At 50.2% G+C, this 54,031-nt stretch overlaps 1 protein-coding gene across 2 annotated transcripts; it reads left to right on the forward strand.

Moving 5' to 3' along the window:
- The first annotated feature begins 3,705 nt into the window (after nt 1–3,705).
- On the forward strand, nt 3,706–53,568 carry ARK2C (arkadia (RNF111) C-terminal like ring finger ubiquitin ligase 2C). Of its 2 annotated transcripts, XM_063320919.1 has the most exons (9): nt 3,706–3,854; nt 39,571–39,880; nt 42,527–42,652; nt 46,134–46,263; nt 47,217–47,321; nt 48,057–48,152; nt 48,395–48,478; nt 49,323–49,429; nt 50,599–53,568. In XM_063320919.1, exons 1-9 carry the CDS (start codon nt 3,794–3,796, stop codon nt 50,714–50,716), a joined length of 1,137 nt encoding a protein of 378 aa, XP_063176989.1. In that variant the 5' UTR covers nt 3,706–3,793; the 3' UTR covers nt 50,717–53,568. The 2 variants fall into 2 exon arrangements, with proteins under 2 accessions (XP_063176989.1, XP_063176990.1); XM_063320920.1 differs by lacking the exon at nt 48,395–48,478 and having other exon boundaries at nt 50,599–53,566.
- The last annotated feature ends 463 nt before the right edge of the window (nt 53,569–54,031 follow it).

The raw sequence follows: 54,031 nt of genomic DNA on the forward strand, positions 1-54,031 counted from the left end.
GTGTGTCCGTGTGTCTGTGTCTGTGTCTGTGTGTTTGTGTCTCTGTGTGTGTGTCTGTCTGTCTGTGTCTATCTGTGTCTGTGTCTCTGTGTGTCCGTGTGCGTGTGTCTGTGTGTTTGTGTCTGTGTGTGTCTCTGTGTGTGTCTCTGTGTATCTCTCTCTGTGTCTCTGTGTGTCTCAGTGTGTCCCTGTCTCTGTGTGTTTGTGTGTCTGTCTGTGTCTGTGTGTGTCTGAGTGTGTCTGTGTCTCTTTGTGTCCATGTGTGTGTGTGTGTGTCTGTGTGTGTTTGTGTCTCTGTGTGTGTGTGTCTGTCTGTCTGTGTGTGTCTTGAGTGTGTGTGTCTCTGTGTGTCCGTGTGTGTGTGTCTGTGTCCGTGTGTTTGTGTCTCTGTGTGTCTCTGTGTGTCCGTGTGTGTGTGTCTGTGTCCGTGTGTTTGTGTCTCTGTGTGTCTCTGTGTCTGTGTGTGTCTGTGTGTGTCTGTGTGTGTCTGTGTGTGTCTGAGTGTGTCTGTGTCTCTTTGTGTCCGTGTGTGTGTGTCTGTGTCTGTGTGTTTGTGTGTCTGTGTGTGTGTGTGTGTGTGTGTCTGTCTGTCTGTGTGTGTCTTGAGTGTGTCTGTGTCTCTGTGTGTCCGTGTGTGTGTGTCTGTGTCCGTGTGTTTGTGTCTCTGTGTGTCTCTGTGTCTGTGTGCCTGTGTCTGTGTGTGTCTGTGTCTCTGTGTCCGTGTGCGTGTGTCTGTGTGTTTGTGTCTGTGTGTGTCTCTGTGTATCTCTGTGTGTGTCTCAGTGTGTCTGTGTCTCTGTGTGTCCCTGTCTCTGTGTGTGTGTCTGTGTTTGTGTGTCTCTGCCCGTGTGTCTGTGTGTCGGTGTCTGTCGGTGTCTCTGTGTGTGTGTGTGTGCATGCATGTGTGCCTCTGGTTGCACATGTGCACAGGACTGTGCGTGTACATGGAGTGTACACACACGCTGACCTGCGCGCCTCTGCCGCGCACGTGTGCGCACGTGTGACCGTGCTGTCACACCCGCCTGTGTGCATGGCTGTCTCTGTGTCTACACGCGCAGTGCGTGGGTGCACACGCACGTGTCTGCTTGTGCACAGTCGTGCATGCACGTCTCTGCACACATATGTACACACACACGTGAGCCTGTGTGTGCATGCTGAGTGTGCACGCGTACGTACATGCATGCACACATGTACCTGTGTGCACACATGTATGTACACGCATGCACATTGCACGCTGTCTGGGCACACGTTTTTACACGCATGCAAACATACAGTGTGCGTGCACGTATGCACACACATGCACACGTTACGTATATGCATACATATGCACGCATGCAGACATGTATGCACACACATGCAGGAGTATGTTGTGTGTGCACATGTATGTACACATACACGAGCGCACGTGCACACACATATGTACACGCATGCAAACGCGCATGCAGTGTGTGCACACATGTCTGTACATGCCTGCAAACGCTCACCCCAGTGCGCAACCGTATGTACACGGACACACGCGTACGTGCACGCATGCACATGTGCACCCGTGTGAGCAGGCGTATGTACACGCGTGCACACATGCAACCTTTGTGCGCACGCGCATATACAGGCACGCACATGCACGTACACACATGAACACGTGTAGCTATGCACACATGCACACACCCATGTGCACATGTATGTACATGCATGCACGCGTGTATGCTGTGTGATCACATGCATGTCCATGCACGCACATGTATGTACATATATGCACGCAATATACACACACATGCACACATATGTTCACGCACCCACACATATGCACACGCACACGTATGTGCGTGCACACACACATATGTACATGTATGCACACGGACGCATATGTATGTACACGTATGCACACAGATGCATATGCATGCACAGGTATGTACACACACATACGCACACATATGTACACGCACGCATACATATGTTCACGCATGCACATATATGTGTACACACACGTAGGCACATGCAGGCACACACATGTGCACACAAGCACACACACATATATGCATGCACACACGCATGTACATATATGCACACATATGTACATGTGTGCACATATATGTACACGTATGCACATGGACACACACACATGCATATTCATGCATGCACACGTACGTACACGCACACACACATGCACATGTATGTGTACGTACCCAGACATGTGTACACACAGATGCATACACACGTACACGTATGTACACACACGCATGTGCATGCACACATATGTACACACACGCATACATACGCTCACACACGGACACATATGTACATGCAGGCACATGTACGTACACACAAGCATATGCACACACACATGCATGCACACACATGCACACATATATACATGCAGACACACGCATGTACACATATGCACACATGCACACACACACGTATGTACACACAGATGCATATGCACGCACATGTATGTACGCACATGTATGCACATGCACAGACACGTATGTATATGTATGCACACGGCTGCATACACACACACATATATTCACGCACGCATGCATATGTACACGCACACACATATGTACACATATGTGCATGCACACAGACGTATGTACACGGACTCACACATGCACACAGACGCACACGCATGCACATGTATGCACGTGCACTCACATGCATGTTCATGCACACACACACATATCTACATCCATGTACACATATACGCACATGCATATTCCCGTACCCACACATATGTGCATGTACTTCTATGTACATGCACGCATATATACACATGCACACGGACGCACACGTATGCACATAGATGCAGATGCACGCACACATATGTACACACGCATAAGTATGTTCACGCATGCACACATACGTACGTACACACACGTATGTACAGGCAGGCACACGTATATGCATGCACATGCATGCGCATGTATGCACACAGACGCATACACATGCACACGTATATTCACGCACGCACGTGTACGTACACGCACACACGTATGTACATGTATGTGCATGCATGCACACACGTATGTACACGCACACACGTATGTACATACACGCATACGTGTACATACGTGTATGTACATGTACGCATACACACGCAGTCGCACGTATGTTCGCACACCCACATGTGGACGCGCACACGTGTACACGTTTATACACGCACGCACACATATGTACACATGTGCACACAGACGCATCCGCACGCACACGTATGTACGCGCAGCCATATGTATGCTCACGCACACACACGTCTATGCACACGTATGTACACGCAGCCACACGCACGCACATGTATGTGCGCACACGCACACGCATGTACACGTATGGACACATACGTACATGTATGTGCACGCAGGCACACGTATGGAGACACGAGCACACGCACGCGCATGTACACGCGCACACACATATGTACACGTATGTGCATGCACACACACGTGTGCGCACGGACGCACACGCACGCGCACGTACGTACACGCACGCCCCCGGCTGCACACGCACGCACGCGCATGTTCACGCACGCACGCGTATGCGCACGCACAGGCACGCGCTCGCCCGGTCCTCTCCGCAGGCTGCGCGCGCCCCCGCCGCCGTCCCGCGCCCGCCCCGCCCCCCGCCCTGCCCCCGCCTCTCCCATTGGCTGGGGGGCGTGTCCCTCCGCGGGCGGCGCCCCGCCATTGGCGGCCGCCGTCTTTGTGTGCCGGCGGAGCGGGCGGCCGCCACTCGCCGCCGCGTCGGAGGGGCCGGCGGGACCGGGCCGGGCCGCGCCGCTCCGCGCCACAAAGGCCGCAGCATGGTCCTGGTGCACGTCGGCTACCTGGTGCTGCCCGTCTTCGGCTCCGTGCGCAACAGAGGTACCGCGCGGGGCCGCGGGTTCGCGTCCCGGGGCGGGGGGGAAGAGTCTGTGTGGCTGGGGGCGGGGGGGAGGAATCTGTGTGGGATGGCGGCCGCCCGGCGGGCTCGGCCCGGGCTCCCTCAGGTCGGCGGTTGGGGCGAGCCCGCCTCGCGCCCCCTCAGCCCCCTCCCCAGCGCTGCCCCTTGAGGGGGGTGTGTGTGTGTGTGTATTTCCCGCCCCACCCCCCCGGGGCCGCCCCGGCGCTTGCCCCGCTCCCGCCTCCAGCAAGTGCTTCGGTAGATCCATTTTCCTTTTTGTTTATTATATATTTTTTTTAAATTTTATTTTACTTTTTGATTTAACCCCCCCCCCCCCCCATCCCGTTCCCCACCCCTGCCACCCCGTCTCGCCGTGTAGCCTAGCCACCAGGCCATCTCAGCCTAGCGGTAGACGATAACAGCCATTTTTGTACCTTCATCCTGTTTAGCTGAGTACATTGCACTGTAAATTCCTGTTAAGTGGATTCATTTTGCTGTGGTCGTGGGGTCCAGAGTCTCCTGGCCCTCACCCCCCCCCCCCCAATCCCCCAAATTGCGGCTGAACACCCCCCCCCCCCCCAAAAAAAAAAAACCCACAAGGAACGGCAATTGGCCTTAATGCGAAAAACAAAATTGTGAAAGGAGTTGGGGAGTAAGAGGATGGGGGTTGAATACACCCCCCCCACCACCCCCTCCCCCCAAAAAACCGCGGCCAGCAGAGGGGTGCAGCCCCCCTGTCCCCGGGGCGGTGGCAGCGCAGCGTGTCCCCGCTCGCCCGGCCGGCACCACGCTCCGTCCCGCTCCGCCACAAGTGTCCCATCCCCTTCCCGCAACGTCCAGCGTGGCCGACGTCCTTCCCCCCCACCCCCCCCAACACACACACGCACACACACGCACCCCTCCACCCCCCAAAAATACCCGATTGCGAAAAGAGACGACTGGCAAAATGGGTTTCCATTAAACAGGGATAACATTTTTTTCTGCTGTGCTAAATTACTTCCTGTTCTTATTTTGTGGGTAATTTTCTGTATCGAATATCCTTTGGTTGTGTATCTCCACCTTTTTTCTTGTACTAAAACTAAAGCATGGTCTGTATTTTTTTACATTACCTAGTTTCTGATGTAAATCTCTCTGTAGAGACATACCCTGCTGAAATGTAATGTGCTGTAGCCTATACATCTGCTCAGTGTACGCTGCTTTTGTTCTGTTGCCCTTCCATAGCATGGTGGGCCTTGCCTTTTTGTATTGTGTGCATGATGACATTGTTACACACGATTCCACTAATACTAATATACGATCTCTCAATAAAGAAACTAGTTTTCCTATATTAACCTAGTGTGCTTTTTCTATTGCTGTTTTCCCATTTATTGTCGTATCCTGCTGTTTAGATTTTTTCCTTGCTTTCCCCCATCGTGAGGTATGAGTGAGTGGATATTTTCCCCTCTGTAGTGCAGATATGGAGGCTTTTTAGTACATTATTTTTTTTTTTTTCCTCGTATCCCATATCTACCCTCAGCATTAGTCTGTGTGTACATACTCCTTTAGACGCACGGTCCGTATTACCGTTGTGCCGATGCAGAGTTCTGTTTTACCGCAGAATAGCAAAAAAAAAAAAGTGTAAAAAAAAAAACAAACCACCCCAAGCCCTCATTATTAATCAACAAAAGATAAGATATTTGATGAAGGGTCTGCCGCTTATTTCATTCTAGTTACAACATTACACATTCCTTACCAGACTAATACCAAAACGAGAGGGATGACCTCCGGATGGATGGGGGGAATTATTATTTTATCTTTTTTTAAAGCTGATTAACAGGAGGTAAATTAACCTGGAGGTAAAAAAAAAAAAAAAAATTCCTTTAATCTATTAGCTGTATATTTAAACGTATACGTATATATGTGAGTGCCCTGCCCACCATCTGCTCGGCGAGAAGTTGCTGTGCCTGGGTCCTGCATGCTATAAATATCTTCACTAGACCCTTGCAAGGCAGGGCTCCTAAAACCATCCCAGCTGCTAATGTTGTAACTACACATATATATATATTTTTTTATTTTTTTGTTCTCCCCTGCTTGAAGCCTCCAGGCCTAATAACCCGCTTTGGTTGAAAGAGCAAACTCCGGGGTTGGGAGAAAGTCACCGGGAACCTTAAAAATTTTGGAAGCAGAGGGGAGGGATGGACAACCCAATTGCGGTCAGCGAGCGATTTTTTTTATTTTTTTTATTTTTTTTTTTTTTGCTGCAGCTGCAGAGCGATAATAATAATAATACTTGGTCACCTCTCCTCGTTCCTGCACCAGACCTCCTTTCCCAGGTCTGCAAAATGGTCCTGTAAAACCTCCCAGTTTGGGCTCGGATGCCAGCAGAAACTGCTGGGGGGTGGCGGTGGGGGGGAGTCAGGGCTCCCAAAAGTAGGAGATGGCGCTGGGGTTGGGGAGCGGAGGGGGTGGAGGAGGAGGAGTGTGGTGGAGAAGGGGGGGCGGGGGCGGTGGGGGGGAGCATCTTGTCTTAATTCCATTTCCACAAAAGGTGGGGAGGCACAGGACTGGTGATTTGTCTTTAATGAGAGGAAGACAAATTCAGCAGGTTTCCCACCCGCCCCGCTTAAAATTTCACCAGGAGCCGCTTGCGAACAGAACCAGAAGCCAGTGGCCCCAGCAGCCCCCCCCCCGCAAGAGACCCATCATTTTGCAAGGCCATGCCTTTCCGCCTTCCCCCTTAGCTTTACCCTCACTTTGGTTGTTGGTTGGTTTTTGTTGTTTTTTTTGGGTTTTTTTGTTTTTTTAAATTTCTTTTTAAACATTTTTTGTTGTTGTTTATATATTTCCTTCTCCATATTTCCTTTTTTCCGTCTATCTCGATGACTGTTTGGCCACCCTGTTTTTCCCCCCCTCCTTCCCCCCCCCCAACCGCCTTGGATGTAGTGTATGCTGTGGCCCTTTGTTCTCGCTCCATCCTCGCCCCCCGGGGCCAGCGAGCCCCCTGCCTGACACATGTCCCCATACGCGTCCCCAGGAGGGAGGCTGTGCTTCTCGCTTGCATGAAGGGAGACATGCATGCCTGTTGGGGCTGATCATTTTCCAATGTGATTTGTTTTTTTTTTTTCTCCTTTCCTTTATTTTATTTTGATCTTTTATTTATTGATTTATTTATTTATTTACTTATTTAAAAAATTCAACCCCCCGCAATGAGATTTTGAGTCGTGGCGTGGAAGAAAAAAAAAACAAAACAAAAAACAAACAAACAAAAAAAAAAACCCAAAACAAAAAACCCCAACCCCCCGAATCCCTACCCCAAACCGAAACCCCGACACGGATAAACCCCTCTGAAACGTGCAGCTGCCCCCTTTGTTAGGAGCGATGGATTCACCGCAGCGAGCGGAATGCTCACCCCCTCCACTCCCCCCACATCTTCTGCAAATTAGCGCTAATACGGAGCACAAACTGTTTGGTCAATATACTCTTGAGGATACCTCGGTAATCTAATAATAATAACACCACAGAAAAGCTGCTGGGTTAATGGCAACTCATGCTAAGCAATTTATCATCTGCATCATATTTTGACCTGTCTTGTTAGAAACAAGTTCTTACGAGAGGAAACATTCCGCCCCCCCCCGGCCCCGCAACCCCTCCACCTCCCAGCCTTAGTAACCACCGGGTTTTCATAGCTCATAATCCATCCACAGTTTAATGATTTAATTCCTTTGACGCTCCTGAGTCTTGAAAAGCCACCTGGTACGAAGAAAATAATTATTTTTTCATATATATAGATAGATATAATTTTTTTTTTAAATTTTAGCATTGCGGGCTGAGGAAATCCAAGAGGAGTCACGTGCGCTGGGTGTGGAGGCACATGCAGTGATTTCTGTAAAGCCTCTACACCTCTCCAGCACCGACCGGTATTCCCGGGCTCCTCTCACTAACAGGGAGACAGATAATCCCAAACATGCACAAAACAGACTCTATAGATTCGTTTATGTAAGGGTCGTGTGAAGGTTTTACACACCCGTGTGCATTTAATGACGCCAAATGGGAGCTGGACCCACCTGTCTCTCTCACACGGGGGTTAGGGCCGGTGTCACCATTTCCACCGTTTTTTAAGAAAAAGATAACACAAATAGCGGTCGCATTTTGCTCAGATTGGGAATTATCAGCAAAGTCTAAGGAAAGCTGATCTGGATTTACCTTGCTGCGCGCAGATCCGGCCCCGCGGAAATGGGTTATTTAAGAACCGGTGAGTTGGTGCCCGAGCGAGAAAAGCAAACGCAGCTGCGAAGCTCGGGGCCGGGGGGGGGGGGGAGGGGGGCGCGTGGTGGGATTTGGGGGGGTGTTCGCCACAAAACCCAGGAGCTGCTCTGGTTGCTGGGGGGGACAAGGCGGTGGGGACACGATCCGGCATCACTCGGGGTGTCCCGGACAGAGCGTGGGGTGCCAAACCAGAGGGGGGCGAGAGCCGTAGGCGCCAGGACGCTGCCGTAACCACCGCGGTCCTCGCCGAGTCCTCCTCTGTGAACCTCCTGGAAGGACTTTCCTAGAGTAAGTCTGACCTTCCTTTTTTTGTTGTTGACGTTTTAAACCCTGCCGGTAATTTGGGGAGCGCCTCGTTAGCTGGAAAAGGGGAGGATGGAGCACGGCTGGGGCAGGCGCAGGAGCCCCGTCCTCCCAAACCTGTAGGAGAAATTCCCCCCGCCAAGTGCTACGGGGACATCCAAGACGGACACTCATCCCTCTCCACCCACCAGACGGAGGATGGTCGCAACCGCTGGAGGTGCAGGGGTGGAAGGAGAGGGCAGGACAGCTCTTTCTGGGGCTCTGCCAGGTCGTGAGGGCACGGGCATCCCCTCCAGCCCCTTTATGTGCTGGTTTAAACCCAAACTGTGCTGCCTCGTGTCAAAACTGGAGACACCTTATCTCTAGAGGTGTCCAAAAAGGAACACGTGCTGCAGCAGGTCAGCAGAGAAAAGCCTTTCTCACCCTTAACCTGGGAATGCTCATTTTAGGAAGCGTTAAATAAATATGCCAGAAATGCAAAGGGGGGACTTTGCAAAAGGTCTTCTCCTACATCTACATCATCTTTGATATCTGTAACCTGCAAGACCAGAGTTGGTTTGGCAGCTGGGAGAGGTGTGACAGCACCGCCAAATGTCACGTGAGACTCGGACATTTGGCGGTATTTGGGGTGTTTCTACAGAAACCCGCAGCTCCCGGAGCCAGGCGATAGCTCAAGGCTTTAGTGTATAAAGTAGAGCTTCAAATTGCTGTTTATGGCAAATTTGATGCTCCAAACTCACAAGTCAGCTACAGCGCTCTGGAGGTCGGTGGTTTGGGAAGGAGAAGGGCGATGTGCGTCTGCGGTGGGGCCAGGGCAGGGACCTGCAGGTGGGCAGCGAGAGCGGGGCCGAGCCCCAACGGGGAAAATGATAATTTTCTGCCTTTTGGGGTTCAATGTGGGGAGACGGAGTAGGTCGATCTGCAGTCGGGGTTGCAGTTTCCCGAATGGCTCCGTGTGGGACCCCATGGGAGACACCCCCCCCCCCCAGTTTAATCCTGCCGTGGTCTTGTCTTACTCCTAAACCTTCTTAGGGAGAAACTCAGGTCTTTGGGGAGCAGCTAAATTCTCCCTCTAAAATAAAATAAACCACCTTTCAGCTGGAGTGACAGATCCTGGTGGTGGCAGGGACCAGGCTCCTGTGCCGGTCAGCTGAAGGTGGGCAGCAGCCAGGAGGAAGGGAAAGCAAAGCCATGTCTGCTCCATGCCTCCCCACCGCCTTGGCTTGACCCTTCCTGCTGCTCCTCTGCTCAGTTTTGCAGTCTCCCAGGACCTTTCCTCACCCATTTTCCTGCCTGCTGGTCCTTTACATTCCCCAGCCCCAGCTGGGTTGGGCTGGTTGGCACGTGCTATGGTGGATCTCTCTTGGTAAGTGTCCTTAACCACCCTTGTTTTCTCTCCCTCCCTTTTAAGGCTGTAAAATGTGCCTGCAGGAAAGTTGCCCGTGTGTGGTCTGTAGCTCTTTAATTAAGATTATCGCTTTGGTTTGAGTGAATAAAACTCAGTGGGGTCAGAAGGAAAGCAGATGCTGGAAGCGGTGGAGATGCAGGTTATGGGGAGAGGCAATAAGGGGCAGCTTGGTACCTGTGGGCTGGGACCCTACGACGTGAGGGTGTACCTGTGGGGAGATGGTTGGATGAGGATTTCAGTAGCTCGGAGAAGGACCTGGCTGTCTCCATCTCTCACACCGCATCCCTGTGCTCCTGGTCGCTCGCAGTGTCTGCCCTGCCTGGAGGTGACACCTGGAGGTGTGAGTGACCATTGGCTTAGATGGAGCCACTGGCCATTGCTCTTTTTCCCTGGAGGGCTCAAGTGATGTTGTGGAGCTGTTACCATGTGTTCCTCCTCCACCTCCTTCCCCAGATAGTACAAGGAATGGCTGTTTCCCTAAACAAGGAGAAAGCCAGGCCATGGGTACCTTCTGGGACTTCTTTGAAGGGACCCTGAGCGGGGCTGTGGTGGAACTGGACATCCCCCCTGGCCACACGTCCAGGCACCCAACGCTGGGGCTGAGTTAGGAGCTGCTCCGAAAACCTGCTCTTGTCTTTTTCTTCAGGCTTGAGAAGGTCTCTAAAAGACATTCAGAAACACAGTCCCTTGGGCATCCATCGTGCTGCGTCTGCTCCCCACATTGGGCTCCTCCAGTGGAGGGTGGGATTGGGAAACCTCCCCATAGCAAATGTGCTTCGTGTTGTGTCTCTGGGTTTTCTCATTCTCCTGGTGGCATCTGACTCTTCCTTCAGCCACACTGGTAGCTCAAGGTACTGGTGTATCCAAAGGGATCTTGGGTTTTTTAGAAGCTGTGGGTGCATGAGGAGGCACCACACATGAGCACTTGCCCAACCAACCTCTTTCCATGGTACGTCTGCTTAAAAATTGCTACAGACAAAAGGAAGCTTTCTCCTCTCTTTCTTTGGTAGCAAAGGAGGTGCCTGTTCCCCTGTGGCGTTGGGTAGGACCTCATTTGTGCTCCTTGGGGCAGGATGTTTGTCTGGTCCATTCAGGGCTGATCATCATCAGCTGGTGGCAGCTGAGACTTAAATAGACTCTCCTGTGAGCCCCAACCCTCCACGAGGAGCAGCTGGAGGCAGAAATGGGCCGTGGGTTCACGGTGGAGGTGCCTATGTGTGGGATCGGACACCAAGCTGGAAAGGTCTGAGCTCGTTTATACCTGCGTAAATCCAAAATAAGTCCTCAAATTTTAAGACTTGCTTGGCTTTTACACCGGGATGAGTAAAATGGGAATCTAGTTTGACATGGGTTGTTTGTTTTGGGGTTGGTTTTTTTTTTGGGAAAAAAAAAACAAAACACCATAATTGGCAGTAAATTGATCACGATCTAAAGGTATTTTGTTTGCACGAGGGTTTGGCGATGCAGTTATCTTTGCAAGACCGTCGGCGTGTTTTCTGCCCTGACGTGGCATTTGCTGGCCCGCTTGAGCAGGAGCTTTTTAAATCTGAAGGTGACAGGGCTGCTCATGCTTCGGGAGAGGTGTCTGTCAAGCCTGGCAGCTTCCACATCCTCCAGGCGGAAAATACCATGTCTCTAATTTGCCCAACAGGAAAGGAGCTGTAAATCTCGTGCAGATTACCGCACTTGTTGTTGTGGTTTTGCTTAAATCCACATTTCTCTTTCTTGTAGCCCGGCCTTTAATATTAATATCTTTAATTTCATTTATAAATTCACTTATCAGCTTTCATTAGTCATCCCGTTAATGATCCCAGGCAAGAAATTTGTCATTTGACGTCAAAAGGCAGATTAAGGGACTTCTAGAGCCTTGGGAAACGGCTTCATGCTGCACCGGAATTATAGCGGTTGGCATATGAGGCTAAATACTATGTATAATTTGCATCTGCTGCTCAGGGGATGAGTGATTATTTTATATATTTAGCAGAAAACAAGAGCGTTTCTTAATCGTGAATGGCGTTACATTTCCTGCAAACTCTGCAGTCTCATGAATCACTGGGCTACGAGCACCTCGTTTGCCGGTGTGCCTGGTCTCGCATTACCGCGGTGGTAAACCCTGGAGGGTCGGATCCTGACAGCTCGCCTCCTCCTTGGGGGGAGTCTTACCGCACGAGCCGCTAATTGAAAGTAAGAAGTTCCCTCAGCATTAGGAGCTGGAAGGGACGGGGAGTGGATTGAGCTTTGCTCGGCCAAGATTGAGCGCCTTTGGTCTCTGCTCTCCCTGAGACCTGAGGGTGTTGGTAGGGTTTGGAGACGGGCGTGCGTGAAAATGGCGGGGGTGGGTGGGGGGAAATCACAATATTTGCTCAAAACGTCAAGAAAAGAGTAGGGTTGGAGTGAAAACAGACGAGATGTAGCATCCCCAGGCACCGGTCCATTCAGGTCCGTCACGATGTGGCTTTATAGATGTTAGGAGCAACCAGTGTGTTGGGAGCAGCCTTATCTTGTCCAGCCGTTATTTGTGATATCCCTCAAATTTCCGGGGGCGGAGATAAGGAAGGAGGAGGCTTTCCGCGCAGCGCTAGCACAACATGAGTGGCCTTGGGGTTACAAGGGTTTTTTTTGTTAATAGTGAATGTCTTAAGTTGCGTGTAACCCTATAAAAAAGGGGTCCTCTCCCACACTGGCCACCTGCAAAGCCCCTCAGCAGCCCTGAATTCCCCCCTCTGGGCAGGGCTTCCTTTGAGATTGATGGGCTGCAGGCAGCTCTCCATGAGGCTGAACAGAGAAAACGTTACCCATCATGTACCAAAAGCACTTACCGAGCTGGTTTTGCTCAGCCCTGGTTGGCCTGAGTGGAAAATGTCGGTATGATCCCGAGGTAGTGGTTGTATCGCACGTCAAGTGCTACGCTGGGAGGGTCTGGAGGTAAACGACCAACCTGGCCAGGGGCTGCAGACTGACCTACGCCATCTGGCATTTTGATTATCGGCGTGTGAATCTGGCCTGGATGGGAAATGGTGGCATGGGTGAATCTAGGTGGGCCCCTCACCACAAGAAAGACCTTGAGGGGCTGGAGCGTGTCCAGAGAAGGGCAACGGAGCTGGTGAGGGGGCTGGAGCACAAGTCTGGTGAGGAGCGGCTGAGGGAGCTGGGGGTGTTCAGCCTGGAGAAAAGGAGGCTGAGGGGAGACCTTCTCGCTCTCTGCAGCTCCCTGAAAGGAGGGGGTAGCTGGGGGTGTCGGTCTTTTCTCCCAAGGAACAAGCAATAGGACAAGAGGAAACGGCCTCAAGGTGTGCCAGGGGAGGTTTAGATGGGATATTAGGAAAAATTTCTACACTGAAAGGGTTATCAGACTTTGGAAGAGGCTGCCCAGGGCAGTGGTGGAACCACCATCCCTGGAGGGATTTAAAAGCCGGGCAGACATAGTGCTGAGGGACATGGGTTAGTGGTGGTTTCTGTCAGTCTTAGGTTGATCACTGGACTCAATGATCTGAAAGGTCCCTTCCAACCTAGATGATTCTATGATTCTGTTCTTTGGGGCTGCCAGAGGTTGTGGGGAGATGGAGCCCCTCAACCTCCTGTCTGCAAGGATGAAAGGTGACCCATGTCCCAGGGAATGAAATACCTTCCTACTCTTACCAAAACAGCAGCAAAACCTATTGTCCATCATTAATCTGTTGGTCGGCTCTCTGCCTGACTCCTTCCTGCGTTAAATTAACGAGCAGTGGCCGGACTCTTGTCTCTGAGGTAGCTCCTTGAAGCTATGAGCTGAAAAAATAGCAATTTGATTGCAACGTGGAGGATTGTTGCACAGGAATCGGGCCCCAGAGCGAGGGATGTCGGGTCCCCATGGCAGCAGGGGACAGCATGGGCGAGCGGTGGGTGGTGGACCAGAAGATCAGTTGGTGGCGCTTCTATTGACATGAGTTGCTGAGCACTAGAGCTACGTGAAAACAGAGATATCTGCTTTGGATGATGATGATTATTTTCTGATTCACTCGCTGAAAATTTTTTTTTCCTGGTTTTATATTGTCTTTGAGGTTTTTCAGCAAAATGGGGGGTGGGGGGTGGGGCAGGCTTTTAAATGGTTCATTTGAAGTGAGATGAAATAGGCCACAGCCCCAGAAGTGAGATGCTGTCTTATGGCAGAAAACGAAACCCCGTCAACTGGATGCAGGGAATAAAACCCATTCGTCGTAATCTTTCAGTTGGGTTTTTCGTACAGAAACGTTTCACCTAAACATAATTATCTTTTTTTTTTTTTTTCTATCTGAGAGGTAGGTTCAGTGTTTTTCACTCACTTGGAAAGCATGCAATGGTTAGGAGGAGACTGCCCCAGTCCTCCATGTTCTTGTATGGTGAAACCACATTGTGCCTCTAGTGTGCGCAGGAATTTTTTTAATCAACAGAAAGTGCTTCAATGCCTGAGATGTGTCTTGGAGAAGCAAAGGCTGTGTTCCTGGTGCAGGAGGTGGCAAAATGTAGTTGGCCCCTTACAAAACAAGGGAGGTCATGTCAGGCCCTGCCTCTCCTTCCTTCTCACCTCTCTTGGCAACAGGGGTGGGTTTCCAGGCTTGCGAAGACCGGAGGTGGTTTCCAAAATGAAAATGAGACCTGAGATCTCAAATGGGATGTGCAACCACTGCTTTGCTCCTCACCAGGCTCACCTACCTGAGTGACTTCAGCCTGCAGAGACAATTAGCGACTTCTCTGTGGCCTTGTTTGATTTGAGGAGGAAAATCTGTCTGGCACGTGTGATTACAAACTTTCCGGTGGAAATCCTGGATGTTTTGCCAAAGGAGACCACCATAGAAGTAGCCTGGAGATAAGGACATACCATCCTGCCCTGGGTCATTTGCAAGGAGAGCCCTGTATTGACAGATTCAAATGGGACGTGATGCCGTCCAGGTGCTGCTTCTATAGGGTGTGGGGGTGTTCTGGGGAAGGAAAATATTACCAGAAGGTAGTTACAAGCTTAGAAAAATCGGACGTGGACCAAAGCAGTTCCTCCTGAAAGGAGTTGGGGTGCTGCTGGGGAGGATGGACTATGTTTGTTGCGTGTCCAGCGTAACTCCGTCCTTCCTGTAGCAAGCAATTTTGAGCCCCATTAACAAAACCAAGGGCCAGACCTCAACAACATCGAGGAAGCTCATAACAGTTTTGGGGATATGTTACACTGGCTTGTGTGTTCGTCCAGACTGTGTGCGACCAGCTGTGCTGAACCCTGTCCTTGCCCTAGGGTTCCTTATCCACAGCCCAGCATCTCGCATTGGACCTTTTTCTATTGGAAACCAAGCAATAAGGGGAGGTTTTTTCAGCCTGGACTGACCTCGATGCTGGCAGACCTAGGCTTAGACCCATCCTCTGGCTCTCTGCAGAGACACAGCATTTGCTGCTCTTCAGCAAATGCATTATGAGGCTGGTTTTATGCCACTTGAGAAGTCCTCCTGGCCAGCACTGCTGTTGGCATTACCTTCGCTTGACTTCTTCGCCTTTACCTCTCTCTTTTCCCACTGTATTTTTAAATGTTTGCCATGTCTTCCCCCGTGGATATGATGGGTTTTTCTGAATTGCTCCACCCTCAAGTTCATTCCCCAGGCACCAAAGTCTTCCTCAGGGCTGGTGTTGCCTCCAGGGCTCAAACCCTTGGAAACTCTTGAGATGCTCAAGCATGCTGATCTGGTGTGTGTTGGTGGAGGGGAGGGTGAGGCACTGCTGTCCAGGGGATAGCATGGCCAGAAGATGGAGGACCTCCTTGGGACCTCTGTATGGGCTGAAGGTGAAGGGATGAGGAGGCTGAAGAACACTGCGTCAGAAGATGGCTGTGTCTGACGCTGTAATAACTGGTGTTGGGAAGGCAGCGATGGGGAGGTCTATCTCATAACTGGAGTACTACCTTTAAAGCATGGTCACGTTGGTCATTTGGCTGGGGGCAAGGAGCATCATGGTGTGGTGGTGCTGATTGGGCTGTAGGTACACATCCCTCATCCAGCTTCACTTCTAGAAAATATTGCTTTTAGAGGGATGGTGGTTTTGTTGGATGCTTTGCAGAAAATACGTGTGCAAAATACCTGCTCAACCATCACGTTGATTGGGGAGCGCTGGTGCCTCTCCTCTCCCCCCACCTCCTGATTTTGGTGCACCGGTACAACTGGTCACAGCTTTCTGGCCCCACAGTGGGAATGGGCCCCTTCCCAATGCCCTGCAATTCAAATGGGGAAACAGGGGGATGGACATGCTTTGCAGAAACCCAACTCACTGGTAGCGTCCCTTGGGGGGAGGTGACATCCAGGCCGGCGCGAGAGCCAAAGGGCATCGAAGAAGTGCTGGGACCCTCCTGCGATCCAGGGCTGGGCAGGTGGATGGTGCAGGGGAGGAGGGATGGACCAGGGCACACAACATCTAACCCCGCTTGGAGCTGCCACCTCTGCAGAGGACTTTAGGGAGTCCTCTTCAAAAGCAGCCCATTGGAGGTAAGTTCAATGGAGTGAGTTGGCACCCTGAGCCAAAACGCTCCTCTCCAGCCCATGAACAGACCCAGCTCCTGGTCACTTTTTTTCAGCATAAAAAATAAGTCTGTTTCTAGTGATGCCATGACGCACGCACTTTTGCATCACGCCAGGGAGCTGGAGCTTTGAGAAAGTCAGCAAATATAATGAGATTTTGTGATTTAAAAAAAAAAAATAATAGAAAAAAGGGATAAAAGCCCACAACAGTAACATGAAAATGCAAAATGTTTGCCAAGGTTCAGACACCGAAAGCCAATGAAAAGGTGCTTTGTTCGTATCGATGCCTGCCATGAGGGGTCTGCTCCTCACGTCTCCTGGGATTTTGGGGTTGGCGGTGGTGCAGTCCTTTAAGCTGTAGGAGTTGCTTTCTCTCTCCAAAGGGCAAGGCTTAAAATTCCTGGCAGATGCGCATCTGTGGGAGCAGTTTTAGCTGAGCTCTGGTGTGGAAATGCTGGGTGATGGTGAAGAAAGGGTGGCAGGACACAGCAGGAAGCCTGGGAGGCTCTCAGGGCAGCGGGTGATGGACTAGGAAGTCAAGGAAAAGCAGCAATGTACAGAAAGAGATCCTACACCGTGGGCTGGGGATGCTCGTCGGTGCAGCTTGGTTACGGCTAGGAGAACTGTGGGTCTCTCCATCGCGTCCAAGCTGGGCAGGGGCTGGGGGTGGCCGTTGCCTGGTGTCCATGATATTAAGAGAAAAGGAGACCTTTGTCAAGCAAAGACCTTTGTCGGCTGCTCTGAAGGGTTGGCCACTTTGGTTGAATGAGCCACCACTTGTCATGGGGGAAATGGGACGTTCCGGAGCGTGACGACCCTGCCAAAGCTGCACCTGTAATACCACGGCATCTCTGCTTTTAAAACGACAGGCAGGATAACGCTCATGGGGCTCTGCACTGCTGTGCTGCTACCCCAAAACCCTGAGAGAAGAAATCCATATACTCCATTAGATCAGGAGAGCAAATGACCTGAACCCAGGGGCCCTAGGGTTTGCCATCTGTATGGCTTTTGTTGTTTCTCTAAAAAAATAAGAATAACCCCACTGTATCAGAATCAGAAATCAAGATTCCCTCACCCAGCTTTCTGTGGGGGGGTGTTCAGGGCTTGGGGACTGCCCGCAGGCATCTCTTTGGGGCTAGATGTTTGCAGATCTGCCAAGTCTTGGACATCTGAGCCAGCCAGCACCTCCTAATGGGTCTTGGTTTGATTTGCTTGCCTCAAAATGCTCCATCTGAAGGCAGGAACAGGATTAGATGCTTTGTAGTCTGTGTTTCTCAAAAACACGAGAGAAATTTTAGAAGAGGAGCGTGCAACTCGGCCGGTGTTCTAGAGGGACCAGGCTTTAATTAACGTCGCTGAGAAGTTCAGATCCCAACTTTAATTCCTTTTTGTTTGTAAGTGGGAGCTCTGAGGAGTCAACAGATTTTGTGGCTGGAACAGATGATATTATTTTTCTTTTTTCCCCCCAGAGCTGGGTTGAATCTGAAATACGCCTTTGTAATTGCAGTTCTTCTCTCTTCTACTTGATGTCTGCCAGAACCACCATCCAACGGACATTACATGGGTTAGTGGTATTCATGCAGCATTATTTCAGCTCAGGCAGAAGTCTTCTCCTGGATTCAGCGGTTAGTGCTGTGAAAAATCTTGTAATCTTTTTCTGCTCTCTCTAGAGGTTCAGCTATGCTGTGAACTGACAATATAAATGGAAAATGCGCAGCTAGGATTATTTTCATGCCAGTCTTTGTGCGAAGTCTGTGCTCCTCGTGATGCAGAAGTGCTGTGCACTGCACCACTCTCTGCGCGTGTGTGCATTTACAAGCACATCCCTTGCAGGGGTAGAGGAGACTCTTCCATGTTCTTGGTGCGTTCAGAGCTGTAATGCGGAGGGACGTACCCAGCTGCCCCAGAAGATGCTCTTCTATTTTAACAGCACCTTCCACTGGTCGATAGAGTTGCAGAATAACTCATCTGGGATGAGAGACCTCTGAAGGCCTCCAGCCAAGCCTCCTGCTCAGGACAGGGCTGTCTTCACAGTTATTGGGTGTCTCAGGGTCTTGACCATTCAAGGATGGAGATGGCAGCACCTCGGTGGAGCCTGCTCTCTGGCCAGCAGTCCCTGGGTGTACACCCACTCTGGATGGGCAGTCAGACGGCATGGGCAGGGGTGCAGATGTGCTTTCCCCTGCCATAAAATTCAACGTTGGACACTTCCATTCTGCACCAGGGTCATCCCCTCCAAACAAAGGGACTTTCCCTGGCCAGGGAGATCCACTTCCATGGCCACATCTGCATGGGGAAGATCCCAGACCACCATGGGTCTGGTCCATGGCCAAGCAGCTGGGCTGTGTCCAACACCCAGAGCAGAAACAGGCTCTCCCCAAAGTGCTGGACATGCTTCTGCTTACCCAAATGACACGTATGGGTCCAGGTGGGCAGCGGGCACAACGTGCTGACCCTCAGCTCCATAGTTCCCTTGGACCTTCTGGTCTTCCCTAAGGTTGAGTAAGTGCTTTTGGTCTCCCACCTTCATTTCTCCATCCGTACAACGCACCAATGCCCGTCTCGCAGGTCACAAGGTGTAAAATTCAGGGAACAAGGAAAATGCGGATCATTCTGCTCCTTTATAGGTACAATTCCTGGGAAAACATAAATGTTGCTGTGGAAAAGGGGATTTCTGGTTTTCATCCTCCTTCCTGTGGTCGCTTTTGAGGAGGTGTGTTACAGGAGATGTCTGAAGAATTGTACTCAGCCATAAAAACTTGGTCAGATGTCTCTGCTTCCTTCAAGAAATAGGTTTAGGAATTAAACAGAAAGGTGACAAAGCTGAGATTTATTTTTTTTTTTTTGGATGAAAAATAAACACCTCAATTCCTTCTTTGTGTCATATATGTATATATTTAAGAATGATTTTAGCATTATTTTGTTTTAATCCCTGGGGGTGGAGGGCATTTTCCCAAGGTAGTAGCGGGAAGAGTGACTCAGAACACACCTCCTTTATCAAATATGCTTAAAAATAACCGTCTGGGGGAAAACCTGGTGCTGACACTAACTGTATGACTTCCTTATCTAGCTGCTCTGATCAATAGGTTTGCTTTCCCCGTGTAGCTGATAGATCTTGACTTTTCGAGTCCGGTAGCGACTTTTTGCAATGCCAGCTGCTTCAGGGCCGTGGAGACTTGTGGCCACTTCTCAATAGCAGGGGATTTGCCGAAGTAAATCAGATCTGGAGTCACTGTGAGGGAATTAATGAGAAATGCCTTGATGTTAGTTTCACAGTTGCTTTAATAGGCATAACTATGCTATTAAACTGATCTGCCTGTATTTAACTCTTATTTGTACTTGAGTGGAATCAATGTTTTTCTTTAGGAAGGATGAATTTTACAGAGTAAAAGAGATATTATAAAACTCCCAAATGCCTCACCTATAATGACATGACAGCTTGCAGCCTGAAACCTAGACTCCTTATACTGCCTTAAAGTCCTATTTCATCCCCTTCCCCACCTCCTCTTCCCCCACACCCCAATTACACTTCCGAAATGGCTTTGACACGATGGTGTCGGGCACACAGCTGGTTAGACCTAGGGTGGCCACACACAACTAAAATTGTCCTCTTGCTTCAGTAGAGCAACTCCTGACTTCAACCCGAGTCAGCTTCTTCTCCGTGTTGTTGTGTTACGTGGTGGAGAACACCCTCACCCTGACACCTAAATGGGACTTTGATAAATTAAGGCTCTATAAGAAGCTGCAGCTTGTACTGGGCTGGTATAGACATGAGCTGGTTGCACCCTTAGATTTGGGTTAGTTGTGCTACAGGGTAGAAAAAGCGTTTTCTGATGTCTTTTTAGTGGTAGGTCCTCCTGTAGTGGTCATACCGCTATATGACAGCCATATAGATACTGTCACGAGTGACATTAGCTAATGCCACTTTGTTGTAGAAGCAGAGAGAGAAGCTGCAGGTGAGGTGGGCCACCTGCCGTGGGGCCATGCCCGGAGGGCATGGGCAGATGATGGGTGATCACCCGCGTTGCTCGCTTTCCTGCTGTGTTGACCACCAGCTCCTCAAAGCTGCTTCCCAGCTGGGCACAGACGCCAAGGCGGGGGGACAGTGATGGTGGCTGTTGGGCGGTGAAAAGCGGGAGGAGGGATAGACCCAACAGATCGGGGTGAGCTTGTCCAGATCCAGTGTCCATGAGTCCAGCAAGGACCTCGTAACATCTCTAAATCCGCTGCACTGTGTGGCAGGCAGTGGGATGAAAAACTTTTATTCCTGCTTATAAAGCGAGGGGTAGAAATTCACAGCTGGGGGCGAAGGCTGGAAACTGAGAGAGAACTGTGTTGAAATCTGTTTCTTGCTTTTAGGATTATTTTTTTTTTGTGGATTTTTTCTTTTCTCCCCCCCCCCCCCCCCCCCCAACTTCTTGCCTCCGTCTTTCTTTACCAAAACTCCTGCAGATTTGTCACAGGTCAGAAAAACTTAAGGCACGGTTTTGTAGAAGATGAATGGACTTTTAAAATCAATTTTGCGGTCCCCGGTGTCGGTGGGGTGCCAATCACTCTGTGCTGGTGCTGCCCGGTTCCTCTGCGGGTATCATTAGGAGGCGCGGGCAGTATTCGTTACAGGGAGGCTGAGTCTCGCCGCCTGTTAATGGAATTGAGCTGCCCGACCTTAACCTGTGACTGATATTTAATTTGAAGTTTCTCTGGACACCAGCAGGCTGTAACGGAAACAATACAGGCCCAGCGACGCAAAGCCTTAGCCCCGAGAAGAAAGCAAAATAAATTAAATTTAGTAATTAGTAAAAATCCTTGGGTCCTCGAGGTCACACTTGGAACTGAAAAAAAGTGTATTTTTTTTCCACTTTGCAACTCCACGGGTCCCTGGTAGTGTCTTGCGCGCTGTGTGAAGAAGTGTGGTACAGTCTATTCGTGCTGGACTGGTGGGAAATTTTGATGCACCTGCTCAGATGGGTCCATCTCCAGCCCCGTAAGTCATCTCCATCACCATCTCCTTTGCTTCGCCGAGACGCACAGGAGAGAGACCCTGCACCCCTGAGACACTCATCCGTGGGGTTTCTCCTGATGCACCCATCATCCCATGGGGTCACTCCTTTCAGGTGTGTTACCTGCAGTGATTGGGCTCTCTACGGTCCCCATCTGGCCTTGGGGATGGTGACCTGCTGAAAATCCATGGGTAACCAGAGTGGATGTGGTCACCCCCGTCACAGTTGCATTCCTTGCTGTGGTGGTAATTGCAGGCAGCGTGTGGATTTGATATGATATACCGGGGACTGGGGAGTTTGCACTGATTTGGGATGCTCCCTCAGTGAGGTTGTCCACTGTTGAGAACATCTGTGCAACTGGGTCAGAAGCTGGGCTGGTGGGGACTGTTTTCCTCCCGTCCTGTGGGATTTTCGAGACTGTAGGAAGAAGTACAAACCTCTGCCCGTGGCTCAGGGCTTTGGGCTCTGGCTGGGACCCAGCACTGGCCAGTTCCTGCCAAAGATAAAGGGTACAAGTAGGCGTACGGGCTGGGACCATCAACCAGGTTTATTCCCCGTTCCCCTCTCCCCATGAGCCACACTTGCCCCTTGGTGCCACAGAGCAGGCAGGCGAGGTACAAGCAGGTGGTTCCCAGCATGGGAAAGGTAAAATTGGAGAACGAGCCCACCATCCCAGCTGTTTGGCAGGGAAGAGCGTGGTCCCATCTGTAGTCCGGAGCAGATGAAGGTGTCTCTCTGGAGCCTGAAGGAAGCTCTGAGCTGGCACGGTGCCAGCTAAAAGACTGAATTACAATTTCCTAAATGTCTCCTGAACATCTAGGGCCACGACGTTGTAAAAGGTGCTCTGTCATCCTTGGGGAAGGAAAGGTCTAAGGAAAGGAGTGATATACGCAGACAAAGCCGAGCTATCTCATGGTCTGTAAATCTGCTGCCCACCTCCCTGGGGCTGACCCATCGCCCTCTGGGATGAGCCTTCCTGCTCCTGGTCATGTGTGTCTGTGGTTTGCAGGGCAGAAAACTGCCTGCTGCTGGGAAAAATGGTTCATGTAAGGCAAAAAAGGTGTATCTAGGCTGCTGGTGGTAGAAACTCAGCCCTGTTGGTCTTCTTTGGTTCATCTTACTCGCAATGGTAACGCGCTGATCGGCATGAGAGCCCTGTGTGCAGTGGTATCTGTAAATGCCCTGCAAGCATGGGGTGATGTGAGAGACCTTGGCTGGTCACAGGGGAAAAGGGGGCTTCAGTCCCTGAAGCATCACCAAGAGGCAGTGGGGAAGGGAACGGCGTGTCAGTGACTTGCGCTTGTACAAACACCTTTTCATGGGAGACGTGCAGAGGAGAGGGTCTGGTCCTGGGTCCACCATCCACCACTTCTGCCCAGGACAGCTTTGTCCTCTGCACAGGTCCCATCTCCTCCTCTGTAAAACAGGGTGCGTATTTACCAGCCCGGTTCTCGCTGCGCTGGGTAAGTGTCCCTCCATGCCATTTAAGTACGGAAACAACTAATTTGGGTGTGCCGTGATTCACCACAGCACGAAAAGTCGGCTTGAGGGCCCTGCGGAGGAACCGAAATCAAACAGATTTCAGATGGTCGCACAAATCGAGCTGAAAGGTCATAACAACATCAAGCAGGAGGTCGTGTGTGGCACTGCAAGCCTCTGCTAAATATCAGCCAAAGATTAGTCCATCCTCTCTGAAAGGCCAAGAGCTATAAAGGCTCCTCCGAGTTCCTTCTGCTGCACGTTCAAACTCATGGCATCTAAAAATGGCACAAGCTCCCTGTGAAAGAGAGATGCAACTTCAGGAACAGCAAATTCGAAGGGAAATGTCAGGCTGGTGAGCTATAAGAGAATGAATTTAGAAAATTCTTAGATTTTAGTATTTGTTTCTTTTAAAGCCAAAAGGGACTTGTAGATCGTGTGGCTAGCACTAATTAATCTGTCGTTTTGCCAAGCATCGTCATCCCAGTTTAATCGGCAGCTGTGAAACAGAGCGTTGTCCATCTGCCAGCCTCCTGTCCCGGCTTCTGGGGATGGCCTCAATGGATGGACAACCGTTTTGAAAGATGAGTTTCTGGGGTGGGAGGAAAGCTTGAGCTAGTCTGAGATTGATTAACTGCTTGTTTAGGTCCCCCAGGAGGTGGGAATGGTCAGTCCCATGTGGTTGCATCTCCTTGGCCATGTCTGGATGTCCATTAGGTGCATCACCACATCCCGTATTTGTTTGAAAATCTGCTCTTTTAAAGGTTTCGTCTGACGTAAAAGTTGCCCATGCAGGGACTGTGCTAGAGACAAATTTCCTCTGGGAAAAGCAGAGTCAAAGCATCAGTTTAACCAGGGGATAGACTTGTGGAAAGAGCTCAACAAGGCTGCAGGCTTCTCCACAAGGCCACCAACCTTCTCCTAACAGAGTTATGCTAATTACCTGGCAAATGCCTCGGTGCTTGTGCTGACATGGATGGCTGGTCTAACTGGGTTCAGTAATTCTCCCCAGACCAATGTCTGGTGTCTGACACCGGGTCTCCCACAACCCCCAGAGGTCCAAGAGCAGCACGTGGAGGAGCACAGATGAACCTCACACCCATTAAAACCACTAAAAGCCCATACAAGACACCCTGCAAACGTGAAATAACCCATCGGCATGACAGAAATTTCACCTTATATGTGGCAGACGGTGACTGATCCTGAAAACATGTGGGTGGATGCATCAGTTAAGTTAAAAAGTTCCTGGTGTGCAGAAAGCCCTGGGGACACATGCTTTCCCTACCACAGCATCCCTCCTCCTTCCTCCTCCGGTGACACCTCACCACCTCCAGTCATTGCCATTATTTGGATTTATGGGGCACTTAGCCAGCCCTATAAACAACAATTTACAGGTGATTCTGCAACTTGTAACCGAAAACCTCTTCTTTATTTTGTTGTCTCTGTTAAGAGCAGCCCCAGGAGCCGAATTCCCTCCTAAAGCCAGTTTTGTTTCTCAACAGCAAGGCTGGCTTTGGAAAGCAAGATAACGGTGGCAACCTGGTGCTGCTAATGGGCTTCTCCAAGGGGGTTTGCTGGTCCAGGGGGCTGAGGGCTGCGTAGCCTGCCCGTCCGTACCTGCTGTGCTTGCTGGCTACGCAGAATGGCAGCGTGTGGGTTTCCAAGGTGGATGCGAGAAAAACAACATCCACGTGAGAGAGGAGAAATGTTTCTGTCTGAGCGAGCTCAGCAAAACCACTGTCAGGAATGGTAAAAATCATAATGGGAGGTCAGCTCAGGTCCTCACTCTCCTTCGTGTGGTGGGAGGAGGCAATTCTCTGCAAGAAAATGGTGAAGGGAGATAAACTCAACTGTCTCTACCTTGGTAACCCTCCCTCTGGGTGTCTTAAGGCCACCTGGTTTGACTTGTCCCCTGCCAAGATGCACTTTCTTCTCCTAGCAGCTGCTCCAGGTCCCTGATGCTCTCCATCCCACGACCTGCCCATCACGTCCAACCAAGGGGTCGATACGGTGTGAGACGCAGCCCCGTTTCCCACCCTGCGATGCCCAGTTTAGGTCTGCCTGAACTAATTAGATGGGGAGCAGACTGCTGGGGGTTGTGTTTTGCTCGAAGGAGAGAGCAGACTTTGCTGCCGGGGTCCTTCTCCTCCTCCCCTGCATCCTCCTCATCTGCTCGAGCCTCCCATTCCTCCCGCAGCAGCTGGAGAAGACATGAAGCCAGGGGTTGCAGGTATGCGTATGAACTTCCCTCGTCCCCTGGCGTGGTTCATTCTGGATTTGTTGGTAGTTTCTGCATCTTTAATATTCGCATGGATTAATCTCCATTAATCTGCAACAGATTTTCTGTTTTAGTGGGGTTTGCTTCTTCAAACTAGTTTAATGACTGGTACCCTATTGCCTTTAAATCTGAAAGAAAAATAAAAGCGGGAAGACCTTGCTGTGGTTGGAGGTAGCTTTGGACGCAGCGTTGCAATTTATCCACTGAAAAATTCCTGCAATGGCCTCACTGAAGCAGGAGGATGCTTCTTCCTTGGGTGCAATTGCTATTTCATGTCAGAGAAGTTTCACATGAGTGACTTCTTGCTGAGACATCTCCTACGTGCTTTATAATGTGGCTTGTGTTGCTCAAGGACAGATGGCCCAAAATGCACCTGTATATTTAGGAGTTTTTCTTTCTTTCTTTCTTTCACTCCTTCATTCAGTAAGTCACCTGGATCCTGTGCAAATCCATACCTTATGTGGGCTGTCCCATTCCTCCTGCAGACTACACGTACGCAGGGCTGGCAGCAGGCTGGAACCTTTTGGGACAAGGGGTGGGCTCTGCCCCCTGCCTGGCTTCCAGCCAGCAAATTCCCCATATTTCTCTTGCAAGTAATTCTTCTCTGGGTCTGCTGGGATTTGGGAAGGCTGAATCATGGGATGAGCGCATGGGCAGGCTCTGTGAGTGCTGTTGGGTTGCAAGCCCGGCGCTGAGATGAAGAGCTTGGTGGGAGGCTGTTTTGGGGAAAAATTTCCAACCCTGTAGAGTTACCTTCAATCCCCCTCCCAGCAAATGGGAATGTGGTTCAGAGGGAACAATGGGTGGATCCCTGCCCCAAGGAAAGAACAGAGGGCTGGAGCACGACTCCTGTGAAGACAGGCTGAGAGAGTTGGGGTTGTTCAGCCTGGAGAAGAGAAAGCTCTGGGGAGACCTTATAGTGGCCTTCCAGTACCTGAAGGGGGCCTACAGGAAAGCTGGGGAGGGACTCTGGTTCAGGGAGGGGAGCCATAGGACAAGGGAGAACAGTTTTAAACTGGAAGAGGGGAGATTCAGATGAGATATTGGGAAGAAATTCTTTGCTGTGAGGGTGGTGAGACACTGGCCCAGGTTGCCCAGAGAAGCTGTGGCTGCCCCATCCCTGGAGGGGTTCAAGGCCAGGTTGGCCGGGGCTTGGAGCAACCTGGTGTGGTGGGAGGTGTCCCTGCCCAGGGCAGGGGGTGGAACTAGATGATCTTTAAGGTCCATCCCGACTCAAATCATTCTGTGATTCTGTGACATTTTCCTAAAGTAACATCTGCAGATTCCTCCTCAGGCCACGTTGCATGACCCTAACCCAACATCATCCCAGCTCCCTGTACCGGTGCAACGTTCCCATACCCGGCAGCTCCCCGCTGCCTCCTGCAAAAAATTCAACCCTGGAGACAAAGCATTCAGATAACGGCACAAGCTGGACAGTAGCCCGGTGTCCCACTAGGGATCCTCCGATGTCTGGAACTGACCATATGAGCAAAATCACTGCTATTTCTCTCTACTCCAGCTGAGGTGGACTTTTGAAGGGCGGCCAAGCCCTTGGGCTGGGGGTGTGGGGAGTCTCCTTGGCTTTTGGCCAGTGGAAAGTAGAGCAAAGTCTGAGTTTGGGGTAAATCTGAAAGTGCTAAAATCCCAGCAGATAGCTGAAGAAAACCAATGTTCACCCAGGGGCTGCTTAGATAGCGCTGGGCTGCAATAACTGCCTGAACTCTAGAGAAGTGGGATGTCACAGGGGCGCAATTAAAACAGCAATCCATACTCAAAACATTACCGACATTGATTAAAGAGCTCGGGGAATTTTGCCGTGTTTTAACTCTTCCTGAACAGCAAGCTTCATATGCCAAAGATCGAATAATCTGGCGCTGAGAGTCATCCCCGGAAATCTCTGGCTGCAATGCTGGCATTGTGCTGGGCGAAGGACATTGATCCTGTTAAAGAGCGGATATTTAAAAGGCAAGATATTTGAGAAATGGCATTGTGAGCTGTGTGTATCTATAAAAAAAAACCTGCCATCATTCAGTATAAGCTGCTGTTCCAAAATTATCGGAAGGTAAGAAAAAAAAAGTCCCACACATTTTTCTTTTCCCATTTTACATGCTTAAGCCAAAAAAAAAAAAAAAAAGGCTTATGAGATTTAAGCTATTTATTACCAAATAAAACTACATCTGGGCCGTGTCTTTCTGTGCCAAGTTTTGGCCTCCTGAGAGCACAAACATAGAGAGTTACGAGCCCCTCGAAAATAAGGCTGATGATGGAAACATTGACTTAGTCTTAACTCTCTCAGGGATGCCAGACGCTTGTTGGGGTATTTCAGAAGCTGGTTACAGGGAAATGAGATGCTGCCTGTGATGTGGAGACGTACCTGCAGCATCCCACCTGGTCGCTGCCAGGCTGCCTGCAGCCCTGCAGGATATTCTTGATGGAATAAGCAGGAACCTAGTTTCCTATTCCCATTGTGGTGGAAAAGTGAGCCCCTTGCCATCAGCCTCCTTTGACTTCGGCAGGAGGGGGAAATACCCGCAAGCGGGTGGTTTTTCATGCCGGAAGGGACAGCTGTTATCACCTTCTCCATCCCAAAATTAATTCCTGCCCAAGTGAGGGGATGTCCTTTAGGAAACCATCCAGCCCGGGCTTTACCTTTCTGCTGTGGGGACACAGGTCTCCTGCAGTGCCTCCCTCCAGGGTGGTGCATGGCACCCTTGGGCTTCTCTCCAAGCCTCCTTCCTGGCTTTGGCATCAATATAAGGGGCTTATTGCTCCCAAGGGACCCCGCCTCCTGCTTTTTATAGAGCAAACACTTGTGCCTTCAGATGCTGCTGGGGCTCTGGGAGCTCATGGTTTGCCGATTACCAAAAATTACTTTCCTTCGGATAGCCTGCCACCTGCAAATAGGACCTGCATGGTTTTTCTTAGATGGATGGCTTTACATTTAGCCCTATAAAATACATATTTCTTGTTCTCTGGGTAGAGTTTTCCCTTATATGTTATTACAGCAGGGCTTAGCAGCACTAACTCATGCCAGGACCTCATGCAGAAATGTAAAGAACTATTTCCACATTGAGAAACTGACGTTTTACTTGTACTTAAAACACAGCTCACTCTCTCCTGGAGTGACACATACCTATAAAGTTTGGGATATTAAGTTTAATAGGGAACAGGCTTCCAGGATCTTTGATTTTTAGCTACAGACTTCTTATTCATGGAGCATAAAAGGGTAATTGCCAGAAAGTGGCACGGCAGGACTTGCGGTAGCTGGGGTTTTCCCAAACCTGAGTTCAAGTCAGTTCAGCCTAAAGCGCCGCTGAGCTGCCCTGACCCGTGCCAGCTCGCTGCCAGCATCTCATGCAGCTTCTCTTCAGCCTTGGTCCTTGGGATGGACCGTGGTCCCAGCTGCTGCCGCGGTGCTGGGGGTGCAAACAGGTCCCTGCACGGCACCTCCAACCAGCGCGCAGTGATGGTCTAACCTCCAAAGTCCTTTAGGTTAATTAAATGAAGAGGTCCAGTGGGGACTGGGAGCTTGCAGGAGCTCCACAGGTGCAAGCCCCCATGCTGAGGGCTGCTCTTGGACCAGCTGGTGAGCTCATGGGCTCAGGATAGGACCTTATAATGCTGTACTAGGACTTGCTAACTTTGTTGGATTTGCTGCATCCCATGGATCCACCTACCAAGACCATTTCTTCTCTCAAGAAATAATCTTAATTTTTTGTACCTTGGCATTTGTATGACGTTCCTGTATTCTGTATATTGTCACTTGGAAGAAGCGTGAACTGATGAACGGCTCCAGCCTTCTGCCTTGCGGTGTTAGGAGGGGCACTTTTTTGGTGTGGTTTTTGGGTAGTGTCTGAAAAAATGGAGGGGGGCAGAACAGTATATTGGCTTCCCTGGGCAGTGGGTACCGCAGATGCTGTAGTGTTGCCCTCCTGGCCCTGCTGAGGGTCTCCTGCAGCCTGGTAAATGCTGTGCACAGCACCTGGCATGTCTCTGCAAGGTTTAGGAGGAAATCCAGAAGGTGACCTGCAACGTGGGATCAACCGATCCCTTTGTAAGCAGATGTCCCATGTCCTGACTCTCATCCTTACCTCTCACCGCTACGAACTTTATTAGCCCTCAGCATTAACTGTGGCAGTAATGACATACCCAGCACTTGCCACCTCCCTTTCTTTAATAGCCAGCCTGACTTCTTGCTGCTCCCCAGGGCTGCACTCTCTCCGTGAGAGCAGACAGCTGGTTTTGGTGGCACATTTCTGCAGATGTTAGGAGAAACAAAACTCGGAGCTGTGCTCGGCTGTCAAAAAGTTCTGGCTTTTTGTGGTTGATTTGCCGGAGAGCCAGCAAAGAAGAAAGGCTGGACTGCAAAACATCCAGCCTGATGTGCTATTCCCAGAAAGGGTGAAACACTCCACCGGCTTCCCAAACCCGCCCCTCAAATCACTGCCACTCACTCTGGAGCTGTGTGGACGTGTTGGGTGGCATCTCCCACCTCCGGGCTTAAGCCGCAGGTAAATAAATCCAGCAGGAAAACCCAGCTGGTTATTACAGTCCTGTTTAAAACACGGGGTGGGGGCAAAATCAAGGCGTGCAAAATGGAGATGGATGGGATTGATGCAAGTAACCCCTCCCCAAAACATCCTCCTCTATGTTTGTAGGACAGGTTTCAAAAGCTGCTCTCATCTCTCCTTAGCAGGGAGGTTTAAAGCAGCTCAGGCAAACTGTGCCCAAAAAAGCACCTTTCCCCCTCCTTGATGAGAGCGGTATGGAAATCGCTGGAAATCCCTATGGACAGGGTAGACAAGGTCCATGGAGGGGAGCGGGCTGGCACCAATGCTGCTGGTCCTCACCCCAAAGCTGCGGAGGAGGGAGGGGATGTTGGGACACAGGACTGGGGTGCTGCCGCTGCACCCCCACAGCCTTGCGGGGCAGAGCAGTCCCATCCCCTGGGCTGTGCCAGGACTGGGGATAAGCCCTGGATTCCGAATGCCTGCGGGGTACGGGTGTACTGAAGGACTCTGCCCCTCTCTGAGCCGTCGTGGCGTGGAATGGGTTGACGCTGAGCAGATGCAAGTTTGAGACCCTGTGGTATCACGAAGCCATTTGCCTAAGCAGAGACAAGAAACAGCTGAGAGCATTGGCTCTTCCCATTAATGCCTTTTCCGGAGAAGGGTTAAAGTTGCATTTGGATTTTAGACTCTCCAGGTCTGGCAGCATTTGGCTGCAGGGTTTTGGTTTGGGCTGTCACAGAATTAAGAGGCTTCGTGAGCGATGCAGCACAACACTTGAGAGCCTTCCAGGTCCTTGCAATATCTAGCTGGGTTTTTTCCCCCCATGGTTTTGGCTTTTTTCCCCCCATGGTTTTGGCTTTTTGCCTATTTCTGGATGTTCAGCGTATAGTTACTGGTAGGAGGGAGCTGCTGCAAGCCCCCCAGCCAGTCATTAGGAGCAGTTAAGAGTGTTTTGAGGCAGGTGTTGAGCACTTCCAAATGTCTGGGGAGGGCTTTGGACACTGTGAAAGCAAGGAAGCCTTGGAAACCCAAGTATTGAATTTCCCTTTCCAAACAACTGGCTGCAGCATATCGCTGCCTGTCAAAGTCGAAGGCTCCTGCGTGCACAAGTCAGCACGTTTTTACATTCCCAAGGGCAGGGATAGGGGTGGCTCCAAGTGCTTCCCCATTGCTCTCTGCAGGCAGAGCCAAGTAACAGACCGCTGTCACGTCAGGATTTTTTTTCTTTTTAAATTGAGGATGAATTCCTTCCCCTTGTTAATTTTCCCATTTCCAGGCTGGGGACTAATTCATGTTGCTATAACACCTTGTTAGTAATGTATAACTACAAAAAGATGAGCTTTCTTACCTCCTTTGACCAAAGGGGCCCCTGGCCCCTTCCAACGCCCTTGTCAACTTTTTTTTTTTTTTAATTGGGCTAACAGTCCAAACGCTGGTGAAGAGCCGTCGAGCACAGGCACAGGTTTATTTTCCCAATAAACTGGGTAAATCTCCAACGCTGTTTGCCTTCCCCATCGTACGGCACGTAAAATGGGCTTGGGTTACACATAGGAGCTGGCTGGGGTGATGGTGGGGGAGAAGGGGTGGGTGAGCACCCCGGGATGCATGGCTGATGGGCCGAGCCCTGATAATTGCCTTCGAGTTCAGGTACCAGCCAAATCCTCTCTGCCCTTGGCAGTGCTGGCGTTTCGCTCGGGCATAAGCCCTGCGAACGGCCGAGCAGCCCAAAAATGCTGGTGAGACCTGAGATGTGACCCCTGCTTTTAGAGCAGGATTTGAGGGTATAAGCGGTTCCTGTCGACCGTTCCTTCTCCGTCCTTTCCAATGCCTTCAGACCAAAAAGAGACAAAAAATATCACAGGGGGGTTTTGCAACATCTCCAAAGCTGGGTTTCCTCCAGCGCCCTTTCCTGGCACACACACACACAGAGCTGGGCCCAAAACCATGAGAAACGGGACAGTTTGGGGAGGAAGATCTGGGCTGGGTGGGAAACATCATGCCAGGCTGCTGGGGCCACCCATCCCTCCAGGCATGAGAGAGCCTGGGACGGGAGGAGTGAAACTGGGGCCATTAAATCTCAGGAAACATTTTCTTTCATCGTGATTTGGCTTTTTTTTTTGTGTGTGTGTGTGATGATCCAAAAATCATAAATACACCCTTGAATGCCGTACATGAGAATAAAGCTATAATTAAAACAGAGTGCGAAGTATAAAAGCAAAAAGACGGATTTAAGTGTAGCAACGCTGCCGAAGTGTTTCTCCTTCTTCCTCGGAAAATATTGCTGAATTCAACACATTCCTGTGAAACATCATCTTCAACAAAACTTTTTTTTTCTTTTCCCCCCTGAAGCTAGCGGGAAAGTGTTGCAGGATAAAACCCCTCAGCCTGTATAAACAGCCGTCTCTCTCCTGCGATGGATCCAGGCTGCCCAGCTGTATCCCAGCACCAGCTCTCGCTGCTCCCCATCCCCACCGCTCAGCATCCCTTCAGCCCCGACGTAAATATGCTGATAAACGCTGGTTGTTGCCAGTTGTAAGAGGGTTTTTGTTGTTGTTGTTGTTGAATGCTGAGCCTAGGCTCTGGAAGGAGTCCCACCTTGGCTTTTTTTGGGTGCATCAGGGCTGCACGTGGCTTCACCCCATGGTGTGCAGGAGAGGAGATGCTCCTCTCAGTGTTAGGGACCGTGGGCGTGTGTATGGGCCTGTGCCCCAGCCACGCAGCAATTAATGAGAGGCTTCGTTAGGGTGAGAGGATGTTGAATGGGGATTGTACAAGCAGGCAGGGGCAATCTGCAGTCTCCGAGATCTGTGCTTATGTGTTTTTCAGGATGAGCTGGGCTGTGTTTTGCCGTCCATAGAGGCAGGGTGCAATAAGGGCTATTGGGTGGCAGTGACCACTGAATGGTGATGAGGGAGCCCATCTCAGCTCCGGTCCCCTAAACCCCTTTGCAGCCCTTTTCCATCAAATGTACAAAACTCTGAGCAGGAGGATGAAAAAACCTCAAAAACCTCATGTTTCCACCCAGGACCCAACCATGCTCCACCAACCACCATGGACCAGCCCTTTGCCCACCACCAGGGCTCCATCCTGACTTGGTCCCTGTCACTGCACAGCCTGGCCAAGCGAATAAGGCAAATGAAAACGCTCTTTATCCATCTCTAACGTGTGCCGGGGCTGCTCCTTGCCCGGCCACGGGCTGTTGCTGGGGTCTGCTACCCGTTGCATGGCACTAGACACGTGGGACGGGATGTCAGGCTGCACCCTGGGCTGGGTTTGAGCCGGCTGCCTATTAATTTTGGCACAGTTCTTCCCCTTTGCTAAATGAAATGAGAAAGCTGTTGGGGAAGGTGCTGAAAGCGAGACAGATTCCTTCCCGTCGGATACATTTTTCCCAAATTCTTTCCTCCTCCTCTTCCATCCTCCCTGCCCCAATCTCCTCGCCCTGCAGTTTGGTGTCTTATAATTGGAGTGAGACGGCATGTTACCTCCCTCTGTGCAAGACCGCTAGGTTTTTACGCAGCTGAATATACCATGGGTTTGGCTTGGGGGTTTATTTGTTTAATTTTTTTGTTTTGTTTTCCAGGTGTGTTGTCACCCCTCATTTCCTGTTAACAAGTCAATTTAACTCATTTAGCAAGGGTATATTCACAAATAATTTGCAAAGGGTTAAGACGTGGTTGACAGCGCCAGGCAATTAGCAGCTTGTTTGTAAAACGCAGTCCTTCTCCATGTGCCACGTGAAGCAGGAGCTGCTCCCGCAATTTATACTGTATACTATCGGGGTGGATGCTAACTTCCCACCGCGCTCCTGTCTCCAAGGGGAATTTTAATGCACATCCAGGGAAACAAGCTGCAGGCGCCTGGGCTATTAAAAGCCTGGCGGGCTCTGGTTTATGGGGTTTATCTGCCATCCCAGGGCAGGAGGAGGGGTTGTGGGGGCTCTAATCAGGGCAAAACGGCCGAGAGGTCGCGGCTCCAGACCCTTGCCCCGCTCCGGCTCAAGGGGCAGATCTTCCGTGCCTGCAAAATCTGTCAGTGAGTGAAGGCAGGGCTCTCTGGGAGCTGCCGTCTCGCCTCCCTCTCTGCCGTGATGGGATCGAGAGGTATAAATAGCCCCAGCCTCCCTTCTCTCCCCCTCAGCTCGCACACTGACCGCCAGTGCCTCCGCAAAGCCGGCCAGGTTGCCTTACCCAGGGGAAAAATTCACATGCATCGCAGGCAGTTTAACAGCATAAGGCAGGTTTTGTTTTCTTTTCGGAGGTGGCGGCGCTCCCTGGGCTGCAGCTGTCTGCTCCAGATCCCTATCCCCAGCGCCAGCTCCGGGCCTCATCCCGTGTCCCTTCCCAGTAGCCCAATCACTTCAAAAATATCGCTGCCACGAGGAAAGGAGGTGGAAATGAATTGTTCTGCTGTCTGGGTTTTTCTTTGGATAAAGCCTCTAGCATCCCCTGTCTCTCTGCAGGGTTTACCCGGGGGCTTTGCATCTCCGATATGGGTCGGTGTTTAATGAGCACATGGATCCCTCGAGCCTTTCTGGGTGAAATAATGGTGGAGGGGTAAATTTGTATGTGCATATGCATAGTCAAATCCTGACTGATGCTAAAGGAGACTCCCCGGTGACAGAAATACCCAGTAAATTTCTGTGACTCGGTCACATACCAACTTGCAAAAATATAAGAACTTGTCATTTACGGGGTTCACCTAGGGGAACAAAGGAATTGTGAGCATTTCGTTTAATGAAAAAAAGTCCAGGCTGCTTCAGATAATGTGTAGAAACAATAAATATAACCATAGAACTGAGGAAAAAAAAAAAAAACCAAACCAAAAAAACCAAAAGAAAAAGGGCCAGGGCACCGCTGAGGTGTGTGGCTGTGGGCAATAGAGCAGACCCAGCTCCGTGGGGGTCCTTGGCGTTGCGGCGCGAAGCCGCAGCCTCTTTCGCGGCAGCGGAGGTGAGACGGACCGGTTGGGGCAGCTGCTGACCTGCACTCGTGTTCTGGCAGTGGTAGGAATTAGTGAAGCCCCGATTCCTTCATCCCTGGTGCTGGCCTTGGCTTTGGGATGTGGCAGAAGAAGCCGAGGGGGGGTGGGTGCAGCACCTATCAGTGTCACACAAGTCAGGGAGGTGTTGCTGGTGCTCACCTGAAAGCACAAGGTGGATGGGGCTTCCCTGACCCATGGTCCTATACCATCATGCTGTGCCATAGACTCTTTGGGGCAGGCTTGGCCCCAGGCATGTCAGGGGCCACGTCGCTCCTCTTTTCCACCCTGCAGGGAGCTTGCCCAAGACCCGTTTCACATCTCCACCAGATTCTACCTTTGCATCCATATGTTGTCACTTTTTAGAGCTGGATTAGCCAGGCTCAGGCATTAGCTGCTTTTGTGGCTTAGCAGAGGCCAGGGGGTTGTAAGGCAACAAGGGTTGTCCAAGCTGGGAGCGTGGGTGGGTGGCAGGCTGAGAAAGACAGTAGACCTTGCAAATGTCTCTGGTCAACAGAAGAGCATGAGGAACTAATATGGAGATGGGGAGGAAAGGCAAAGAAGGGGGGGAAACACGCCCCTGCTCCGTTTAGGTCCTTGCATTGGGACAGAAGTCTCTGATCAGTGTCCAAATTACATTTGGCCTCAACCAATGTGAGACTACACAAAACTGAAGTAAGCCGTCTGCTTTACTAACACAGAAGTGACGCATTGCTCATCTCAGAGCCGCTGATCTGATGTTGCTCTGATCTGTCATCATCTGCCACAGCAACAGGATTTAAATGAAAGTAAGAAGCAACAGGACCAGAAAAGAAGTATTTCTGGCTGGTGGGCAGCCTGACAATGAGCCCAGAGAAATCAGTCCTCCGTGGCTCCAGAGATGAGCAGCTGGAGCTACTCATGCCACCCGGAGGAGCACATCAATGAGCCTCAGGCAGCAGGACAGACCCTGTCCTCCTGACCATCAGGCTGGACATGGGAACGAGTGTTTCCAGGTCGCCCCCAGGTCAATAGCCTCTCAGGGCTGGTGAGGACTGAATTGCCTCTGCAGCAAGGACACTGGGCTTCTCTCTCCCTCTTCAGCTGGAGGAGACAAGTGTTTGCTGCAAAAACCACTGAAGCTATTGAACCTGTTAGGTGCCCTTGGGGTAGTCCATAAATAACCATCCAAGATCTGTCTGACCCCTCATCCTGCAAAACTGAAGTATAATCCTGCTGTAGGATGAAGACCAAAACTCTGGAGCTCATTGAGTGGGGAGAAGGTCTCTGCCTTGCCAATCCCAGAGCAACATCGCCTTCCTGCAGCCACCACTGGGGCAGGTGGTGGGAAATGTGGCTCATGGAGGATGCAATTAGTGGGAGCTTGATAGGCATAGTTTCCAACTTCATCGTCTTTGCTGCAGAAATGTCCTCAAAGCTTAGGTAATGAAAATGTCAGCCCTGCCCTTGCTCTGGGGAGTGAAAACAAAAGATGGAGTGGTGTATCTGGACTGGCTTTTAGTCATGGATTGCTCTCTGCTGTGTCAGACATTACTGCCCAGGCAAAAAGCAGATTAAATCCCTGAATCATATTTTCTTGAAACATTTTATGGGCAATGCTTGTTTCTTCCAATGCAAATGTGACCTAGAACCCAACTGTGGCTTGGGAAAGAGAAAGAAGAAGTGCTAACGGAGTAATCATTAACAGACACTGCTAATGCGAGATCCTCCATTACGTTGCATAGGGTTGAGTGTCTGCGAGCCAGCTTCTGGTGCTGGTCAAGGCGAGTTACGTGGAGTGAGGGTGCTCAGCTGGTGTCAGCAGGGTGACGCTGGATTTGCCTAGTGTACGCAAGGTCAACATGTGGACTTGGAAAGTGGTCTCCACCAAGGCCCCTTGTGGCTATATCCGATGAACAGAAGAGGGTAAACTTGCAAACAGATAACTCAGAGCTTGAATGTTCTGTTGTGCACTGTTATTTGCTTGCCAGGGCTTTCTGGGGTCCAGCAGTACCATGCTTGGCAGGGACTGTCTCTTTGTTGTGCAGGCTGGTTTGGTTATGCCGGCTGTATGATTTGATGACTGCTAATAAGCATAGATTTGCTGAAGTATTCCCCAAAGTCTTTGCTTCGCTGTCAACATCCTCATCAGCAATTGGATTAGTTGTAGGGAATGAACAATTACAGCGCAAGATAGTGAATTATGTTAAGACAAATTGATGGGGTTTGTTTAATCATATGGTCTCGGTCACATTTTGATAGCATTTTTCCTATGGAGGGAAATGCATCATTGCATCAGTAGGTACCAGGAAAAATACTAAAAAATGCTTGTTTTAATTGACTGGTGCCTCAAAATAAGGCAAATCAACCCTCTGTGCCAAAACAAAATGGCTTTTACTTTAGGTTACGTTGGCTCTGCACAGGCCCTGCAACCCTTCCTGCCCAGACACCAGACACAAAGTTTGCACTTTCTGGACCTCAGGGAAGAGTATGAGGAAATTCCTTGCAAGGACTGTCTTGATGTGGCAGGAAAAATTCAAGTCAAAACTTTCAAGACGATCTGCCCACCCCGTGCTCTCTAGTTCATCATGGCTTAGGCATTAAAGGTCCTTCAGACGTTTTGCTAAATCAGGCTAAGGCCTCCCAACGTACAGCAAAAGGCTGGAAATCCTTGGCCAAGGTTGCACCAGGCATCAAGAGAGGAGAGAGATGCAGAGGATGAGAGACTGGCTTTACTTATGTGCTACAAAATCCATTCCAGTAAATGTGGGGGAATATCACTAAGCTTCATTGTCTTGTATCCTCCTAAGCCAGTTTTGTCTGAAATACAAGCAAACTGCTGCCTGGTGGGATGGGCTGGTGTGTTTGGGTGTGCAGGAGGATTGGCACGTTGTCTTCAGGTGCCGTGAAGACCTGGAGGTGTAAAATGGCTCACCCGTGACTTGCTGCAGCTGTTTTCCATTGGGAGGACCCATGGCCATCAGAGGTTGAGCAATTCACCATGACTCGCTCTGCAAGCACCCAGCAAACCCAGCAGTTAGGAGGCATCTCCCTGTGATTGGGGTGTTGCTCAGCTTGAGCAATGGGCAGCACAGGATCCCTATTTAATTACTCAGCCTTTGCCTGTAGGTGGGGTGTGGTGAACTGGGACCAATGGCAGCAAATACAACTTGCAGTACTGGGGATGGGGTACACGGACGGTTCACGGGTCTGGGTTTGCAGCTCCCTCTTTGGGGAACAGTGTATCTGATCCCACCTCCTCTGGTATTAATTAATAGGGTAGACAAATAATGCTGTTATCTGGCAGCGTGAGAAATGATCGCCTTAAAAAGTTCTGTTGGGTGGCATTTGTTACTCACTGCCTCTCAGAAAGGCTCTAGGGAGGATTAGTTGTATTTAAGAGACGTTATGTGTAACTACTTATGCACAGTTTTGAAAACTTCTCCTTTCTGTAAGGTCTTCTCCTGTTGTTTCTCTTCCTGGCATCTGGCTTTCTTTGTGCACCTCCCGTGTCCATACGGACGTGAACAGAAAGTGGTCAGGGCTCCCCGAGCTGCTGGGATGGGCTGGCCCTGCCTGCTGGCGGAAGGGAGATGTAAGCAGAAGGCATCTGGCTGAAGAAGGCATCATGGGCACGTCTGGCCTGTGTCTTGGGATGACGCTCAGTGTCTTTTGCTGCTGTTGTTCCTGGATTAAAAAAAAAAAAAAAGAGGAGTTTTTAGGGAGATGAGATGTTCAAAAGACTGCATAAGAGGTTAGGTGTCCTATCCTGAAGCTAATCCTCAGCAAAAAGGTGTTTCTAATAGTCTCATTCGAGTCTCATCCTTCACCTCTGAGCTGCCTCTCTCCCTAGTTTGAGCCAAAAAATTTTCTGTGATGCCTGTAAATGCTCCGGGAATGTAGGAATTAACATGCCGGATTGGGCCAAGGGCCTATCCAAGCAAGGATCTTGAGGGAGGTGCAAGCCAGTGCCAGATGTTTTGCAAAAAGCCTCCCCTACGGATATCTTTCACACCTCATTTCTTCCTCATTCCCAACAGTTTCATGGCTGGTCTCACAGCAGTCCGTGTTGTGTTTCCCGCAGCCACTCTCTCCCTGCACGCAGCTCACCAGGACGGGCTATTGAAGGGGCTCAGCAAAGACCCATGGTCTTAATCCCGGCTCTCAGAGGTGGAAGGAGTCTCATCCATGTCCTGCAGTCAGCAAGGGACACTTTCTTACAGCAGAGATTATTTCCTTGCCTATGAAACATTTTAAGACAGGCGAAGAAATACCTTGAATTGCATGGAAAGTCTGTGAGGTTTGAAAACTTTGATGAGCTCATAACCCATGTAAACATATTTTAGAAAACACTTTTTTTTTTTTTTCCTTTTTTAATATGTCAAGGCTTTTTCATAGAATCACAGAATGGTTAGGGTTGGAAGGGACCTTTCAAGGCCATCTAGTCCAACCCCCCTGCCGTGAGCAGGGACATCTTCAACTAGATCAGGTTGCTCAGAGCCCCGTCCAACCTGGCCTGGAATGTTTCCTGGGATGGGGCATCTCCCACCTCTCTGGGCAACCTGGGCCAGTGTCTCACCACTCTCAAAGTAAAACATCGCTTCTTATATCTAGTCTGAATCTACTCTCTTTTAGTTTAAAACCATTACCCCTTGTCCCATCGCTGCAGGCCCTGCTAAAATTGTTGTTCTTTTTCTCTTTAAGACAGGCAAACCAAAACAAGCTGAAGCCGTTTTCATCAGTATACACTTCATTTTGGAGCCAAAAAGTCGCTTTGAACCCAAACCCATGTTTTGGTTCTAATGTTTTTTGGAGGAGAAAAACCACTAGTCAAAATCATCATTTTTCCGTGGAATTCATATTAACTGACCTGTTTTCTTTTTTTAAATCCTTCTGGCAGAGGAGAGAAAGAACTGTTTGCCCAATTCTTGCCCTGGATGGGCAGCCACCAGGCTGGGGTGCCCTGGCCACCGCTGGCCCTCGTGACGGCCGTGCTCTTCTCTTCCAGGTGCTCCTTTTCAAAGGTCTCAGCATCCCCATGCTACCTCCTGCCGGCACTTCCACCTGGGTCCCCAGCCTCAGCTCTCCGCCGACTTCACCCTGCCTCACGCGGTGCAGCCCCAGCCGGGGCTGACCCCCCACATGGCCCCCGCGCACCAGCACAGTGGTCCCCTGCACCAGCCCCTGGCGCCGGTGCCAGCCCTGCCCTTCCAGGACGTGGCCGGACCCTCCTTCCTACCTCAGGCGCTTCACCAGCAATACCTCCTCCAGCAGCAGCTCCTCGAGGCACAGCACCGCCGGCTCATGCCCCATCCCAGGTAAGGGGGTCTTACTCTTCCTAAAGGACGCTGAGAAGCTACAACAGGCTCACTTCAGCGAAGCGGTTTCTGCAAAGCCCCATCAGTATGCGCTGGTAACGTCGGGTTTTCTTCACAAGTTCATCTGTGTACCCCTAAAATGCATCCACCAGAAGGTGGTGCAGGGCAGGTTGCACCTGCAGATATGTGTTTTGCATGACGATCCATACCGTGCTCATCTAGTATGTCCCAAGGTCGCCTATCATAAGCAGGACTAGAGCAGTGATCGTCCCCCTGTATTCGGCACTGGTGAGGTCCTGCCTCAAACACTGTGTTCATTTTTGGGCCCCTCATGACAAGAAAGACACACTTTGAGCGTGTCCAGAGAAGGGCAACGGAGCTGGTGAGGGGGCTGGAGCACAAGTCTGGTGAGGAGCGGCTGAGGGAGCTGGGGGTGTTCAGCCTGGAGAGAAGGAGGCTGAGGGGAGACCTTCTCGCTCTCTGCAGCTCCCTGAAAGGAGGGGGTAGCCGGGGGGGTCGGTCTCTGCTCCCAAGAAACAAGAGATAGGACAAGAGGAAACAGCCTCAGGTTGCGCCAGGGGAGGTTTAGGATGGATATTAGGAAATATTTTTACACTGAAAGGGTTATCAAGCATTGAAACAGGCTGCCCAGGAAGTGGTTGAGTCACCATCCCTGGAGGTATTTAAAAGCCGGGCAGACGTGGTGCTGAGGGACACGGTTTAGTGCTGGTTTTTGTCAGTGTTAGGTTGATCGTTGGACTTGATCTGAAAGGTCCCTTCCAACCTAGGCAATTCTATGATTCTGTGATTCCATTCTTGTAGGAGAATTATGGTAGTAACACCTTGGTCTTGCAGTCAACCTGTTCTGCGTGGCAGAGAGAGCAATAGACTACGTGCACAAGCCACCTCCATGTAGCTGCTGTTTCAAAACCATGTAAAAGACGGTATCCACCTCTTCCAACAGGTTTTGCACGTGAAGAGCTTGCTCCTCTGGGTCTAGGTAGCCTTCCCAGATCTATGAGGGAAAGATGCCATTGACCTGCAGCACGTTCAATCATGGAAAGCAGCCTAAATTCAGCCTGGGCTGATGACTTCAGAGAGAATTGCTGTAACTCAGCAGCGGTGGAAGTGGATGCCTGGCCTTGTCCTGATTGTGTTTCTTGAGAGAGGGGTTTAGATAGCACGTAGGAGAGGAGTGCTTTTTTTGGAAACATATGGAAGCTATTTGTGGGTTGTACCCATGGATCAAGAATCAGAGGATGAGTCTTTGCGATAATGCTTCATTTGGAAAGAATGCTATAGACGGAAAACACTTTCTTTCCATACACTTTCTGTCTGAAAATTGTGTGTTCTTATCCTTGTTTTGTTTTACATAAGCTGGATTTTAGGTGGATTTAATGATTAGTTAATAATTGGGTAGCAAATATGTGCAGGGCTGAGGCACTGATGATACAAGTGTTTATCTCTTAGTCATAAGCTGAATTAAAATAAAAGCAGGGAGCACAATTCCACACAGAAGCTGCTTTGGTAAACGCTGTCAGTGTTCCGTTTGCGAGTGGGTTGTGGTGTGGAAATGGGCAGGGACGCCTTGCCTGGTCCCACAGCCTGTCTCTGAAAGCACAGCTGCATTGGAGGAGGGTGTCAGAAACATTACAGGTGTGGGGCATGACGTCCCAGTAATGGGATTCTGGGTTGCGCCTTTAAAAGTGAAGCCTCTGAGCTGTGGCTGCAAGAAAAATTCTTTATCTAATAGTTCCCTGCTCCATTTGCTCTAGTGTTTTCCCGTAGATTTACTTTGCCGTGGCTCCGCTGGTAAGCAGGGACTTGATAAGGAGCAAGGGGTATGAGCCTGTTTGTGGTGCGAACGCTGCTTGTGCAGCCACCTTGTCTCTCTCCAGATGTGAACGCCGATCAAGCAGGACGTGCTCTTCCCCTGAGTAGTTCAAATGGGCAATAATCACAAAAAGAGGCTCAAATCCTTAGAAAAACCTTGCTGTATTTTCTACCACTTTCCTTTCCCTGCCTGCAAAGGCAGCCGAGCCAGGGGAGAAGGAGCTGGATCCCAGCCTGGCCTGTCCATCATCCAGAGAAATGTTGGCAAAGGCCAGCGAGAGTAAATTCTGCTTTCAGTTACTCCTGAGTAATCGTGTTATGAATGAGGTTCCCCAGGAGTTTATGGACTGCACGGGGAGGCGAGACAACGTGCAGCTTCTTTACGATGATGGATAACGGCTGAACCAGGGAGACGTTTTATCTTGTGTGTTGTTTATGGCGCTGACAGTGGAGAAAAAGCAAGTAGTGCAAATGGCACAATGCTTCTAAGGAAGAAGTTGTTTGGTTTCCTCTTTTTCTCTCCGTGTTGCCACCAAAGAGCATCTCCTGTAACCTGAGCATATGTGGATGGTGCAGGGGCTGAGTTGGAGGTCTGCCTTATGTCCGTGGTGACCACGAGTAAATGACATTGCTCTGGGTTCCTCCTCCCATCATCCCTGACACCTGCCTGGGCTCTTTTCTCTTGGACACATATTCACAAGCCCAACCGTTTGGGCTTTCGCCTTGTGTATTGACACGAGCTCGGAGCAGGAGCCGAAGGTACCAGTGTCCCCTCCATGGCTAACTCTCTTGCTGGTCTCCTCCTCCCCGCAGGCGGGCTCAAGAGCGCATGTCCGTTCAGCCTCACCGCCTACACCCCAGCTTTGACTTCAGCCACCAACTGCAAACTCCACAACCCATGGGACCCCAGCCCAGGTATTTGGCAGAAGGCACAGACTGGTAAGTCTTCCACATTTCCCTTGTGCGTTGAATGAGGTGGTTAAAAAGTCCTGGGGAGGCTGCAAGGTTGGTGAATGTCATCACGGATCAATGCTTTCATGAAAGCTAATGGTGCAGCTCAGCAGATACAGTGTGGGGAGCGTGCAAAGGGAAGACTCAACTCTGGGAGGGCCATGGGTGCGTGCTAAAGCCTTTATACATGTATATGATAACATCGAGGCATCCATATTGCCCAAAACTCTACATCCATGGATGTAGAGCGCAGACATTAGTCTTCCTCCAGGGGCTTTTCCTGCTGCAGGGCACAGCCAGGGTCTTTTTCCTGTAGACCAACGTCTCTGCCTGAACTAGATCTTCTGCCGACCACCAGGCACTCAAAAAAAAATAGCCACAACTTTTTCTGTGGTCTAAATTAGGGAGCATGGTGCGGCCCTGCCCCGCAGGGTGGCGTGAATGAATTAATAGCTGTTAATCGTTCTCCCACTGTAGTGTTCGATACCCTGGAAAAGCTGAGCAGAGAATTGATCGTTTCATTTTCAGAGCAGGTTTTGAGCTCTCATGCAGTTAATGAGGTACTGGGCACTGCTTGGAAGAATAAGAAAATAAAAACATACTTCTGAAGAGCTGCTTGTTAGCTGAGCAAAGTCCATTCTGTGCACTGAGTGGAAAAAATAGCATGTGAACATGTAATTAGAGACAATCGCAATGTGTATGCACAAGGGGACCGAAATAAAATGTCACAGGAAATCTTAATTATGGCATTTCCTAACATCTGAGCACTTCGCTCTGCAAACGGAGAGTCCTTTCAACACAGGGGGAATGTGTTCCCCCTCCGGGGTAATAACATGCAACCTAAAATATGGCCAGATCCTTCTGCCATTTTCTTCTCAGGTGTTCCCATTACTGGCACCACTGCGAGCTGAATTTGGCCGGGATGACATTGTTCAGATCAGTTTGCAAAGCGGTTCACGTACCATCTGGATAGAGCCATTCTTTCTGCCTCTCTTTCGGCGCAGAGCGTTTAATTATAATCATTAGAAGGATCTGATAAAACACTGCTTTACCTTCCCCTCCTCCCTCCCTCCTTTCCCCCCATGTGTTGCTCCATCACCTCGTAAAACCTAAGGAGAGGGGATGACAGAAATCATACACTGTGTGTATATATTTGGGTGACTCACTTCCCCTCGGGGCACACGTACAGTTTTGCCCAGTGACAGATATAAAATCTTTCCTCTAATGTGTTACTACCGCACGAGCAGCAGCGGGGCTGGCTCGGAGGCAGCAGGTGTAGGCACCGTCGCGGGAAGTGGGGACAGAAGGAAGATCTGAGGGTGATCAGTCATCTCGGACAGCCCAACCTCGATGAAAATCTTCTGGTGAAGAAGAAGTAAACTCACATTCGGTTCCTTAAATCATCTTCTGCATATGCATTTAGCGAGCATCATCCAACCTGCTACCTGGGTCCTTAGCTTTCACTTTTTGGTTTTGTGTACCATAGGCATCCCAGCTCTTGAACCTCACATCTGAGCATGAAGATGCTGTCCATGTAGCACAGGCTAGAAGGTGATGGTTGGTTTTGGTTTTCTGCAGTTAATATGCTCTGCTTGTTCACTCACAAACCCTGAGAAAACACCGTTCCATGCGGTGTTCTGCTGTGGGCCCTTCTGTGGACCCACAGCATCACTTCGGGAGCCTCCATATCCGATTTTAAGGCACTAGACGCACCGGTGCGCAAACAGTTCCGCAGTGCTCTTATGGCAACTACTCATGCAAGTTAACAATGGATGTTCCTCTTTGAGTGATCCTTTCGGTCCTTGATCTCAAAGCACTCTGTGGATTATTGCATCTGTTTTGCAGACAGGGAATATGGGAAGGCAGGGACAAACCGGTCAATGCATCAGGCCAGTGGCAGGGCTGGGAATGGACCCAGTTTCCTCGTTTCCAGTCGAGCCTTCCATCCACCTAGGAACAGTCTGCATCAATTGGATAAATATCCAAAATTGTGACACGGGAGCTGGAAAATGCCCAGTCCTGTGGATTCTCACCCTGGTTGTGCTCCTGCCAGTCGCCTGCTGTGTTTTATCTTCTGCCAAGTTTTGTCTGCTGGCACCTGGCTAGCACAGGGCCAGCAAAGACAGTCCCTCTCTTGGTTTCAGCTTGGTGTGGGGGTCTTATTAGGGGGTTCTAGAGTACTGGAGCTGCTGCCTGGTTCACAGGCTGTTCCGGGTAAAGGATTTCTGCATTTGCTGTTCCCTCACGTTCGTTACCTGCTGTTGGGCAGAAGCAGTCCCACAGCTGCTGGAGGACACGTCTGGGTTGCTCCTAACAAGCCGTGGAGCTCGCTGCCGCTGTCCTCTGCCCAGGGGAAGGGAAGTTCGAGGCTGAAATGGGAAGCCACCCCTGTGCTCTAATTAGCTTAGCTTTGGCAAATGTGAAGACAATGGTTATTAGAGCGCCGGCTTTTGTAATTATGCTAAAGTGAATGACGTTCAAAGCACTTGTTTGCTGAGGGACCCTTTGGCTGGAGAGACGAGGGATCAGCTAATTGGATTACAGATGGAGATGTTGTGTTAGGTCTCCTCCCGCCCCCTCCACACGGCGCGGGGACGGAGTTGCAGTTTGTCTCCGTGCGCTGGATTGGGCAGAGCTGTGGCACTTGCCGGGATCTTGGTCATATGAAGTCCTGGGATTGAGCTGAGTTGTTTTTCTGGGGGGACGAAGCACCCAAACTCACCAGCTCTGTTTGCCTGGGCCAGGCTGCCTGCGGGAAGTGGCACCATCAGGGATGTCCTGCTTCATTGGCATTGGCCCGCTGGCTGTGTGACACCATTTGCTACAGCAGTCTAATCCAGAAATGTCTTAAAACCTTTACATTTTCTGTGCAAACAGCAGCTCTGGAGTTCCCCGAGGCTGGATTCAGGCAAGGTGCAGTCTCCCTTGTCACCCCAAGTCCTACCATGACCTGGGCTGGGAGACCTCCAAGGAGTGCACAGGCACATCAAAAAGCCCCCAGATGGTTCCTAGCTGACTCCTAACAACTACCCAGAACGGTTCATCAGTGTGTCCCCTGACTAATTTGTTGTATTCCTGCAAAATATTCAAGGCAAAATGTAATTGTTTGCAGTGATGGCAGCACAGGGAGGACCTGGTCTGGTCGGGTTGAGTTACTGAGCCTGGGCATCAATTGGAGCCACCAAAATGCTCTTGCTTTGAAACTCGCAGGCTGCATCTCTGCAGCTCTTGACCCCGGCTAACACAAATGCTAACTGGCACAAAAAACCACCCTCACGCTCCTTCGTGAGGGCTTGGTGGGCATTGGAGGAAACTCCCTTCCAAGCAGCAGCATCACCCCAGGCTGAGGGACCCACAGCAGCCCAGAGCCCACCAGTGGAGGTTGCCCTGTGGGCATGATCTGACTTGCTCTAAGCCATGCCATCGAAACCGTGCGGTCAAAGCCGTATCTTCATCCTCATGCCCACAGGGACCTCAGTGTCGATGCGGGGCTGACTCACGCCCAGTTCCAGGTCCGGCCGGTCCCTCAGCCCTATCAGCATTACTTAGCTACACCTCGGATGCACCATTTCCCCAGGAGCACATCCTCGACACAGATGGTAAGTGAAATGCTTTTACCGAGAAATGTTTTATGCATTGTCTGCCAGAAGGCAGTCAAAATAAAGGCTGCTATCTTTCTATCACCTGTCTTCTGCGAATCCCACTTATCTCCGGCCGTGGGAGGGAGTGTCTGAAAGGATAATGTTGCATCATTGCACTCTGGATTAGAGAAAGGAAAGAAAAGCTCAGCTGCTCTGGAAAGATTCAGTCCACCACAAGCTGGTCTGCAAAACCTGGGCAGGATGTGAGAGACTCAGCAGTCATTACGAATAACATTATTAATACTGGAACAAATTGCGGGCTCCCTGCATGAAGAAGGGTCGGCCGTGTGTGGCTCCCTGTCCCTCAGCCCTGAGGACCGTCCCTCATCGCATCGTTGCCCTTGACGCCGTCCGTAAAGGTTTTGCATGACCTCTACACAGGTGGAGGTGGGGTCTGAGGAGAAGACGGGCTGACTGGGGTCATTTGCTGGGTGCTGCGTTTGGAGCAGAGCCATGCAGAGCACCGCTAATCCTTAAAGCATCCTCAGAAACCTTGCCGCGGTTTTTTTTTTAATCTCGTGCCCATAGCCAGACCCTGACACCTGCGTACTACAGCGAGCCTTAAAGAAATCAAAGCTTGGATGAAGAGAAATCCACCCATTTAAAAATATATAAAATCCCTCTTTAAGCTAATCCATGTGGAGAGCTTGGAACCGCGGTGTTATAGCAACAGGAATTATTATAACAGATAGTTTATTCAGAAGAAGCGCATGTTTTTAGTTATCATTTATAGGAGATCTATTTAATAAAAACTTTTTTTTTTTTTTTGTTATTAAAAGGCTTCCATTGGGGAAGGTGTCAGTGTGCTCTTTCACTTTGAATTTTTAAAGCACTAAATTTGAATCGGGGTACACGAGGGATTTCTATATGCAAGTAGATGCGGCTTTATTCTTCTCCCTCACTTCTCGCAGGTTGTTCACGAAATCAGAAATTACCCTTATCCTCAGCTCCAGCTACTTGCTCTTCAGGGACTGAACCCAAGCAGGCACACGTCCGCTGTGCGGGAGAGCTATGAAGTACGTCTCTTGGGAACTGGAATTGTTATTAAATTTTTAAGTGCTGGGATTCTACGCAAGCTCTAGCATAAACTTGTAAGGCTGTTTTGTGGCATGCCAGCGGCACTGAGTCTTGCAGAAATTTTAATAATAACTGGGAGGCAAAGGGGTTGGGGGCGGTGGGGGTTGGTAAAAGACGGTTTACTCCAGGGTGCCCGGTTCTGGCTCGGGTTGACCCTGTCTCCCTTCAAGTCTGTGAACAAAGTGCTCCAGTTCTACAGGGCTTTGCTTCCCAGCCTGTCAAATGGAGCTCAAATTCCTCCTTAATTTCTGAAATATTGGGTCTCCAGCTCTCTGCCTTTGAACGCTTAGTTATTGGTCCAAGAACCAGCAGTCAGATCCACCATCAAAGCACAACTGATTTGATGAGGTGGTGAGCCCCTGGCCCAGGTTGCCCAGAGAAGCTGTGACTGCCCCATCCCTGGAGGTGTTCAAGGCCAGGTTGGAAGGGGCTTGGAGCAACCTGGTGTGGTGGGAGGTGTCCCTGCCCAGGGCAGGGGGGTTGGAACTAGATGATTTTTAAAGATCCCTTCCAACCCAAGCCATTCTATGATTTCATGATTTGGGTTTGATGTGCATTTCCACTGAGGAAAAGACAGAAGGGACCCTTGGTTCCCAGCAGGTAGGGTGAGCTGGTGGGACCTTGTGCCCCGGGAACAATGCTGATGGTGCTTTGCTGCTGTTCCTGCGCTGTAGGAGCTGCTGCAGCTGGAGGACAGGCTGGGCAGCGTGAGCCGGGGTGCCGTCCAGAACACCATCGAGAGGTTCACCTTCCCCCACAAGTACAAGAAGGTGAGCACCCCAAAACCGCGGCATGGCTGCCACCCCCTCTCAGTTGGCAAAGGGTTGCGGGCACAGAGCGGACAGAAGGAAGGACTTTGGTGGGTCTCAGTCCTCAGGGTTGGCAAGCCGGCACCGTCAATATTCCCCAAAATGGGGGAAGAATGTAAAATCCAGAATTGGTGCTTTAATATCTTGTGGGGCTCCTGGGCTGAAGCGGTGGTGTAGCTCAGCTGGCTGTTTCTCACTTCTAGGCTAGGAAGCTGCGGGCCAAATTTTCAAAAGGGTCTCAACCTTCTCCCACCCAGCGGGTGCAATTTCCCCCCTGTCCGCACCTGGTAAGAAAGTGCACACACCAAGGGGGCTTCGTGCATGCAAACCCACCCCATTCTGCATGGAAGTGGCGCTGCCCGCACGCTCTGCCGTGAGGGCGCTGGCTCCATGGCTTGGGGGAGCTTGTCCTCCCCTCCTTTTGCAAGAGGTGTCTCCTCTGTTGGAGCTGATCTCCTGCCCATAAGGAAATGGGTGCCATTTTTTTGGGTCGTGCTAAATAGAAAATGGGAAAAGTGCTTGTTTGCATATTAATTTCACGTGTTGGTCATCCCTGGCTGGGCAGTAACAAGTAGGGACATTACATTGCCCAAGTTGGAAGTGAGTCAACTCCTGCTGCGCATTTCCTCTGACTGCATCTCCAGTGGATCCAGAAAAATGATATTAATAGGAATGGATGGGGGGGCAGGGAGAGAAAATGGGAGGGCTGACAGACTAAGCACCGTCCCATGGCGCAGTGTGGGGCTGGGCCAGTAGCCAAGCCAGCGTGGGGCACAGTGGTTGCCCTTCCTGGCAACGGTGGCCCCCCATGCTTTGGGGTCAAGAGGAGAAGCCTCCAGAAAAGGACACTGTGGGGCCATCCCCACTGCAAGGAGGATGGAGGAGGTGGCGGGGGGCTGTGTGAGGGCAGCAGAGCACAGGCTGCTCCTTGAGGCACTACCACTAACCCCAGGAGGAGACATGCCGACCAGCAGCATGTTGGTGGCTACTTTGGCTGGGCTGTCTTCCCCAGGCTGGAGGATCTGGCTGATAGAAGAAGCTCATGTTATTTGCCTTCCTGCAACTACCCAGGCTTGGGAGAGCGTTAGAAAGCCAAGTCCTAATCAAATTATGTCTTTAACCTTGCTGCAGAGAAGACCACAGGAGGGCAAAGCTGAACCAGATGATGGAGAGGAGTCGGACACCGATGAGAAATGCACAATCTGTCTGTCCATGCTTGAAGATGGAGAAGACGTCAGGTACGATCCTTCCATCTCCTCCTCTGCCTCTCAACGCCATTTGAGTTGTGTTTACTGGGATTAATGATACCATGTGTGGTGGGTTTGTCCCTGTCCTTGTCCTGACAAACTCACTTGGGCTGTTGCAGGGTCTGGGAAACCAAATGCCATTTAGATGGATATTGATATCGGCTGTAGGTGGGAAGAGCTCTGCAGCAGCAGGAAGGTGAAGTTTTTATAGTATCTCCTGGGTGTGGTTCACCTGCTTCAAGGCTGTGCCAATGAGCCAGGTGGCAAGTGTCAGAGAAGGATGTGTCCTAGGTCTCAGACAGCCATCTGGAGCTCAGGGACGTCAACGTCTGAGCTTGACAGATAGAATGACCAAAGTACAATAAAATGAGTGTACACATGAAGTCCCAGAGAGTTTGGCTTGCAGCCAGGATGGAGCTGCTTTACTGTAGAATAAGTGAGATTACTCCACCCGCATGGTCACAGGGAACCATCCTAAGCCAACAACAAAACCCCAGTTGTCCCTCACGGATGTCCCCAGGCTCTTGGCTGGGTCAAATCTCTGCTTGTGACAGAGGATGGGGACAAGCAATTGCAAGGGGTTGAGCTACCATGGCTGAAGAAGCTGCAAGTGGGCAGTGCAGCTGCACACGGTCCGTCTCCTCACCCTTTAATTGCCTTAAACCACCAAGAATATCTCCGATCCTCTTGCTGTGCGTCTTTGTGGTTCAGGGTCCCTCCAGCTTGTGAGGGTGAGCGAAGAGATGACAAAGGTGATGTAGTTAAAAAGCAACAACACTCTGTGGGGCACACCAGACACACACATGGAAGCGGTGGTGACCCACCTGACTGCTGTGATCAAGAACCAAGAGGTGTTAGAGTAAAACCTAATACTCGTGAAAGGCTAAAAAGCAGCAGCCAGGGCAGTTAATAACCGGAACAACTCAAGTTAGGAGGGTGTGGAGCTTTTTAAAAGGCTTTTAGCCAAGAAGGACACTGTCTCTGACCTATTGTCCTATGTGAGCTGGCATGACTGGGGAAGGCTGTAGGACCTAGGCAGCACTGGTGTCACTACATTGGTGCTTCCCCATGTTTGAAGCAGCTCTGGCTGCTGCTTTCTGGGTCTTCTTGATCCCCTGGACCTCCTTCATCCCAATGGGGTGGTACTTCTCTCTCTGCAGGCGGTTGCCCTGTATGCATCTCTTCCATCAAGTGTGCGTGGACCAGTGGCTGGCCACCAGCAAGAAGTGCCCGATCTGCAGGGTGGACATTGAAACACAGCTCGGCTCGGACAGCTGAAAGGACTGGCTGGACACACCATTTTCCTTACCAGGTCGTATGGCCATAAACCCTTGCAGCAAAATTTTTGCCTTCTGAGCCATTTGATTGAGAGGAAAAGTCTGCAGGCACATTAGGGAGGAGGAGGCGGAGGAGGAGGAGGCGGTACAATATCTAGCGGTAGGAGATATTGCACATAACGCAGGATACGGGCCCGGTGAAAGGGAGCTGGCATTCCCGGAGCTCAGAGACCCCGTGCTGCAGAAGATTTAGTGTTGAACATGAAGGAACTAGTTGTGGTAGTCTGGCCTGTCAATCCTGCATTTCATGAGGATTGTATATATACCTCTTGAATACGTAGAAACATGTTAGGGGTCCTTTAGCTATTTCTATGGATGGCAGCTGGAGCATGTTAGCTTAAGAAATGTTGTGTTTGATGCCCTACTCATCTTGTGGTGGACATGTTGCTGTTACCTAATTTGCACCAAATATTTTTTCATAGATTCCTTATTTTGGTGCCTGATTAATACATTGCAGAGGGGGAATAAAGAGGTCAAGCTTTCCCACCCTTGGGGTGGGGGGAAGAGGCGAAAAAGCAAAATCCTGTTTACAGTCAGAAGGGTTGCGCTCTTTGCCTCAGCCGCGTGTGCTTCCTTTCCTTGCGTTTACAGTGTGTTGCAAATCTAGAGAAGCTTAAAAAAAATAAAAATAAAAATTGGGAATGAAATGAATGAAGCAGTAGGGAGAAGCTTCGTTCCTGCTTATCTGCTGGTGCTGGACGCTTTCTGTTGGGGCACGATATTGGAGTAGATGCTGTTTCTTTGCTTTCCGTATCTTAACGAAGTCACTTGGCATATCGAAATCCAAGGAAGGGCTGTCTTCATGATTGCCATTGTCCATGATGCTTTCTCCTGTGAGCTGTGAGGCTGGTTGGCTGCTGCCAGCACTGGTGCAAAATGATGGTGACTGGACGCGGGGCCTATAGCTGTGTTTTGGGGTATAATAACGCCGGAGAGGTGCTGAGAGACGCACGCTGCCGACTCCTCTTCCATGCAAAGGCCTCTCTGATAACAGGATGGGAGAAAACTCGATGCCCTCAAGGCACTGCTGAGGCCACGAGCATTTCGGCGTGGGAGGGGAAGGCAGGGGGGAAGGGGGTTTGCTGCTTTCTGGGTTGTGACCCTGCCACAGAGCAGGTGCACCTGCACCCACGCGTGTGTGGATGCACGTTTCAGGCTGTATCCGTACGGGAATGGAGAGGTCGTTGGAAGGAAACGTAACTGCATTAATGCTCAAAACAGAATTGGGAGGTAGTCCCCGAAGGAGCGAGCTGTTGCAATCCAAGCTCCCCCTGAAATAAAGACCTTCGCACACCAACCACAGGGACCGAGCTGAAGATGCTCTGGAGAGCCAGCCTTCACAACGAAAAACCTTTTTTTCTTTCATTTCTTTTTTTTTTTTTTAATACTTTTTTTTTTTTGCATACTAAGGAAGCAAAAGAAAGATGCTGAGGAGCAAGGGGAATTGGTTGGGAGCATTATATATTGAAAATACTGATGTGGCAAGGACAATTTCTGGCTCCCCTGAGCATCTGCTTCGCTGGAGCCAAGCGATGCTCTCCAAGAACAATCATAAATTACCATCAGAGAGATCGTGGGATTCCTGTGAGCTGTAATTGGAAAACACCAACCTCAGAGGCACCCCAGAGATTTTTTTATTCCCAGTTGGAGAGGGGAGGGAGAGAGGGGAGCCCCACAGGGTGCAAGGATGCAGGAGCCCCCTCTCTTGCTGTGCCTGTGCAGTTAGGAGGGAATAGAGGAGGACACGTGCTGGCATATAAGAAAGATTCAAGGAAGAAACTTTTTACAGTGAGGGTGGTGAAACCCTGGCCCAGGTTGCCCAGAGAGGTGGGAGATGCCCCATCCCTGAAAACATTCCAGGTGAGGTTGGACGGGGCTCTGAGCAACCTGGTCTGGTTGAAGATGTCCCTGCTCATGGCAGGGGGGTTGGACTAGATGGCCTTGAAAGGTCCCTTCCAACCCTAACCATTCTGTGATTCTATGATTATATGATACATTTACCACCCAGGGCAAGAGATGGCTTCTCAGGGGTTGTGGTGGTCTCAGCCCTGTTGTCCATGGGTCAAGGAGTGGTCCATCAGTACCTATGGGGTTTGCTCCAGCAGCAGCAGATTGAAGCATCATTAAAAAGAATACTAATAATATGGACAAGCGAAGCAAGGTTTTGCTGGTAAAATACACTGTAAGCTGGTCTGGTCTGTCCAGGCGTGAGCTGGGGGCAAAGCAGGGGGAGGAACGGGGCGATTGGGACCCCGGCCTGGCAGGGAGGGATGGAGAAGCGCTTCCAAACCATGCGTTTTCTTAAAGCCTATGCGAAAGTGTTACTATTTGCCTAATGAACAAGCACAGTTTTTACAAAAAAAAAAAACAAAAAAAAACCAAACAAAAAAAAACAAAAAAAACAAAACGAAACAAAAAAACCTTGGTGAAGAAAAGCACCAAACTCCCGTGGTCTCGTGTGAGTGACTGATCCCGAGGTGCGTGCGAATTTACAGCGTCTGGAGTTGCATCGGTGTGTCAGGTTCCTTTGCGTTTAAATAATTTGTACGAGTAGGTTGCGATAATAGGGTGAGTCTAAAAAAAAAAAAAAAACCTGAAACAAACAACAAAAAATCTCTAGGAACAAAACATTGATAGTTTACAGGGTTTTGTGAGTTTAAATGCCTTATATTTAACAATCATAATTTATGACTAACTTGTAGATATTGTGGGTTCTTATTTAATTATTTTTATAGTTGTTTTTTTTTGCATTTTTAATTATAATTTATTTATTTAGAAATTAATACTAATTTTTTTTATTACTCCTATTACCTCATTTTTGCATTGTTTCTGGGAATGGAATGCTTTGCATGCGTCGGTACTTTAAAAAAAAAAAAGAAAATTAAACATGGGATGTGGGGGGTAATGCTTATCTTGTCAAAAAAAAAAAAAAGAGAAAAAAATCAGGGTGTGTGATTACAAACTGTATTACTGTGGTGCTGTTACCTTGGATACATTCCATAAAAATGCAAACCTTTGATTCTGTATGCTGTGACATAGTGGAAAACTGCAATATAGTGACTGTGTTTAGCACATATATATGAATATTATTTGCACTCATAATCAAACTCTGGTGATCCTTTCCCTCGCGCCCTTGCGCATTGAAGGCGATTTGACGGCGCTCTGCCAAACCAAAACTTTTCCGGTCGATTCCCGCTGCCGCCCGGTCCCCGCCGCCGCCGCCGGGGATGCCGCTGCCGCTCTCGCTGCATGCGTT

Source organism: Chroicocephalus ridibundus, chromosome Z (genome assembly GCF_963924245.1).
Source record: "Chroicocephalus ridibundus chromosome Z, bChrRid1.1, whole genome shotgun sequence".
Lineage (NCBI taxonomy): Eukaryota > Metazoa > Chordata > Aves > Charadriiformes > Laridae > Chroicocephalus > Chroicocephalus ridibundus.

Excerpts from the sequence above, each read along its gene's own strand:
- ARK2C (XM_063320919.1), top strand. The coding sequence starts at position 3,794 with ATGGTCCTGGTGCACGTCGGCTACCTGGTGCTGCCCGTCTTCGGCTCC. Across the intron at positions 3,855-39,570 it reads CGGCTCCGTGCGCAACAGAG|GTGCTCCTTTTCAAAGGTCT; the intron begins GTACCGCGCGGG and ends CTTCTCTTCCAG. Across the intron at positions 49,430-50,598 it reads GAAGATGGAGAAGACGTCAG|GCGGTTGCCCTGTATGCATC; the intron begins GTACGATCCTTC and ends CTCTCTCTGCAG.